The sequence below is a fragment of the Felis catus genome, chromosome F1 (assembly GCF_018350175.1).
Source record: "Felis catus isolate Fca126 chromosome F1, F.catus_Fca126_mat1.0, whole genome shotgun sequence".
NCBI lineage: Eukaryota > Metazoa > Chordata > Mammalia > Carnivora > Felidae > Felis > Felis catus.
This window is the reverse complement of record NC_058384.1, coordinates 39324283-39396371: the sequence shown is the minus strand read 5'-3', so window position 1 is coordinate 39396371 and position 72089 is coordinate 39324283. Positions and strand designations below refer to the sequence as shown.

The following is a 72089-nucleotide window of genomic DNA, read 5'->3' as shown; positions in this document are numbered from 1 at the left end:
TTTCTAATTGTTGTCTGCTTTATATATCAATTACTGAGCGAAGAATATTAAAATTTCTCCTCCGTGTTTGTTGACTTCTCAGTTTCTCCCTGTAGTTTGGACCACTTTTTGCTTTGCATAATCTGAGACTATGTTGTTAGGCGCACACAAGGTTAGAGTTATTATGTCTTTCTGGAAAATTATTTCCTTTTAACATTGGATAATTATCCTCCTTGTGCCCAATAACGCTTTTTGGCTGGATTGTGGAGCTTTCTTTTTGTTAGCATTTACCTGGCATATCTTTTCTCATCTTACCTTTTCAAACTTGGTGTCCTTATATTTTAAGTTTCTTGCTTATTGACAAGAGACAAGGAGGCTACCCTTGAGGCTCATTACCTCCCTACATGAGGTAGCTTGCTGTGAAGACAGCTCAGCGAAACAGCTCAGTGAGAGCTCAGGCTGATGCCGGCTCCTCAGTAATGCCAGCTGCTCTTCCTCATCTATTCATTTGTCCAATCAAGAAGATCCCAGGGGACCTGGCTGGCTCTTGTGACTCTTGATCTGGGGGTTGTGAGTTTGAGCCCCACATTGGGTGTAGAGATTACTTTTAAAAAAGTGTTTTTTGGGGGCGCCTGGGTGGCTCAGTCGGTTAAGCATCCGACTTCGGCTCAGGTCATGATCTCGCGGTCCTAGGTTCAAGCCCTGCGTTGGGCTCTGTGCTGACAGCTCAGAGCCTGCAACCTGTTTCAGATTCTGTGTCTCCCTCTTTCTCTGACCCTCCCCTGTTCATGCTCTCTCTCTCTCTCTCTCTCTCTCTCTCTGTCTCAAAAATAAATAAATGTTAAAAAAAAATTTTTTTTTTAAGTGTTTTTTCGGGGTGCCTGGGTGGCGCAGTCGGTTAAGCGTCGGACTTCAGCCAGGTCACGATCTCGCGGTCCCGGAGTTCGAGCTCCGCGTCAGGCTCTGGGCTGATGGCTCAGAGCCTGGAGCCTGTTTCTGATTCTGTGTCTCCCTCTCTCTCTGCCCTCCTCCGTTCATGCTCTGTCTCTCTCTGTCCCAAAAATAAATAAACATTGAAAAAAAAATTAAAAAAAATAAATAAATAAAGTGTTTTTTCATTAAAAAAAGCCCCCATTGTTATATCGTCAACTAGATGTTCTGTGTCTCTCCTTCCAGCTTCCCTGGAAACATGTAGAATGATTTTTTTTAATTTAAAAAAAAATTTTTTAAGGCTTATTTTGAGACAGAGACAGTGAGAGTCGGGGAGGAGCAGAGAGAGAAGGAGAGGGAGAGAGAGAATCCCACATAGGCTCCATGCTGCCAGTGCAGTGATGTGAGGCTCAAACCCACAAAGCCATGAGATCATGACCTGAGCTGAAACCAAGAGTCAGATGCTCAACCAACTGAGCCACCCAGGCACCCCAGCATGAACTTTTCAATGATTGGTGGTGGAAAACTGATCAGTCATGTGAAAAATAAAATAAAATTCCATGCCCGTCACACACAATCCACAGAGGAAAATTCGAAGTAGAATAAAGACAACTTAAAACTAAAATGGACAAAGGATATGAATGATAAAGAGGGAGTCCCTGTCTTTGGATTTTTTAAGCGACACATTTACAATGCCCCCACTTACACACATGTCTCTGTGTGATAATGAAAGACAGGAAGATCATGTACCCTCCACTGCTCTCTGCCTCTACGTTTCCTCAATGAACAATACTTTAATTTTACGTCATGTGTAGCTAATGGTCTAATCAGTCTGCTCGGGCTGCCATAACAAAACACTTGACTGACTGGCTTAAACAACAAAAATTTATTTTATTTTATTTTATTTTATTTTATTTTATTTTATTTTATGTATTTATTTATTTATTTTTATCCATCATCAGGGCTCCTGCTGACTCAGTTTCTGGTGAGCGCTCTGTTCCTGGCTGGCAGCCAGCAGCTTTCTTGCTGTCTCTTCACACAACCTTTCCCTGGTGTGTGCATGCCCACACACACAAACACAGGGAAAGAGAGACGGTAAGCTCTCTGCTATCTCTTCTTCTAAGGATACTAATCCTATTACACCAGGGCCCCACCTTTATGACCTCATTTAACCTTATTCTTTCCACCAAAGGTTGGACTTCCACGTGTGATTTGGGTTGGGGGAGGGGGGGAGACACAGCATTCAGTTTATAACACGTGTGTCCACCTTACTTTGCCCAACACTTATATGCTGTATCAAATTGATTTTTGAAGTCTCACTGGACAATCGATGTCTGCTATTTGAGCAGATTATCTCCATTTATGTTTAGATTTATTTCTACCATCTTACTTTGTGCCTCCTATTTACTCTGCTTTTTCTATGTATTCTTCCACTTCCTTTATGTTTTTTGAAATGTCTTTTTTTCATGTTTATTTTTGAGAGATAGAGACAGAGCGTGAGCGGGGAGCAGCAGAGAGAGACGGAGACACAGAATCTGAAGCAGGCTCCAGGCTCTGAGCTGTCAGCACAGAGCCCAACGTGGGGCTTGAACCCACGGACCGTGAGATCCTGACCTGAGCTGAAGTTGGATGTTTAACCAACTGAACCACCCAGGCACCCCTGAACATCTTTTCTATGTGTAGGGTGTGCTGTGTGTTTCCATGCATTTTTATTTAACCTTCTTAGTACTTCTTGTGATGCCTAAATCTGAGGATTCATGTCTTTCATTATTTGGTAGTGAAAGTTCCCAGCCGTTATATCTTAATGTTACAACTTGAGCTGCTTCGCGATGTACTTCTCCTGGGTCATCACACATATCTTGTGGGGGGACTTCTGGTAAATACATATATGAGTATAAAACATATAAAAAATGAACATCCATTCATTTTCCTCTGGTGTAAAAGCTTTATTCCTTGGCACTTGAGTGCCAGGTCTATAATTTCTGTAACAGGCAGGTTACCACTGCGATGCCTGCTTTAACTCCCTTGTAAGCAATGATATCCATGAAATCATGGCTTTGATATGCTAGTTTTAGTTTCCTAGCACACATTAAAATGATTATTAAAATGAAATAATTCATCCACGTGACAAATAATTAAAATAACCTAACATCCTCTACATGCACTTGGGAAATCTTGGCATTAGCTGAAACGTAACACCGTTTGGCAGAGTGGCCATTGAGGTTGACCTGTGGTTAATGGTAGTCACTGAACATATTTATGCAAGTGAGTAATATAATCAAGTGTTGCTTCTGGAAAGATCATATTAGACATAGAGATCATATTAGAGAATGGAGTATCAAGGTATTGATTCTGAAAGCAAGAAGATACATGTGGAGACCAAGGTAGTGGCATAGGGAAAAATGATGAGCTCTTATATTAGTTCTGACTGTTCTTAGCCTGATGGAGGTGGAGAGAGGGGAGCAAATTTCTAGGGTAGCATGGATAAAACCTAGCGAACAATTGGACAGATATGAGGTGAGGAAGAGGGCCTTTAAGGGAGATTGGTTGGAATGTGGGGCCATTAACCCATATCAGTGAAGCCCATGTGATAAACAGGTGTTCTGCTTTTTATTTTTGCCCCAAACAGATGTGTCTATAAGTCATTCTCTCAGAAGGGAAATATTTTTAGTGATTAATGTTATTGTTTCTCTAGGGGAGTTGTTAATTCCTTACAGTTCCATAGTCCATATTGGAGTTATTTTCAAAGTCTGTTGCGGGGGGGCGGGGGGGCTGGACAGCGAGAGAGTCAGACAACTCAGGTTTTACGTTGCTTGAAGCTTGAAGCTTCTATAATTTTATAGGCACAGGAAGTAGGCAGTTGGGAGGGGGAAAAAGAATACAAAAATATGTTCCTGTTTAATTTTACAAAAACATTTGACCAGGTGCGTATGTTGCCTCTCCAAGGGCCTTGGAAAGGGCTCAAGGGTGTCCCCACAGCTGAAGTTTCATTATCTTCATGGTAAATACACCTCTGCTGCTGGTGACTCAGGCGAAAGGGAGGTGGTCCCTTTCGTTATTCCAGACTCTGTTTTGGAAAATTGCTTCCTGAAATAAACAAATACTAAGCTCTGAAGAACCTGTAAATAGTTCTTTACACAAAGCCACTAGTGATAAATCCAAACCATATTGGGTTTGGAGTGGGTTGAATAACAGGCTTTGTGCCCCTGACCCATTTTGTTCAGCCCCTTTTAGGCAGTAAGAGCATGGGGCGTTGCTGTTCAGATCCTCGAAGTGTCCCCAGTTGAGAACTCCCACTTTCTCTGAGGTTACCCTGCTCCCTCCCCACCTCAGCCCCCTCTAGTCTCTTTCCCCTCCTGATGGTCTTTACTTCCTTCCCACTTTCTAGAATGTGCCACTTCTTCCTAAAAAAATCAAGTCTTCTCATGTGTTTGTTAAATTGTAGAGCCTTGATCTAAGCTCCAGGTCAAGTCCTCCTCTTCTCTGTCTGTATTCTGCGGCTGGGTACAGGGGATGGAGTGAGCCTTAGCTCAGATGAGTGTGGGAGGACAAAAGAGGAAGTTTCCCTGCCCTGGACTGCCATATGCTTTTTCTCTAAGTATCTCAAAATTTATCTTGAAGACACACACATTTTGTTCCAAAACCCTTCATATGGTCTATGAGGGATGACTACCACTGAAACACTTTATTTTTTTTTTTTAATTTTTTTTTCAACGTTTTTTATTTATTTTTGGGACAGAGAGAGACAGAGCATGAATGGGGGAGGGGCAGAGGGAGAGGGAGACACAGAATCGGAAACAGGCTCCAGGCTCCGAGCCATCAGCCCAGAGCCTGACGCGGGGCTCGAACTCACGGACCGCGAGATCATGACCTGGCTGAAGTCGGACGCTTAACCGACTGCGCCACCCAGGCGCCCCCACTGAAACACTTTAAATGGCACCTGGCCCTTCTTTCCGGACTGGGTTAACATTGCAATACCCTTTGCTATTAACAATGAAGAGTGCTTACCCTAATTGCTAGGTTTCTCCATTGACTATGGAAATTTGTGAGGGCTTAGGAAGCTGGAGGCGAGAAGGGAATTAATTCACTTTTCGATATCATGAGTTTGAGGTGTCTGTGGTACCTGTAGATGTAGCTGTTCAGTAATCAGTTACAAAATGTAATTCTGGAGCTCCCAGGAGAGATCAGGGTGGTTAATGAAGCTAAGGAGCCTCCACCATGTACATGCTCACTTAATCTAGAGACATGGATGCTATTGCCCTGGGGAGAGTGTCTAGAGTGAGGAGAAGCACAGCAGAGAATCATAGGAAACAAAAACCTTGGGGAACTGGGGAGAAAAAGGCGGAACCTTCAAGGACAACTGAGACCCAACGAGGGGTTCAGAGATGAACCAGAAATATGAATAGACTAATCGTAACAAACACACGCTCTTTAGTATGTGCCAGGGTTATTTTAGGTGTTTTACACGTATTTATTCATGACATCTCACAACAGCTCTTTGAGGGAGCCGCTTATTATTATCTCTATTGTGAAGATAATGAAATGGAGGCAGAGAACGTTTCAATAATCTTGATACAGGTGGCACAGCTGGTAAGGTGTAGACAAGATTCACAATTAGGTAGTCTGGCTCCAGAGCCTGTGCTTTTAAACCACAGCTCTGTATTATCTCCCCAGAAGCTAAGCAAGGAGAAAATTTCAAAACGAGCACAGTCAGTGGTATTCAGCACTGCAAAGGGCTCAAGTGAAATCAGGACTGGAAAGTATCTAAAGGGATTAAATATTGTGAGATAAGTGGTGATCGGGTTGTCCAGTTTTCCTAGCTCCATTTATTGGAGAGATTGGCCTTTCCCCATTGTAAATTCTTGGCCCTTTTGTCATAAATTAATTGACCATACATGCATAGGTTTATTTCTGGGCTCCGTACTCTGTTCCATTAATCAATGAGTCTGCTTTTATGCCAATACCATACTGTTTTGATTACCACAGTTTGAAATCAGGGAGCAGGGTGACTCTGGCTTTGTTCTTCTTTCTCAAGATTGCTTTGTCTTGTTAGAGTCTTTTGGGGTTCCACACAAATTTTTAAGGCTATGTGTTCTATTTCTGTGAAAAATATGTTGCTCTAGACACTCTAAACTGGTTTTAAAGAACCAAGGGGAAAAATGAAGGGTTGGCTGATTGATCCGTGAAATAAGCCAATGCAGATTCAGATGATGACAGATAATCCGGACAATTCAGTTTCTGGGCTTGTCTCCTGGAATGATCTAGATTATCTCATCATCTTTCATTTTTCTCCATACAGTAGTAGTTTCTCAACATAAACTATGGCTACTTGCTTCTTTTGGAAGCAAATGTTGATTTTGTGCTTAAACTGCCTTCTGCTGTCATAGGGCACACAAAGTTCTTTGTGGAGAAAAAAAGTCAGAAAATGGAAGTTAGGATATGATTTTCAACCTAAAGTTTGAAGGAGACCTTGAGTTAAGGATTTCTTTACATTGTTTAAGTCTTTGAAATGAATCATTATTGATTCATGGTCCAGCTATTTTATTACTGAAAAACTGAAATTTTTTTAAGATTTTGTTTTATTTTTTTTCATTAAAAATTTTTTTTATTCATTTTTTTGAGAGAGACAGAGACAGAGACAGAGCGTTAGCAAGGGAGGGGCAAAGAAAGGGGGAGGCATAGAATCCAAAGCAGGCTCCAGGCTCTGAGCTGTCAGCACAGAGCCCAACAGCGGGCTCAAACTCATGAACTGTGAGATCATGATCTGAGCCTAAGTCTGACGCTTAACCAATGGAGCCACCCAGGCACCCCTTAAGATTTTATTTTTAAGTAATCTCTATGCCCAACGTGGGGCTTCAACTCTCAACCCCAAGATCAAGAGTCACATGCTCTACTGACTGAGCCAGCCAGGTACACCCTCAAAGACTAAAATTTTGATTTCTAAATTGACAACAGTATAAAAAGTCTTCCTTTGAGAAACCAGTATGCTTTTAGAGCAATTATTTCTATATCTGTCCAGAGATGACCTTGCAAAGGGCTAATGATATATAATTACCTATACAGGGCAAAGCAGGTCGCATCATCTCATTTGGTTCTACTAGTATGCTTACTGATTTTTTTTTTTAAGATTTTATTTTTAAGTGATCTCTGTTCTCAAACTGGGGCTTGAACTTACAACCCTGAGGTCAAGAGTCGCGTGCTCTACCAGGCATCTCCTCAGTATGTTTATTGATTATGTAGAGGAAAATAGATTGTTGTTCCCATTTCAAAAATGGAAAAAGTGGTACAAGCCCCTTTTGGAAACCTAGCCCATAGATCATTGGTGAAATAGGAAACGAGTCCACAGTTTTGATTCATGGTTCATTGAATTATACAGATCTCTGCCCTGCTTCCCATGAAATGACCTGATGCCTTGTTTTCTATTTTCTGGTTCTCTTTCTGTGCTGCATTTAGTTGGGAATTTTTTTTTTTTAATTGGATATAAGGTCTAGTCATTCTAGCATTTTGGAAGTGGTTGTTAAGTGACTAATCGGGTTTTCTGGTTCGTATTGGGAAGTCCAGAAGATATTTAAGGGCAATAAACACTTGAGAGAGGTCCCCAGGAAGTGGGGAAGGACCTTAGAAAGGAGGCGGGCAACCACTGAATCATCAGCAACATAAACACCACTAACAAACACTCACTAAGAATCTATCGCCTGCGAAGTCTGGAGATCCAATGGGACAAAAATAAATAAACCAAACAAATAATCATAACAGAAGCACAGCCCTTGAGGAGACTGTAATGAGAGGTGGGCCTAAACATGAAAATAAATGACAATATAAAGCAGTGAGGCTAGGTGTATGGTGAACATATTTTCCAAAGAAAACGGGTGTGTGATCTAAGAGTACTTATGGGCAGAAGAACTTATTATATTGCCAATCAGCAATATGGAACTCAGAGAAAGGAATGGCTCTTAAGAATCTGGGCTGGTTAGACTTTGTGGAGGAAGTGGGGCTTGAAGGGAAAGCTTTCAAAGAACACTGGAGTATAACCAAACAGAAAGGAGGTTAGGAAGGCATATCAAGAAAAGCAGAGATGACAAGGATGTGGGAAGTTATACGTAATTGTTGTTTGGAATAGAGGGAATAAGTAATTAAGATATAAACTTGAAAATATGTCAGGGACAGGTGATGGAGGGTCTTGAATGCTGGCTAAGGACATAGGACTTCATGGGCATAACCCGGCTATCCAATGGGCTGAACTTGGATGGGTGCAATTAGGAAACGATTTTTACATACCAGCACTTCCTTAAAGCATACTCAGAGTAGGATTTCTCTTCTCCACCCCTTAAGTAACTTTTTGAGCAGGGTCCATAGTTTTCAGGGCAAATTTAGGGCTTTTGCCAAATCTCAGTAAACATTCCAATCCCTCATTCAATTTAGAATTCCTCTCTTGCCCTCAGCTCAGGCCAGACCCATAGTTTGGGAACCACCAGCGGGTGAAGGTCTGGTCTGTTCTAGTTCTACCTCCTCCCCACCACCGCTCTTGACTTCTTTAGGGTTGGAGACAGTGGTGCAGAAGGGATTAGAGGAAAAGAAGCAAAGACTGTTTCTCACATCTGGTGATGTTTGTAATTCTTTTTGGCTACTTAATGCATGGCAGGCATCCAATGCTGGCTGTTGCACAGAGCACATTAGTAAGGTCTTTGGAACTCCCACTGGATGTCCTGACGCAGCACTGTTGTCCGGCCTGTATCATTTCCATCCTCTGGTGTGTCTCCCACAGCCTCTTCTAACCCAGGCAGACAGTTCTCTTAGATGGAGTTCTTTTAAGGATATCTTTGCATGGTATCCACTTGGTCCATAGGAAACATTGCACATCCTTACTCTAGAATAGATGCCCATTCCCCAGAATAGCAGAACGCTCTCACTGCTGCCTTTTCTCCTTGTTCCAACTCCAAGGGCACCTCTGGCTAGGCTTTTCGCCCTGTGAGTTTTATGTTCCTTAAAGTAAATCCATTTTAAGCCAATGATGCCTGTCAACTATCTCCAAAATGAATATTTAGTGTATTCCTCTTTGCTATGTGTTCTCCAAGCAGATCATTGCATACGTTTGAGGTATCATGTGGGAAAACTTGGGGTTTACATTTTGTTTTAAATGCTTTATTTGATTTTTTGAATATACAGCAGTAGCCCATAGTTCTAATAACAAGTGAAATAGCATGGAACAAACGTATATATAAAAGATAAAGCTGGGGAACTGGCTAGCTCAGTCAGTAGACCATGCAACCCTTGATCTCAGGGTTGTAAGTTTGAGCCTCATGTTGGGTGTAGAGATTACTTAAAAAAACAAAATCTTAAAAAAAAAAAAAGGTAAAGCTAATTATCCCCTCTGTTTCCACCTCTGCCCAAATACCATTTATTCACTGCCACTCCCCTGGGGTAACCAACTTTAATATTTTGTTAACACATATACAAATATATATCCAGATACACTGGGATTTCTTTACCTGTAAAGAAATATAGAAATATATTTACAAATGTAAACAAAATCCATACAGTTCCAGATTTTCAAAGATTTAATACTGTGTCCTGATTTTTTTAAAGTGCCCTCAGTCTGTGCGTTCTAACTTATTTTTTCATTTGACAGCTTGTCATAGATTTCTCTGCAAGTTAGTAGATATATATCTATGACAATATTTTCTAATTTATGCATAACCTCTCTTTCCTACACACACATTATTTTACATAGAAGAGTTTACTCCATATATACAAAAGTATGTTAATTTTGTTTAGTCTTTCCATTTTATCTATTTATTTGCATTTTCTCCTTGTCTCTTCCCCTACTCCCCTTTCCTCTGTCTCACCACTTTCTCCTGCAGGGAACTTGTATGAACAATATGATGCATATTTTTCTATGTTCTCTCCAGACTCATATAACTGTACATAGTTACATAGATCTAAAAATCATTTTTTGCTTTGCAATAATATTATATTATATGTTCTGCTTTCCTACTTTAGTTTTGTCATGCAATAAAACCTTACCAAAATCTCTTTATCTTGGGGCAACTGGGTAGCTTAGTCGTTTAAGCGTTTTACTTTGGCTCAGGTCATGATCTCTCGGTTCGTGAGTTCGAGCCCCACATGCTGTGCTGACAGCACAGAACATGCTTTGGATCCTCTGTTCCCTCTCCGTCTCTCTTTGCCCCACCCGACTTGAGTGCGTGTGCTCTCTCTAAAATAAATAAACATTAAAAAAAAAAATCTCTTTATGTGGCCTGGCAGAATGTGAATGTGTTCTTCTTCGTGGCTGCGTAATATTTCACAGTCTGAATACGTGTAATATACCCATCCATTCCTCTCTCACTTTGTTTCAATATTTTTAACTATGAATGATGCTACAGTAAACACCATTGTGCATATAGACTGGGGACTTTTATTGCTAAGAAATGGATTTCCAAAAGGAGTGCCAGGTTGAAGATGTGTGTCGTTTTAATTTTAATCAGTATTGCCAGATTCCTTTCCAAAAGACTTTACATTCACACCATAAATGTATGAGAGTAATTCTTTCTCCCAGGCCCAGCCAAAAATAGGTATTATCACTCCTTTTAACTTTTGACAGTCTAATTAATAAAGAGAGCATTTCATGGCTATTTTCATTTGCATTTCCCTGACCCTTAGTGAGTCTGAGAATCTTTGCATATGTTTTTTTGGCATTGTGCATTTTCTTTTCTATGAACATTGTCTGCCCACTTGGGGCAGGTGTGTGTGTGTGTGTGTGTGTGTGTGTGTGTGTGTGTGTGTGTGTTGGAAGGTTTCCTTATCAATTTGTTATAGTTCTTTGTACGTTATAGACATTGGCCCTGTTCTTGTCATAAGCAATGTATGTTTGCCCACTCCATCATTTATTTGTTAAATTTGTATTTGCTCTAGTTCAAAAAGTTTTTACTTTTTATATTTCCAAATATGTCTTTGAAAACAGGAATCTGGGGGCATCTGAGTGGCTTAGTCGGAGCCACTGCATCCAACTTCAGCTCAGGTTATGATCTCACGGTTTGGGGGTTTGAGCCTCACGTCAGGCTCTGTGCTGACAGCTCAGAGCCTGGAGCCTGCTTCTGATTCTGTGTCTCCCTCTCTCTCTGCCCCTCCCCCACTCATGCTCTGTCTCTGTCTCTGTCTCTCTCTCTCCCTCTCTCAAAAATAAACAAACATTAAAAAAATTTTTTTAAACCCAGAAAACTGGAATCTGAATTTCCTATCCTAGTTCAGAAGATCTTTTATTCTAAGTTCATATGTCGTTGCCTGGCTATTTTTGTATAATTTTTATTGTTTTATAATTCATGTGGTCTGACACAGGATATGTCTGTATTTTTTTCCAGATGGATAACCAGTCATGCTAACACCATATGGTAATAAACTATTCTTTTCCTCCAAATAGAAATACCACCTTTGTCTTGTATTAAGTTCACACATGTCTGGGGGACTTTTTCTGGATTCTGAAGGTCTACTGACCTGATTGGTCCCACACCAATGCCACAGAAATTTGATGGCATTCTGACATTTCATGAGGCAAGTTCTCTGTCACTATTCTTTGTGTGTATAGAGCTTTATTCTTCCATATGTGCTCTAAGATATTTTGACCCAACATTCTCTCACACTCATTTAAAAAAATCCAGTTAGAATTCTAATTGGAATTGCACTGAATTTGTATCTTAATTTTCAGAGAATTGCCATTTTAAAAATGTCTTCCCATTCCAAGAATATGATAAATCTATCCTTTTGTTCAGATCTTGTTTTAAGTCCTTCAGTAAGATTTTTACTTTTCTTCATTTAGACCCTTTGTGTTTTGAGAAAAAAAAAAAACTACACATTTATTTCTCTCATTTTTTTGTGCCCTTTGAGATACTGAATAAAATCTGAAGTTATTTTATATTGAAATTTTAATTAAGATAATTATGGACTTGCATGCAGTTGTAAGTAATAATACAGAGACATCCTGCATGCCTTGTACCCAGTTTCCCCCATGGTAACATAGTACAAAACTATATAGCACAGTATTAAAACCAGGGTATTGACATTTTACAATCCACCAATTGTATTCAGATTTCCCCAGTGTTACCTTTATTTATTTACGTGTGTGTGTATATTTTGTTCTATACAATGTTATTATACACGCGAGTTCCTACAGCCACTATCATAGTCAAGATACTCAATAAAAGGAAAAAAAGTTACTGAATAAGTCTATTACCACAAAGATCCTTCATATTCCTCTTTTATAACCATGGCTACCTCCTTTTCCCTAGCCTCTGGAGCCACTAAACTGTTCTCTATTTCTGTAATTTTGTCATTTCAAAAATGGAATACACATGGGCTTATATAATATGTAATCTTTTGGAACTGGTTTTTTTCCCCCTCAGCATAATTCCCTGGAGTTTCACTCAAGTGGTTTTGCACAGACCAATAGTTCATTCCTATTTATTGCTGAGTAGTATTCCATAGTATAGACGTACCACAGTGTGTTTAACCATTCACCTACTGAAGGACATCTGGGCTCCTTCCAGTTGTTTCGGCTCTCAGGAGTAGAACTGCTCTGAACATTCACATACAAATTTTTGTGTGAGCATAAGTCTTCACTCCCCTGGGATAGAGGCCCAGGAGTGCAGTTGCTGGGTTGTATGGTAATTGCATGTTTAGTTTCATAAGAAACTACCAAATTGTCTCCCAGAGTGGCTGCAACATTTTACATTCCCACCAGCAATGCATGAGGGTTCCTGTTTCTTCACATCCTTGTCAGCATTTGGTGTTACCAGTAATTTTTACTTTTGCAGTATTGAGATGCATGTAGCGAAACCTTATTGCAGATTTCATTTTTATTTTCCCGATGCTTAATGAGGTTGAACATCTTTTCATGTGCTTTATTTGATATTTATAGAGCCTCATTAGTAAAATGTTTATTCATATCTTTGCCCATTTTGTAATTGGGTTGTTTGATTTCTTACTGAGTTCAAAGGGATCTTAATATATTCTACATGTGAATCCTTCACTAGATACGTGGTTTTGAAACATTTCCCTCTAGTCTGTAATTGACTTTTTCATCCTTTTCACACAGGCTTTGGGAGAGCAAATTTTTTTAAAATTTTGATGAGGTCAATTTCATTCATTTTTCCTTCTATGGTTCATGTTTTTGGTGTTAAGTGGGAGAACCCTGCCTACCCCTAAGTCCCAAAGATTTTTCCCTGTTTTTTTTTCAAAAAGTTTTATAATTTTACCTTTTACATTCAAGCATGAAATCCATTTTGAAGTAACGTTTGCCTCATGTTTCGAGATTTAAGTCCAGATTTTTTTTTCCTTTGCAGATCTGTGTGTTCCAACACCATTTATTAAAAAGGCTATTCTTCGTCCAGTGAATTTCTTTTGCATCTTTGTCAAAACTCACTTGCACATATTTGTGTGTCTATTTCCGGTTCTTTATATTGTACCACTAAACTGTGTGTCTTTCTCTCCATCCATACCACACTCTCATAGTTACTACAGCTATTTTGCAAGCCTTACTATTGGGTAGAGTGATTCCTCCCATTTTATTCAAAACAATTTGTCGAGGTTGTTTTAGCAATTCCAGGACCTGCTCCTTCCTATAGAAATATTAGAATAAGCCTGCCTACATCAACAAAAAAACTTGTTGGGATTTTTTATAGGCATTGCATTAAAGTTATAGACCAATTTGGGGAGAAGTGACATCTCTACAGTGTTTAGTCTCTCTGTGCACGAACACCATATGCCATTTCATTTATTTAGGTCTTCTTTGATTTATAAAATTTTATCACTTTTCATAATTTTCAGAACACAGATCATGTTCACACTTTTATTTTTTTTTATTTATTTTATTTTATTTTATTTTTATTTTTATTTATTTATTTTTGTTCACACTTTTAAAAAACAAATGCCTCATGGGGCGCCAGAGTGGCTCAGTTGGTTAAGCGTCCAGCTTTGGCTCAGGTCATGATCTCATGGTTCGTGGGTTCAAAGCCCGCGTCAGGTTCTGTGCTGACAGCTTGCATCCTGGAGCCTACTTCGGATTCTTGTCTCCCTCTCTCTCTCTCTCTGCCCGTCCCCCACTTGTGCTCCCTCTCTCTTTCTCTCAAAAATAAAATAAAATACATACCTCTTTCATTTTCTTTGGAGTGACTGCAAGTGATACTGTGTTCTAAATTTCATTTTCATGTTCATTGCTAGCATGTGGAAATGAGATTGGTTTTAGTGTCATCGTGCATCCTATGATTTTGTTGAAGCGTTCTAGGAAGTTGTGGGGTTTTTTTTCTTTGTCGTTTTATGGTTTTATTAACACAAACACGACATGCACTGAAGCTGTCTGTCTATTCATCTTCTTCACTGCACAGCCTGGCTTTGGGATTACTGACTCTGATGGGCTGGGTGGCTGGTCTTTGCACCACGGTTCTGCGGTTCTTGGAGGAGAGAGACGTGGTGAGCAATCTCCACAGTAAGATTTGTTGCACATTACTAACACTTCAAGCTCCTTGACGTTGAGGGCTAGGGATTTCTAGAAGCCCCTGGACAGTGTGTGCTTTGTTTTCCTGCTGTTCCCATGGGTTATCCATGCTGGGCCTCAAGATCTGGCCCTTGGCAGTGCGCCCTCTCGTCAGTGCCTCTGGGTTTCCTCCAGTTGCACCTAATTTTGACATGTTGGTCTGACTGATGCCGAATGAACTGCTTGGTCCTCTTTCTAATCACTATGTTTAGCTTTATATTATTTTTTACAGTTATAATATCTTCACATTAACTCCATCTTTGTACTTTGGTATATTCAATCGCTATTCTAGTTTCTTAGTTCATTTTTAAATTAACTCATTAATTAGAATTTCTTAATTCTAATTTTGTTCTTTCAGTTTTGCTTCTCTTCTTTAATAGTGAAGACATTCAGTTTGCCTCTGAGTTCAGGTTCTGCTGAATTTCTTAGCTTTTGTTCTGAAGTGTTCTTTTCAAAGCGTTTTAGGTAAGTTTGTGATACCGGGCGCCTGGGTGGCTCAGTCAGTTAAGCATCCGACTCGTGATTGCAGCTCAGGTCAGGCTGTCACGGTTCATGGATTCGAGCCCCACATCGGGCTCTGCACTGGCAGAGTGGAGCCTGCTTAGGATTCTCTGTCTCCCTCTCTTTCTGCCCTCTCTGTCTCTCATAAATAAATAAATATTCAAAAAAAAAAAAAAGAATAGGTAGTTTGTGATGGGAGTGATATTAAAAATATTGAACAACCAGTATTTGTGAGCACCTGCCAATCAGGATGGATGCGAGCCATTAGCATCAATATAGCTGTTATCAGTGCACATTAATGAATATCCACTCCCATTTATAATTTCAGGTTTTATTCCTTCTTCGGACCAAAGATAATCTAGGGGTGTGGGGGTGTGTTTGTTCATTTCCAAGTAGTTATATAATTCTACTTCATTAATTATTATGAGAATGAAATGAATTATTACATGTGAAGTACTTAGAACAGTACCCGACATAATGAATTTTTAAACAATGCCTGCACATACATTGCTAGATATTTTTACTCCGAGTCACTTTTTAAAAAAATTATTTCATCATTAAAGATGTACGTCTCGGGGCGCCTGGGTGGCTCAGTCGGTTAAGCGTCCGACTCCGGCTCAGGTCATGATCTCACGGTTGGTGAGTTCAAGCCCCGCGTCGGGCTCTGTGCTGACAGCTCAGAGCCTGGAGCCTGTTTCAGATTCTGTGTCTCCCTCTCTCTCTGACCCTCCCCCATTCATGCTCTGTCTCTCTCTGTCTCAAAAGTAAATAAATGTTAAAAAAAAATTTAGGAAAAAAAAAGATATATGTCTCTCTCTCTCTCTTTTTTTTTTTTTTTGAGGAATGTAAGGATCTATGTATGTATATTAAATATAGTATATTGAGGGCGCCTGGGTGGCTCAGTCGGTTGAGCGTCCAACTTCAGCTCAGGTCACGATCTCACGGTTTGTGAGTTCGAGCCCCGCGTCAGGCTCTGGGCTGATGGCTCAGAGCCTGGAGCCTGCTTCCGATTCTGTGTCTCCCTCTCTCTCTGACCCTCCCCCATTCATGCTCTGTGTCTCTCTGTCTCAAAAATCAACATTAAAAAAAAATTTTAATATAGTATATTGATTCATTTCTTCTAAGTTCCTTATTTTTGTTTATTTTGTTCCATTCTGAAAAGGATATGTTAAAATATCTCAACATAATTGAATTTTTGTGAGGTTTTCCTTGTGTTTCCATTAGCTTTTATTTTATCTATGTGGTGGTTCACGCATTTTTCGATTCTCCGAAGTCCCCATCTTTGAATGTGGGCTGGCTTTAGTTACTTGTTTTTAATGAATAGAATAATGCTGTGTGACTTCTGGGGCTCCACCTGCCTCTCTCGAAGATAAGTAGCTCTGGGGGAAGCCAGCGTCAATATCATGAGGATACTCAAGCAGTCCTAGAAGAACTGATGTGCAAAGGAACTGAGGTATCCGACCAATAGCCAACCAATTTGCTGGCCATGTGAGACCCCCAGTTCGCATGCAGATTCTGCAGCTCCAGTTAAGTCTTCAAAGGACTGCATCCCTGGCCCACATCATGAGTTCACGTTTAAGGGACTTTAAGCCAGAGCCCCCTAGCTAAGCCACTCATGATCCATGAAAACTGTGAGAGATAATAAATGCTTAGTGTTGTTTCAAGCCGTACCTTTTGGGGTAATCTGTTATGCAGTCATAGATAACTAATACTGTGCTTCTAAGCTCTCCTCAGGTTAATTTGTTAGTGTGCTTTCTCAGGTCTTTTCCTCAACCGGTGGTATGTCTATGATACATTTTCTGAATGCTTGTGTAGTTACAAATACCTTTCCAAACTAACAAGTAAATGATAACTTGCCTGGGTCCAGAATTCTTGGATTCCTTTTTTTTTAAGTTTATTTATTTCGAGGGGCACCTGTGTGACTCACTCGGGTAAGCGCCAACTTCTGCTCAGGTCATGATCTCTCAGTTAGTGAGTTCAAACCCTGGGTCGGGCTCTGTGTCGACATCTCTGCCCCTCCCCTGCTTGTACGTGCACACACACTCTCTCTCTCTCAAAAATAAATAAACACTGAAAAAAGTAAGTTCATTTATTTTGATATGGGGGAGGGGCAGAGAGAGGGAGAGAGTGAATCCCAAGAAGGCTCCACACCCCATAACTGGGAGATCGTGACCTGAGCCAAAACCAGGAGTCAGACGGTTAACAGACTAAGCCAGTTAGGCGCCTCTAGAACTCTTGAATTTCTGGACATTTTTCTCAGTACTTTGTAGTTCACTCCACTGTTTTTTAGCCTCCAGAGTTGAAGATAAGTCACACGCCTGTATGATTATTCTTCTTTATAATTTACCTTTTTCTCCCCTGGAAACGTACAAGATTTTCCCTTTCTCTTGAAGTTCAAGAATTTTGCCAGTATATGCCAGGATATGTTTCTCATTGATCACGCCTGGAACTTAGTAAGCCTCTTGAATTTGCAGACACTGGTCTTTCTTTAACACAAAAATGTGTTCTTCTATTATTACCTCTCCCCCAACTACTTATTTGCCTCCTTCTGGAAACAATCCTTTAGGCTTTATATTCCAAACCTCTTATCTTTTTAGTTTATTTATTTATTATGACTTCTATCTCTTTGTACTTTTGCTCTGTCATTTGAGATATTTCTTCCACTGACTTTTCCACTGAATATCAACAGCGACCTTCATTTTATTAAATTTTTACTCTGACAATCATGGTTTGATTGATCTTTCGAGCATCTCTTTTATGCTGCACTTAGATCTCCTTAGGGTTCTTAATCGTTTTTTCTTGCTGTGCAGTTGCTCCCTTTTCCAGCAGTTCTCTATAACGTAAGGGAACTTAATTTGGTTGTGTGATTTGTGCTTTCTCTTTGGGATTTAGCTTCTTGGGAATAGCTAAAGTATCAGTGGCCCTGAGAACGTGGAAGGGAAGCGGTCAATGATTGAATGATGGCGTAGTGGCAGACATGTCCTCAGGAACGAAAGAAGCCCTCCTGCTCTCTGATCTCTTCAACTTCTCCTGGCCTCAGTTTGGTTCCTCCCCAGCTGCCTGGGGTCATGGAGAACATGCACAATTAAGCAGGCAGAAATCAACCTGCCGGTAGGCCAGCTATATCATGACATCACCATCAAGGAGTCCAACCACCCCTCCTCGGTAGTTGGACTACTATCTTCAAGTCTTTGCATCAGGACTACCCCACTCTGCCCCCCAGCTTCTTTCCTGCCTACAGTCCAGAAAGCATCACCTCAGGCCTCTGATTCCCACTGCCCAGGTCCCTCCTGCCTCCCAAGTGGGCTGGCAGATGAAGTTGGAATGTAGGCAGAGTTGGAAGTAGAGGGAATGTCAGAGACATTAGGCTTTATCTTTCCCTTGCATAAATTTGAAATTAATTAGCTTTTCATACTCATCCAGATCATCTTTCATGTTAAATGGATAGTGTGATAATAAAGTCTTTGTGAAAAGAAAGAAAGAAAGAAAGAAAGAAAGAAAGAAAGAAAGTCTTTGTGAGTTATCTAAACATAAAAACATACTTGGAACTATAATTTCAAGGAACATTAAAAAAATGTTTTTAAGTTTATTTATTTATTTTGATAGAGGGCAAGTGAGCAGGGGAGGGCCAGAGAGAGAGAGGAACAGAGAGAATCCCAAGCAGGCTCTGTACTTTCAGTGTGAAGCCTGATGCAGGGCTTCAACTCATGAACCGTGAGTGAACTCACGAACCATGAGATCATGACCTGAGCAGAAACCAAGAGCTTGATGCTTAACCAACTGAGCCACTCAGGCGCCCCTCAAGGAACATTTTATATATCCCTCAGAGAACTCAAGCCAACCAAATGATTTTTGTTTAGACTTTCCAGTGTGAATATTTGTATGTAGACATCAAGCAGGAGAAATGTCAAACCTGGCAGAAAATCTTGACAAATGGCAGAATCTATGGTTTTAGAATGGAATGGCTATTTGATCTGTGTGCAAACCTCAGCACATTTCTTCCTCTTCTTCTTTTTCGTATCCTCTGGAAAGCTATAATTTGAATTTAAGAGCAGTAGTTAGGAGCAAAATGCTAATCGAAATCAGAAAACCATGTATTACGTGAGTGAGGCTCTATGTAAAACAGAACTCAGCATCCATCTTTGAAAATCTGAAGAACTTTCTCCAACCCCAGCATTAGTCCCGCATACATCCCAAATTTCTTCTTGTGGATCTCAGGACTTCCCCAGATTGCTTCTCTTCTTAGCCATGACCAGTCTAGTTTTTCTTCCAGAAATCTTTTTTTCCCAAGGTTTGCCAAGGTTAGAGGGGGGTACTCCAGCTAGTTTTGAAGCAAACACACTAGTCTTTTCATGTTAAGGGTTTTCACTGCTACACATTGAGAAACAGGGGATTACAAATAAACAGACACTGGAAAAGTTACAGAAGTTTAGGAATTTACCGAAAGATATCTTAAATACGTGTCCCTAGGTCACAGTAAAACGTATCTGTGGCTAGGAGGCCTTGCTTAGCCGCTCTCTTTGGTTGCTTACATTGAGAGTTGTAAGAGCAGGCCTCGCGGACCTCCTTCTTCCATTTTCTATCACTCTGTGTTATTGCTTTGGCCACAGCTCAGGAAGATCATCCTCTTCTTGCCCACACTCTCAGCTCCTTTCCTTTTCCAGCAGGCTGAGATATGCCAATTATCTTATTTAAGTAGAACTTTTCATGGGCCCTTGTAGTCCATACAAGTGTCTACAGACCTTTGAGGAGGGTCTTTTTACATCTCCAGCGAAGTTCTGTGTTTATAATCGTCACACAGGACGTGTCCCTTCAGGTTATTCCTCAACATATATCACAGACTGAAGGAATTATGAAGGAATTTGTTCTTACTTTTCAGTAATAGTCACACGTAATTAACAGCTCCAAGTCTAAGTGGATGATGTAAGTTTGAGCAGAGGTTGAAAAAAAATTTTAATGATTATTATAAAGGTCTGGAAAAGAAGACTATGTTAGAAAAGGTAGAGTTTATCAATCTTGATACTGTTAGCATTTTGTGATCATTCTTTTGGGGTGTAGTGTATTTCTGAGTGTGCGTGCGTGTGTGTGTGTGTGTGCATGTGTGTGTACATGTGTATGCATGTGTGCGTAGAACCCTCCTGTGCATTGCAGGATATTTAGCAGCATGCCTGGCCTCTACCCATTAGATGCCAGTAGCATTTTCCCTCCAGTTGTGACAACCAAAGAAATCTGCAGACATTGCCAAATGTCCCCTGGGGGTAAAATCACTCTCAGTTGAGAATGACTGGGTTGAAGGAGTTAAAATAGTCAGCATAAAGAAGGGCTTTTAGGGGTGCCTGGGTGGCTCGGACAGTTGAGCGTCCGACTCTTGATTTCAGCTTGGGTCATGAACCCAGGGTCTCGAGATTCTCTCTCTCTCTCTCCCCCTCTCCCCTTCTCCCCAGCTCATGCAATCTCTCTAAAAATAAAAAAAATAATTAAAAGGAGGGCTTTTAATTATAGTGTCCAAATATATGAAGGGCTCTCACGCTGATGACAGCCATCAGCAGCTTCTTATTTCCAGAACAGAAGAATTTCAGCTCAAAGGATTTGGATAAAATATAGTTGATTAATTTCTTGTGAAGCTTGTTATGTACTGACATGGGTTACTGAAAAAGAATGAAAGTCCTTTCTCTGCCAATCTTTAAAATGAGAAAAAAAAAATCCCTTCCTTCTAGGGTAATTCTGATGCAATCAGACCTTAGAGGAGATGTCCTAGAAGACCTTTCAGCCTGTATTCTTTGGTCTGGCACACTGCAGGAGCCGTCTAGGCTGCGACCGCATTACTGAACTATAGCACCACCCCATTCATCACATGGGACTTCTCCAAACAGACAGAAAGAAGTGTGAGTGCTTCTTATTATTTTGACATTATTGGAAACAATACAGGAATACATAAAATCGTCCTCCAGTATTTTCCTTTGAAGGCATTTCTCAAGGGATGTGGAAGAAATGCGATTAGTCCTAGGTTACATTTGGTACTCTCTTATTCTGAATTATTTATTCACTTTAAGTGGTAAGATGAAGTATTATTGGTGCTTCTTAAGAACCACAGAATGAGACTGTGGAGTCTGTATAAAAAGAGAGTTGGTTGCCTAGAAAAGAAGCTACTAGAAAGAGAAAGAAATTGCTTGATACCTCTGAAAACTTATTTATACTCCCACCTCATTCCGGAAGGATTTAAGGATGATTCTTGATAATCATCAAATTTTTTAAACTCTTGAATCTGCAGGATATGAGTTGGTTGGTAACGTATGAGAAAGAATTCTTGAAGCCTGTAATCAAACTAGTGCTTCAAATTCTGCAAGTACGGTGTGGAACGATGATGCTTTGTGACATCTTTGCTATGTGATAATAGCTCACTCACTGAAATACATGAACTGGTCAGATATCTTACTTGATTTTTAAAAATTATTTTAGGGGCACCTGGGTGGCTCAGTTGGTTGGACATCCGATTTCAGCTCAGATCATGATCTCACAGTCCATGAGTTCAAGCCCCACGTCGGGCTCTGTGCTGACAGCTCAGACCCTGAAGCCTGCTTTGGATTCTGTGTCTCCCTCTCTCTCTGCCCTTCCCCTGCTCACACTCTGTCTCTCTCTCAAAAATAAATAAACAGTAAAACATTTTTTTAAATAAATAAAAATCATTTTAATTCTTTATTGTATAATTTGACATTTTGGAGATTTAGAAATTGTCTCACCTGCATCAGTTAGGATTGTTTTTATTGCAAGTTACAGAAAACCCACTACAAACTAGTGTAAGGATAGAAATAAAAGAAAAAAAATGGAAAAGAGCATTTGCTAGATCTTGTAGCTTAGAAGTCCCAGTGTACAACAGACTCCAAACATGGCTGGATCCTAGACTTAAAAAAAAAAAAAAAAAATGGTTTTGACCATCATACTCCATATAGCAAGATGGCTGCAGAATTAAAGGAGAGTCTGCTTTTCTAGTGGCTGAAATGAAATCATGTGCCCATTCTTGAACCAGTCATTGTTGTCTAAAGAATGTGATATTCTAACTAGCTAGGCTAGTTAAGTCACAAGACACCCTGGATTCAAGAATGGAAGCATGTCCACAGAACTACATGGACTGAAAGGAAGAATGGATTCCTAAATAAAAACCAGAATTGTCACTGGAAGTAGAGTGAGTGCTGTTAGGCAGCCAAGAACAAATGTCCATCACATATATATTACCTGTACTTGGGTATTTCACTAAAACTCTTAGTTTAGGACACATGATCATTGTGATATATGGTGTGGTATATGGCTTTTATTTAGAGTTACGGAAGCAAAGAACGTCAATAGTTCCCTACTATGCATTCTCCTCTTCTTCCAAATTCTTTTTTTTTTAATTTTTTATGTTTTATTAATTTTTGAGGGAGAGAGACAGAGACAGAGTGCAAGTAGGGGAGGAGCAGAGACAGAGGGAGACACAGATTCCAGGCTCTGTGCTGAGAGCTCAGAGCCTGACAGGGGGCTCGAACTCACGGACCATGAGATCATGACTGGAGCCAAAGCCAGATGCTTAGCCAACTAAGCCACCCAGGCGCCCCCTCTTCTTCCAAATTCTTAAGGGAATTTTTATCCAGGCCCATGGCTACCCAGAATAACACTACATTTCCCAGTTCCCTTACTGGTATGCGTAGCCATGTCACAAAGTTCTAACCAATAAGATGCAAGTAGAAGGGATGTATGCAATTTCCATGTCAAATCCTAAAAGGGAAAGTGGATTAGTTTACTCTTTTATATCAATATATATTTATTACATATATAGTTACGCTAATAATATATGTTATTTATGATATATTTTTAAATAATATACTTTATTAAATATTATAATATATATATTAATACAGGTTGCCAACATTTCAAAGAGCAAGAAATGTTTAATCAGGGGAAGGCTTAAGATAATGGCTTTACAACCATTTTTAAAAGATTTTAGCACGCATGCTCTCTTTTTAACCACTGAAATAACTTTTTAACTTCAACGAGGCATCACAGTAATTAACACTTTTCAAAACTACTAGCCTTTTCTGCTCTAAGTTGCCGATATTGTCCGAAAGGAGGGCATTCTCCTCATTCTGCTTCCACATTTGCTAGACTCCAGGTAAGAGTTGCTGCCTTGGCGGGGGATGAGAAAGCTGTCTTCAAGAATTAAAGTGCCGTTTCGGGAGATGGGCAGACTTGTTCTTGTGCAACAATAAAACTTCATAACAAACCTCACCAAAATGGAACATGGCTGAGATTTCCTATTTTGGGAGGTGTTTAAATAGAATGGATGATTATTTATGAGAGGTGCTGTCGAAGGGGCTTATGCCTTTCCACCTCTAATTTGGATTTTAAGATGCATATCCACTTGAAAAGTGACCCTGGGGCTAGCTGGGAGGCCAGGAGGCTCTCTTGTTGCTTTGGAGTTAAAACTGCACAAAATGGCTTCCTTGTTTGGTTTGAAATATTTGGTCTTGTAATCTCTCAGTTATTCATATTAAAACACTCTGGGGGGAAAAAAAACCCCAAGGACAAAACAAACAAAAAACCAAATGTCACCATCTCAATCCAAGCTGTGCTGCAGTCCACCTCTACTAGCCTATTATCTGGAATTGACTGTATGAAAAATCAAATGTCTAAAGCCCAAGGATGACAGTAAATTTGTGAAACTGGTGCTATTTCATTTTGGAGTTTTCCCTTTCTTTGTATGACCCCCCTTTTCTGGGCACTTTAAGCAAAAGATCATCATCTTTAAGACTTAGGTCCTTTACTGATGTCTGCCCTTGGGAAAATGAGCTCACAAACTCAGTTAAGCCTAAGAACTTTTGGGAGTGCTGACTTTTGGGAGTGTTCTACCCTGGACAAGAAGGGTTAACCAAGAGGTACACCTTTTTTGATGACAGGATTTACACCAGCAAAAGTCAACGTGAGTAGGTGGGCTTGTGATCTTGTTTTTGTCTTTAGTAGGGACAGCCATTTTGGCAGCTCTTGAAATTTTTGTTTCTTACAGTTTGTTTAAATCAAGAACCAAATAAGGGTTGCATGATCCTTTTACTTTACCCATCTCTTTTAGACTGGGTTCCTCCTCTGTGTCTCTTGTTCTCCCTTTCTTTTCCTTGTCATTTTTCCTTTTTCCCCCCTAAGATCTGAATTTTGCTAATTGCATCCTACCAATGTTGTTTAAAGAACTCCTGTCTCTTACATTTTCTGTAAAGTAACACATTTCGAGACTCCATCAGATTTAGGTTCAATTTGTTGGCAGGAACATTTCGTGAGCGGTTTGTGTACTTTCTTCAGGAAGCACAAAGTATTTGATTGTCTCTCTCTGTGGTGCTAAGATTGATCAGCAGATTCAGGCAAAGCCAGTGAATCATGCACTATCATGTTCTCTGTGAGGTTTTCACCTAATGCTTTTAGGAGCTGTTGATGATCTTTTCTTACGTCCATTATTTCATTAGAGGTCCCCACACCGTGATATTCTAATTAGATTATGCCTGCTTCATTTATGAAAAGGAAACTTTATTTCATCAACGAATGGTTGCCCTCATGTATGGTTTGTATAAGAAAGACAGGCAATTGTTTGATTTTCTTCTTATTATTTATAAGGTTTTAGAATTATAAGTTGGTTCCTAAAAGAAAAATACTGCTCTTTCTACTCTCAACAAGGCTACATGTGGGGAGAGAAGGGGGGGAACTCTGTCGCTAACTACCCAGAGTTAGCACACAGTGGTTAGGGGCTCAGTCCCACAAGATTGCCCCTAACTTCAGCTACTAAATGCAAATTTCAGGTACTGTTACCAGCTAGACTCTAAGACTTAACATCTATGCTCACCTGCATGTACCCACCAGCCTTTGTCACACATTTTTCCTTAAGCTCTTCTGTCCCACTTATCTCTTAACTCAGGCAAAAGACCCTATGGGCACAACGTCCCATGATGGAAACTGAAACTTCCCCTCAAGCAATAATGACTGCCCGAAGGAAGAGCTCTGGGGGCCCAGACCTCCCAGACTAGTTTGAGCTAAGCCCCCAACCTGTGTCTGCACAGATGGGCCAAGCAGTGACCTCTGGAATGACCCACAATTCCCTTTAGCTCCTCATAATACTAAAATCTCTGCCCAAGGGAGAGCGCAAGCCTCATTTACGTAACATACAATGTATGTAATAGACATGCTTCCTTAAGGCTCGTGTGCAACCTTAAGCCCACCTCTACATATGATGACAAGGCTCCCTTATCTAAATACTCATCCTAGGGGTGCCTGGGTGGGTCAGTTGGTTGGACACCTGACACTTGATTTAGTGCAGGTCATGATCTCAGGATTGTGGGATTGAGCTCCGTGTCCAGCTCCATGCTAGGCATGAAGCCTGCTTGGGATTGTCTCTCTCTCCCTCTACCGCTGTGTTCTCTCTCTCAGTCTCTCTCTCTCAAGCATGCATAAATAAATAGATAGATAGATAGATAGATAGATAGATAGATATTCATCGTAACCCTAAATACAAAGAACCCCTTTACCCCTGTTTGGGGAAACACAGCAGCTTTGGAAGTTATTCCTAGTGATCTCCTTATTTGCTGCAAATAGTTTCCTTTGTGGGATAACTCACCTAGTGTAGTTTCTATCTGTGACTCACCAGGGAGGAAACTCATGCTATTTGGCTACAGTTCCTGTGCTTCCGACCAAATGGCTACAAATCAAGGGTTTTCACAACCCTCCCCTCAGGTCTGATAGTTCGCTATAGTGGCTCACTGACCTCGGGGAAGCACTGACTATTACTCTTTTATTATAAAGGATACAACTGAGTATCAGCTAAATGGAACGGGTGTGGAGAAGGAGTGTAGACCTTCCATGTCGTCTCTGGGCACACCACTTTCCCAGCATTTTGGTGTGTTCACCAACCCAGAAGCTCTCTGAATCCTGTTGTTTAGATTTTTAATCATGGTTTCATTCTGCGGGTGTAATTGATTAAATGACCATTGCTAATTAAGCCCATCTCCAGCCTCTCTCTCATCCCCCTAGGCCAGAGGTGGTGCTAAAAGTCTGACCCTCTAATCAGGTGGTTGGTTCCCCAGACAACCAGTCCTCCGAAATCCCATAGGTAAGGGTTTTTCAAAGCCACATCATTAACATCAATTTAGGTGTCATTGAAAAGGGCTTGTTTTAAAGAACAAAAGATGCTTCTCTTTCTCCTATCACTCAGGAAATTTCCAGGGATTTCGAGCTCTGTGCCAGGAACCCAGTGCACAGACCCAGTACATATGTCTTATTATGTCACAGTTCTCTGGCATCTTCCAAAGATGACTCATTGGGGTTTCTATTTTTCTTGTTTTTTCTTTTTTTTTTTTTCTATCATCATGAAATGTTTTTTCTATTTTATATGAAATGTTGGGGTTCAGGAGTGAATGGTCAAGAAAGAATTCTTGAGATGTCTTTGGTGCAAAAAGGGTGACTTTATTAAAGCACCGGGACAGGATCTGTGGGCAGAAAGAGCTGCACTGGGGTTGCGAGGGCTGACTGATCATATCCCTTCAAGTTGGGAGGGGGTTCGGGATAGTGAAAATCTCTAAGGAATTTGGAAGCAAGGTTTTCAGGACCTTGAGGAGCTAGCTGCTGTTAGGATAAGGTCATTTACTACTGTCTAGTAAAACCTTAGTCATGAGGACCTTAAGATGTATATCAGTGGGCCATTTGCTTGGAGGATGATTGCTAACACATATCTTGGTAGGGCGCGGGGGGAGTAGAGATATAGGATGTTTCCAAGGAGATTTTTACAGGATCCTGGAAATCGGGCTAATGTCAAGCTAAGGTTGCCTTTTGCCTCTAGCAAACTATTAACTTTAAGGCAGCTAAGCTCCTTGAGGAAGGTCACACTGGACTATAAGTTGTAAGGAAGTTAATTTTTTTTCTTCTGCCTTTGTTCTCCACATCACTATCTACCTATAAGTAGAACATAAGTAAGGCTAGGTAAAATTATTGCTAATACACTCTTTTTTCAATTTTTACATCATGAAAGGAGATCAATTCCATATCCAACTGTATTACACATTTAAGCCCCTATGGTGTTTTAGTCCACACCAGCTCCTAAAACAAAATACCACAGCCTGAGTAGACTATCGACAACAGAAATTTAGTCTCACAGTTTTCGAGACTAGAAGTCCAAGATGATCATCATGCAAACTGATTCAGTATCTGGTGAGGATCTACTTCCTGGTTCATAGGTCATGCCCTATCGCTGTGTCCTCACATGCTGAAAGGGGCAGGGAGCTTTCTCTAGGGTCTCTTTTATAAGAATGTTAATCCCACTCATGAGGACTCCACCCTCACGCCCCAAGGATCTTGCATAGGCCTCACCTCCTAATATTATCACACTGAGCGTTAGGTTTTCAACACATGAATTTTAGGAGAATACAGACATTCAGGTCATAGCATATAGGTTTGTTTGTTTTGTTAAGTAATTGAAAAGTAAACTAAATACTGTTTTTGTTTTGTTTTGTTCTGTTCTGGTTTTTTTAGTAACAAGGTGAAAAATTAAAATTAAGAAATTATAGACAGGGGTGCCTGGGTGGCTCAGTCGGTTAAGCATTCGACTTCGGCTCAGGTCATGATCTCAAGGTTCTTGGGTTCAAGCCTCGTGTCAGGCTCTGAGCAGGCTCTGAGTCTGTTTCGGATTTTGTGTCTTCCTCTCTTTGCCCCTCCCCCCTCTCAAAAATAAATAGACATTAAGAAAAATTAAAAAAGAAATTAGAGACATACAAATTGATACTTGCCTACTTATAGAAAGCCAAGAGAGGTCATGATGAAGCAGCCGTATTCACAGTAGAATTTTATTTGACTCAGGAAATGTAGCCTCTTCACATTTCTCAAATGGGAATCCTAAACCAGAAATATTTGTAATGCTTTTTTGAGGTGTTATTGTTTGGAGTAATCCAAATGGACTACTTACCTAAATCTTTTACCTTCCAGAGAAACAGGCTCTCCAGCCTGGCAGTGCAAGGTTTTGAATGACTCAACCTTATAAAAAGTACTTTAGGTGTAGGGACAAAACTAATTAAGATGGAAAATTTCAGGGGCCAAAAACTCTCTTTACCCCCTCAAAAATCTGCAAATGGCACTTGCTAACAGCTTTCATTCCTCTGAGAGCCACAGTTACCTTGAGCTGGAAAATAAATTTCAATCATTTAAACTGATAACTTGCTAGATTATTAAATGCTTGTAAGTCATTCAAATTTTTTTTAATGTTTGTTTATTTTTGAGAGAGACAGAGAGAGAGACAGAGTGTGAGTGGGGGAGGGGCAGAGAGAGAGGGAGACACAGAATCGGAAGCAGCTTCCGGGCTCTGAGCTGTCAGCACAGAGCCAAACATGGGGCTCAACCCCATGAACTGTGAGATCATGACCTGAGAAATCAGATGCTTAACCAACTGAGCCACCCAGATGCTCCTAAATCCTTGTAAGTCATTCAAATACATATTTTTGATATGCCAAGTACTGCAAAGGTGAAATCCAAAGTAGAAATCCAGGGTCTCTGCCCTCAAGGAATTACAGGAAAGTGGTGAGGCAGATAGGAAACAGGCAAGCAATCTCTGTAAAGGGCTCTGATAGAGCCTGAGTGTGATTTTTCCCCCTCCAAAATAATTACTACATAATAACCCTGAGTGAAAGGTGTATCTTGTATTCGACTATATTAGCATTTCCCTGACACTCACCCCACTAATCTTTTGCTTAAGCATAGTCTCCAAGAGATGCAAACACAATGACATCCTTGGCTCTTGACACAACTTAAGCCCTTCTAGAGCTAATGCTCTGACAGCAGTTTCTAGCACAGTTCTGGGCCTGCCTGCCATAGAAAGGCCTTTCATGTATCCTCCTTGGAATTCAGGGGAAGTCACAAGTGATCAATTAATTATGAAAAGATTATTTATGTAAGTGGTCACTGAAACCAGCATTAGCATCCAGAAAATATCTTTTTATTTTTCTTTCTTTAGCTCCAGACCGTGTGTTTAAAATTTATTTATTTTTGAGAGAGAGAGAGAGACAGAGACAGAGAACGTGAATGGGGGAGGGGCAGAGAGAGAGGAAGACACAGAATCCAGGCTCCAGGTTCTGAGCTATCAGCACAGAGCCCAATGCTGGGCTCCAACTCACGAACCAGGAGATCACGACCTGAGCCAAAGTCAGATGCTTAACTTACTGAGCCACCCAGGCACCCCCAGACCCTGTGTTTAAATGAAATCAACACTTGGTATAAAAATGAAGTCTGTTCCCCCCCATTCCCAATTTCCAGGTGCCTCTGTAGAACTCCTGCTAATTTTTAGAACATTGAATTCAACACAACCAAAATATAAACAAAGACTTAAAACTTGAAAATTTTTGCGAGGGCTTCTTTTCATGCTTTTCAAGAGCATGTATCTTCTTGCTTCGTGTAATAATAATAGTACTAATAATAATATCTTATATTTTATAATGCTTTTCACTTTTGGAAGGGCTTTTCTATGAATTATCTCAGATTCTGTGGTCTGTGTCCCCTCCAGTTTTAATGTAGTCACTTCTAATTTCATGGTCTATGTCGGAGAAGAATTTGAAATTGTAACATATGCATGGATGTTTCTGCTTAAAGGAGTATGGCCCTTCAACTGAGTAGATCTCTTCTTAGCAAGTGTGAATTGACAGTTATTTTCCTTAAGCCCAGTTATCATCAGGTACTGCTTAATCCACCCACTTGCAGCAAAGTGATTAATCAACCTATTAACATATGCTATATGTAATAAAGAGAAAATCCCCAATTGTTTAAAATACTTTTATATAATCCCTCAGACTATTTATAATCTGTTTAAACACATCTGTTAATTCCCACAGTATATCATTATACTATCAAATTGAAATTTGTTTTAAACGTGCAATATTCATTGTTATTTGTATTTATCACTGTTAAGGGATTATAACCAAATGATAACTGGTCATGGGGTAGGGGAAGGAACAAGAATGCAATCTGCTAAAGTGGCTTAAAGTATTAAACTCGATTTGCAAAATCACATTGAATGTATTACCATCCAAATTAAGATTTTAAAGTACAGAAGTTTCTTGCAATGCAGCAAACAATGAAAAGTCAAAAATGGAAAGGCATCCAGCCTGAAATGAATCACCACACAAAGTGAGAAAAATAGGAACACCCACAGATTCCATTATTCGAAGGGGGAAAAAAAAACTTCCTCTATTTTACAGTAGAGAACAGTAAAGAGATGAGGGAAATGGATGGGGAGAATGTCCTTCTTCCAAGGACAATTATTTAACTTAAGAATGAATGGCCTTGGGGCGCGTGGGTGGCTCAGTCGGTTAAGCGTCCGACTTCGGCTTATGATCTCGCGGTTCCTGAGTTCTAGCCCTGTGTTGGGCTCTGTGCAGACAGCTCAGAGCCTGGAGCCTGCTTTGGATTCTATGTCTCCCTCTCTCTCTGCCCCTCCCATGCTCATGCTCTGTCTCTCTCTATCTCTCTGTAATAAATAAACGTTAAAAAAAAAAAAAAAAGAATGAACGGCCTTAAACCCATGAACCTCTATGCTTTATTCTAAGAAGTCATCTTGTTGAGATAAACCCTGTAGCCAATAACTTTGTTTCTCTTTTCCTACAACCAGAAACACTTGTTCATTGTAGAAGATACAGATGAACAAAAAGATCAAATCAACATAAGCCCATCATCCAGAAATAGATACTGTTAACACTTTTAAAAGCTTTATTGGGGTTCACATACTGTACAATTCACCCATTTCAAGTGCACAATTAAATGTCTTTTAGTATATTTACTGGGTTGTACAACCATCATCACAATATAATTCTAGAACATTTCATGACCCTATAGAGAAACCCATTAGCAGTCATTTTTCATTTTCTCTACCACACATTACCCCTCCTCAGCCCTAGGCAGCCATTAATCTGCTCTCTGTCTTTCTAGATTTGTCCATTCTGAACATTTCAAATAAATGGAATTGTGTTTTGTGATTGATCTCTTAGACTTAGCTTAATGTTTTCTAGATCCAAGTTGTAGCATGTATCAACACTTAATTTCTTATTGCTGAATAATATTCCATTATATGGATATACCATATTATGTTTATCCATTTATAAGGAATATTGGGCTGTTTTCACTTTCTGACTGTCATGAAACATGCTGCTATGAATATCATGTTCAAATTTTTGTTTTAACACCTGTTTCAAGTCTCTTGGAATCTGGGAGTGGAATTTCTGGATCATATGTTAACTCTGTGTTTGACATTTTGAGGAACTGTCAGTCTATTTTCCAAAATGACCGTGTCCCACCTTACACTCCTGTCAGCAACATACAAAGGCTCCGATTTCTCACATCCTTGTCAACACTTATTGCCTCTTTTTTTTTTTTCCTTAATTAGTGTGAAGTGGTATCTCATTGAGGTTTTGATTTACATTTCCCTAATAGCTAATGATGCGGAGCATCTTTTCATGTGTTTATTGGCTATTTGTATATCTTCTAGGAAAAATGTCTATTCAAATCCTTTGCCCTTTTAAAAATTAGGTTATTTTTCTTTTTATTGTTCAGTTGTATGTCTTCTTTACATATTCTGGATATAATTGCCTTATTGGATATAAGCATTACAAATAATTTCTCTCATCCTGGGGTTGTCTTTTCACTTTCTTAATGACACCGTTTCTAGCACAAAGTGTTAAATTTATCTATTTTTTTCTTTTGTCTCTTGTGCTTTTGGTGTCATACCTAAGGAGGTTTTGCCTAACTCAAGGTCACAAAGATTACTTGTATGTTTTCTTCTAAGAGTTTAATATTTTTAGTTCTTACATTTGTGGGTATCCATTCTGAGTTAATTTTTGTATATGGTATGAGGTAGGGATCCAATTTCATTCTTTTGCATGCAGATATCTAGTTGTCTCTGTTCCGTTTGTAGAAAAGGCTACCCTTTCCCCTATTGAACTGTCTTGGCACCCTTCTTGAAAATCAAGTGACCATAAATGTAAAGATTTATTTCTGGACTCTCAATTGTATTCCACCGATCTATGTATCTACCTTTATGCAACTACTATCAATATTTGCCATGGATCCTTCCTCATCTTTTTTCTTCTCTGTGTATTTATTCATATATTGTTTTTTCAAGACAATCACATCGTACCACGTATACAGTTTTTAGCCTGTTTTTTTTTCTTAAGAGATCATTAATATCCTCCCATGTCATTAAATATTCAACATGAGTTTCAGTGGTTGCACTAATTTCCATTGTATATGTGTACAATGATAAGTTGAATGAATTCCTTGTGGTTGAATATTTAGGCTGAGGCCAGAATAATATTATTTTCAAATAATGTAATCAATACACCCCAAATGCACTTTTATTTGTATCAGTAATTACTTTATAACAAAAAACCTAGAAAGGGAATTGGTAAGTATGAATATTCTTAAGCATTTGATACATACTGTTATTGTACTAATTGATTGGCAATGTACAAGAGTATCAGTGTTCCACACACTTACTAAAGGTGGATATTATTTTGAAATCTTGACCAATTTTGCATTCACGTATTACTGTGGATTCACAAGAAGAGAAAATCTCAAAACGAATAGTTTTTGCTAGATTGACTAAAAGTCAAATAACGAGCTTTTCTCCATGTCGTAAAAATCTTAAAAGTTAAATGTTATTTTCTTTCCTGTGTGAAGCACCGATTGATTTCCTTCATGGAGTAAACTGCCATTGGAAGAAAACATTTCAAATGAAGTGATCAAGTGATATAGACTGGTAGAGATGGTGACCAGTTCTAGCAGGGTCTCACTTGATTAGTTTATATTGACGTGGTCATCAAAATTGAGGCTACTCATACACATCCAGAGAGTAAATTTGGTCAGTATATTTAGGGTTGTTTGGTCTCTGGTGAAACGATTCACAATAACCGACTCACAAAAACTGGATGTCGAAAATAGAATGCCCACCTATGAACTTCTTGTGAGTCATCTCACTGACACAGACCAGATTGCTCGTGACGTTTGCTCAGCGCGTGTTTTCCCTTGCGTGAGGCCTGGCACATAGAAAGTACTCGATAAACGTCAGCCACTGTTATTATTGATATTTATTATTACTTCATCATTATCGTTATAGTGCCATGACTATTGTTTCGCTCTTGTCTTTATTGGTAACCCATTCTGATCTTTGGTGTGGCTCGATGTTTTGGGGTCATGCTCACTGGAGAATTGAATGAAATGCATGCACAGTTTTAACAGGCAGAGGGGTTGGATGGGAGGAAAAAAGAATGTATGTAGATACGGACAATTTTATGGGCCAAAATCTATGCTCTTTTCTCACTATGGTCCCTTTCTCTTTTTGCCTTTCCAAGGAAACGATGCTCAGATTTGGGTGAGAGTAAAATGTATTTGAAGTTCACAATCAGGTTACCATGCCAGATGATTGGGTTGGGACAAACTCTCTTAGCTTTTTCCTTTCATATTGTGTTTGGTCCCTTCTCTTTTTTATAAATACCTTCCCCTCAGGAAGCCAAAGAGTGGAAAGACCAGGCCTTATGTAAGGCATAATTAGTCCTCATCCCACCTGCCTCACTGCTCTCCTTTTCTTTTCTCTCTCTCTCTCTCTCTCTCTCTCTCTCCCTTTGTTAGAAATTTCCATTTTCATATGGATGGTCCATTTGACACTTTGGTGTCTCAGTTCTTTAGCCTTTTTTTTAAAATTTATTTTTGACATATAGACAGAGAGACAGAGTGTGAGCAGGGGAGGAGCAGAGAGAGTGGGAGACACAGAATCTGAAGTGGGCTCCAGGCTCTGAGCTGTCAGCACAGAGCCCGATGTGGGGCTCAAACTCACAGACTGTGAGATCATGACCTGAGCTGAAATTGGATGCTCAACCAACTGAGCCACCCAGGCGCCCCTACCTTTTCATTTTCTTAATGGTGTCTTCTTTCAGGGAATTTTAAATTTTGATGGAGGCCAATTAATTGTTTCTTTTTTCTTCAGACTGTGAGATCATGACCTGAGCTGCAGTCAGCCGCTTAACTGACTAAGCTACCCAGGTGTCCCTCAGTTCCTCAGCCTTCTTGGCCTCTAAAAATCCAATCCTCTACCAGACCTCACTCATCCATGGTCACATTCCTTGCTTTGTCATGACAATCACTGCACTACCTCTGAAATTCTGACTTCAAGAATCCCACTCTCTGACCACCATTACCCATCCTTCGGGCTCCCCTTCTCTAGAACTCCTGCTCCAGCAATTATTCGACCTCATCAAGAACTCCCATCCATAAATTCTATCATTTTCTCAACTGTAATCATCTACCCATATCATCACATCCTCCTCTTCACCCTGCCGAAAGTCTATAGTTAACATTTATAATTACTTCCTGAAGATAGCCTTAAAATCCTTGCCACTCTTTCCCTGAGTTCTACCTGTTGTATTCATTAGGAAAGTCCCCAACTCTGGTCATACCAAACAATCTGCCTACTTTGGGTCTATACTAGAGCAGCTGAATATAATTCAGCTGGTCTTATTTACCATGTCCGCTAGACTTCTTTAAATTCATGGCCCCAAATCTCAACTGGGTGCTTAGTATTGCTTGACAATCCTATTATATGTCTTGTAATGTTCTCTTTCCCACTCTTCAAAACAACTATTTCACACCTTCTATCTTTTGAAACCTCCTGAATTATGGTCATAAAAAAGTAAAGAATAAAGGAGAAGCCTAGGCGATTCAGTCGGTTAAGCCTCTGACTTCGTTTGGCTCAGGTCGTGATCTTGTGGTTCATGAGTTCGAGCCCCACATCGGGCTCTGTGCTGACCGCTCAGAGCCTGGAGTCTGCTTTGGATTCTGTGTCTCCCTCTCTCTCTCTGCCCCTCCCCCACTCATTCTCTCTCTCTCTCTCTCTCAAAAATAAATAAACATTAAAATAATTAAAAAAATAAAGCAGACCATCCAAACTACAACTACAACCACTCAGACTACAACTTACCTTCATATACACCCATGTGATTTTCCTCCTAATTCTCTGGATCAAGTGTCCTAGTTCATTTCTAAGGTCAGTCCTTCTACTTGTGTTCTGGATTCTATGTAGTTTTTCATCTTCAAGGACTATGCTTCGGCAATCATTTCCTCTCTCATATATATCATATATTTTCCCCTTCCTAATGGCTTATTTCCACAAACAATATATCACAATACCTTCTATAAAAGAAAAAAATTATCTTGACCTCATTTGTCCTTCATTTCTAATTTAGTTTCTCTGATCCTCTTCTTAACAAAATTTCATGAGTTAACTAACCATAATCACTGACTTAACTTGTTTCCTCACATTTTCTCCATAGTCCATCCCCCCGGCAAGAGTCCTCTTGTCCAGGTTATTAACAGCTTTCTTCTTGCCAGACATAATGGTCACTTCTCTATTCTTATCTTGAATCTCTGAGCATTAGGGACACACTCTCTTTTTCTTGAAATGTTTTCTTCATATGACTTCTAGATCAAAACAATCTCTGAGTTTTCTTTTTATTTTAATGAAGTTTATTCTCAAACCCTTTGCAGGTTATTTTCTGCTCAGCTTTGAAATAAGCTCTCTCTCCTAGGGCCCTTCTCTCTATATACACATGCTCCTTAGGGACCATTTCCTGTGGCTTGAAATTCCATTTATAATCTTGCAAGAGGAACAACTAGAAAGAACTAGAAGAACTAGAGGAATATTGTACAATTGGCACACCAATTTTGACCTTTGAACTTTTGTACAATGACTGTTACGTTTTCAAACAAATAAAACTTTAAATAAATACGTGGCAGAGAAATTAATTTCTCTCCTGTTTAACTCACAATTAATTAGGGTCTTCTTTACATCTTGGCTGACGCAGAGGGATGGGTTGAATTTGTAGGGTAGAATAGGGGTAACTACTAGTGTTAGGGTTCTGGGAAGGCAGGAGGGTTGGGATCCAAACTCCCAGGGGAAGAATCAACCTTTGGTAGAAGGAGGGGCACATCCTCTATTGGCACAGAGTAAAGGAGTTAAGAATCAGTGTAGATATGGGAAGGTTATGTGTTTGATAAGAATCTGAAGCAGTTCTTATGTGTGGCTTCATGTTGTCTATGAAATAGGAGGAAAGTTTCTCTACTCAGAGTGAGGGAATGAGATAGTGGAAATTGGGGGAAGGGACCCTTGAGGCTTGGAGGTAGTGATGGTTTAAAATAATGGTTACTGGGGTTCCTGGGTGGCTCATTTGGTGGAATGACTCTTGATCTCAGGGTTGTAGGTTCGAGCCCCACGTTGGGTGTAGAGATTACTTAAAAATAAAAATCTTAAAAAAATAATAAATAAAATAATTGTCGCTATGAGTAGAAGTGCAAGTTGACCAGAGAAAAGCAATAGAATTGTTGAGGGCCTGATTGAAGCTGGTGATCATAAATTTATAGGGTGCCATGCAGCAGATATATATGAGTTGTGACTTTCTTGCATGAAATCTAGGTTCTGCCAGTAAATAGTTGTTTGATCTCAGGCAAGTTAGATCAACTTTGTAGCTCAAAGTTTCCTTCTTCATAAAATGGAAATTTATTCACTCATTTGTTCATTCATTCATTCATTCATTCATTCATTCAACAAATATGTATTGTCCACTACATGCTAAGCATAGTTCTTGGGTTGGGGATAGAGTAAAAGGCAAGAAAAATTATCTTCCATCATGGAGCTCGTGATAATTGTACCTCCCTTTGGGAATTCTGTAAGGGTTACATGAGATTCTAATTTCATCAATTTTAAGATGTACACTATTCCCTCCCCCCACCCCCCGCCCCCGACAACATTTTAAATCTCTGAAACTGAGATGTATCTTAGGACTAATTTGACAGGATGTTTTTCTTTTCTTTGTGTTACATAAAGTAATGGTGCCTCTTATAATCGACAGAGTTCCAGATTCAGTGAAATATGATCAGACTTGTAAATGCTTAATAAAGTGTTTAGTAAACTATGCATTGCAGAGCTACTTTTAATAGCAGAAAATTGGAAGCAACTCAAATAGTTACCAACAGGAAACCAGAGGTATAGTGCAAACATCCAGTGGAGAAAGGGAAAAGAGTAAAGAGTATTTCTATACACTATTATAAAGTGATCTCCAGGATACGTTGCTAAGTGAAAGCAAAGTATAGAAAAGTGTCTGTTGCAGTTACTGTTTCTCTAAACGGCAGATGTACATATTTGTGCACATATATAAAATATTTGCTTATATTTTCAAAACTGGAAGCACAGGCAAAAATTTTTTTAAATTTTAACAATGACCTGGGGGGCTCCCTGGTGGCTCAGTCGGTTAAGTGTCCGACTTCAGCTCAGGTCATGATCTTGCAGCTCGTGAGGTCGAGCCCCACATCAGGCTTGCTGCTGTCAGCCCAGAGCCCGTTTCAGATCCTCTGTCTTCCTCTCTCTCTGCCCCTTCCCCGCTCACGTGCACGCTCTCTCTCTCTCTCTCTCTCTCTCAAAAGTAAATAGACCTAAAAAAAAAAAAAAAAAAAACCTGTGAGGAAGGCAGGAATAGGGCAGAAGAACCAAAGATAAAATCTAACCTTTTCAGAACATACACTATTTTTGAAGGGTGCCTGGGTGGCTCAGTTGGTTAAATGTCTGGCTCTTAATTTCAGCTCAGGTCATGATCTCACAGTTTGTAGGTTCGAGCCCTGTGTGGGGATCTGCACTGCCAGTGTGGAGCCCACTCGGGGTTCTCTCTCTCTGCCCCTTCTCCCCTCAAAATAAAGAAATAAACTTAAATAAATAAATAAACATTAACAACAGCAACAACAACAAGGAAACCGCTTAAGTATTAAAAAAAAGAATATACACTACTTTTTAGATTTAATTTCAAATCATGTAAATGTCTTACATAATTACAAAACAGCACTAAATCAAAATGGAAAAGAAAAACAATTTCTAAAACTCAAAAGCAAAATGAAACAAATGAGCCCACCGGTACATTGATTTCATGTCTTAACCACACAGAAAAGAATTATTTTACATGGATTCAAAACACAATAATTTGACTATACATACCTAGTGGAATAGATGTGAATTTTTTTTTTAAACTTGAAAGGCATTTAAAACTGTTTTCAGTAATCATATGATTAGTAACAATTTTGCTTGTCACTCTGAAGTTATTCAAATATTATTTTTTGCAAATAAATAATTACATTAATATTCTTAGAAACCAAGATTTTTGGTATAAAAATGATACCAGTATAAAGTCAAAGGAGTTAAATAAACTTGTAATCTTGTAATTCAAATTTGAATTGAATGAACTCATGAAGAAGAAGAAGAAGAAGAAGAAGAAGAAGAAGAAGAAGGAGATGATCATCTTGGTTCTGTCCACTAAAAAGGTCTAAAAGACAATAATCAAGTTAGTAGCAATTAGCATTCCTAATGCTTAGACTGTGGCTTTTAAATACCATTTTCTATTAAAGGAAACCCAGGGAACCAGGCTCCTGGCAGAAATATCTTCCCAATCTGGGGCAAAAATATGTAAGATGATTCTGGACTAGGCTCTGTCATACCAGAAAACAAGGAAACAAAGACTGTTGGGACTAATTATGTCTGAAGGACCCAGAAGCCAACTTAAAGAGAGTCCCACATCAAAGATGGCACAATTTCAGCTTCAGAAAGAAAACAGTAGTGACATGAGCTGAAATGCATCAAATATGTTAAAATCTTTGAGTTCATAAAGATTAAAGAAAAAAACCCCAACACCTTCATAAGGTCGTATTTGGAGGACGCTAGGGAACCAATTTCTCAGATTCTTGGTCATAAAGCAACACCATTAATCAGCACATTTCATGCCTTGACAGGAGTCTGTGTAATTCTGGTACATTTCTGATCTCAGTGAAACAGCTCAGGCTTATCGTAGGCATGTTGGAATTAACCCTCACAGTACAGTATCTAAATTGCATACGATGGAAAAGGAAGACAGAGATGGCAGAAATGTTGGGAGAAAATAGAAACATTAATAGACTATCAGTCCCTGCGTGGATGAAAAAATGATCACGGTGGGAGAAGCTAGACAAGTAAAGTTAGAAGGAAAGGAGGCTATTGCCAGATTTAAAAAAAAGAAAAAAAATACATATCTGAATCGGTGCTCTCAATTTGTCCCACTGCTGAGAAATTTAGAGTTCCTTGGAAAAACTTAAGATGCTCTTCTCTTTCTCTTTCAAGGATTTAATGACCCAGCAACATCCCTAACCTTGAAAAGGAGAATCCAGTACAGCATTTTCACCTCCGTAAAATGAATCCATACTGGCAGCAGGTTTCTAAGTGTTCTGATGGTCATAGCTCTCATATGGTGTCTTCAGAGTGTGACGGCCTTACAGTGTTGAACTAGTCAAACCTGTATGTATTTCCCTTTGCTAAGGTTTACAAAAGAAGACTTTACAGCTCAGCACCCACCTATTTTTCCTTAACTCCCCAATGACATCTTTGTGAGTTCAAGTTTCAGGAGGAATGTCAAATTATAAAATAGACATACTCTTAACAAGGCATCTCCTAATTTGGCATCCCACAAGCATCACTGTCAAGAATTCTGTACTTCTGTGAACGCATCTGTACTAGGAACTTTGGCAGAAAGAACAATATTAATCACTGAGGTCATAAACTCCATGCTGTATTTGAGATTAGTAGGAAGATATTTCTAAAATTATCAATAATAAAATAGCTATCATGCTATTGTATTTAGTTCATCTATAAATGCTTTTATCTTCATGTTATGCTTTGTGGTTAAAGGTACGTAGTATGTAGGGGCACCTGGGTGGCTCAGTCGGTTGAGCGTCCGACTTCAGCTCAGGTCATGATCTCATAGTCCATGAGTTCGAGCCCCACGTTGGGCTCTGTGCTGACAGCTCAGAGCCTGGAACCTGTTTCAGATTCTGTGTCTCCCTCTCTCCGCCCCTTCCCTGCTCATGCTCTGTCTCTCTCTGTCTCTCAAAAATGAATAAACATTAAAAAATAAATAAATAAAAATAAAGCTACATAGTATATATTGAACTTGGGTGTCAACTATGACTTCTGTTTCATGCTCCATATCCAATCCATCAGGAAGAGCTATTAATCTAATTTCTACAAATCTCTTGATTCTATCCACTTCTCTGTCTCCACTGCCACTACCTTAGTTCAGCCTACCATCTTTTCTGGCTTGAATCACTGCCTTAGCCTTCCTACCTCAGTTTTACCCCCCTACAATCTTTCTTCCACATTTGCAGCATGAGAAAACAACCTTAGTTGTGCCACTGGCACTGAGATGTTGGGGTCTTTTGTTACTGCAGCATAACCTGACCTAAGTAGACTGACACACCTGACTCCTTTCAATTCCTTGGATGTGCCTTTCCCTCCTCTTTTCTTTCCTGTTTTAATTGTTCCAATTCCTATTCAGCCTTCAAATCTCACTTAAAACAATTTTTTTTAACATTTATTCATCTTTGAGAGACAGAGAGAGACAGAGCACATATGGGGGAGGGGCAGAGAGAGAGGGAGACACAGAATCTGAAGCAGGCTCCTGGCTCTGAGCTGTCAGCACAGAGCCCGACATGGGGTTTGAACTCACGAACCGCGAGATCATGACCTGAGCTGAAGTCAGACACTTGACTGACTGAGCCACCCAGGCGCCCCCAGATCTCACTTTAGTTGACATTTCCTCTGGGAAGTTTTCCCTGATCCCCCAAGTCTGGATTATGTGCCCATACTATACATTCCTAGGACATCCTGTGCTTCCTTTCTCATACCTAGCCCTCACTACTCTGTAATTGTCTCCCCTCCTCTACTGTAAGCTTGGGTGAGAACAGAGACTACATCTTTCTTGTTCATCACTGTATTCCCAGGTCTGCCACATGGTAGATGCCACAAATCTATTGAATGACTAAATAATTCAATTTTTAGAACTTGAAGTTGTTGTCATATGACTTATCAGGAAACTGCTGTAGAGTTTGAGCTGTGGTCTGATTCATTGTGATGGTACAAGTGAAAAAAATATCAATGACAGGCCAGTCATTATCAACCTGTGCTTGACTGTCCTTACCTAGATGTAAATTTATACAGGTTTTCCAAGCCTCCCTATTAAAAGAGTAAGGAGTAGTTATAAACTAATAGGTGTGAGACAGAAGATTCCTGGGATGAAAGAATGGTAGGCATTATTATTTCCATACATGTCTCAACAGCACCTGAGAATAACATACAGGTCAGCTCACATCTTTGCAGCATTTCCTGTTCTAAGACACAGCTTAAGGCAAACTCTCAGAATGGTTACGGAGGATGTATGCATTCCACAACTCTTGTCTAATTGAGTCACCCTGGATATGTTCCTGTCCCTCCCTGCCATAAAGCATAATGCATAATAGGAATGTATTAGTAATGCCATCTGTGATTTCCATGTGAACTACTATAGGGAAGGTTTTCTGCGGTCCCACAATTAAAAGACCCTCATAAAATCATGTCAGTGAAGACTTTTTGTGAAGAAAACAGAAATAGCAGTTTAGATTAATTAGATAGTGCTCTGGGAGACCTAAGAGGAAATTTGAATCTGAGCCCTTTATTTTTTCTTAAGTTTATTTATTTATCTTCAGAGAGAGAGAGAGAGAGAGAGAGAGAGAGAGAGAGAATGAGCAGAAAGAGAGGGAGAGAGAGGCCTCATAAGCAGGCTCTGCATTACCAGCACAGGAACCCGATGTGGAGTTCAAACCCATGAACCGTGGGATCATGCCCTGAGCCGAAATCAAGAATCAGACGCTTAACTGACTGAGTCATCCAGGTGCTGAGCTCTTTATTAAAGAACATACATCTGAGACCTGCATGGTTCTGAGGTTTGACTTATAAACCCTGGAAGATAAAGGACTTGATGTTAAATATTAGGCTTTGTTCCTCAGGCCTAACTCAGGAGCGGAAATGAGTTGTAACTCACTAAGCTGTGCATTAAGAATGAAGCATCCCACATGGAAAGACTGACTAGTTTTCTGAAAGTAGTAGTAAAAATACATGAAGGTGGGGCACCTGGCTGGCTCTGTCGGTGGGGTGTGTGACTCTTGATCTCGGGGGTCATGAGTTCGTGCCCCATGTTAGGCATAGAGATTACCTGAAAGTCTTAAAAAAAAAAAAAGAGTACATAAAAAATACAAAAAAAAAAAAAAATGCAAAAAAAAGAAGGCATATGGCAAAGGGCCAAAGCTTCTAAGAGAAAACTGAGGAAAGCTGGGCAGGGTTATGGAACGCATATTAGCTGCAGTTGCTTCTGAGGCTTCCAAGGATTTGGGAAGTGCTGGGAACATTAACAATAGTGGTTAGAGCGACATGATTTGAGACCTAATTAAAAACTTAGGAGTGCTGGGGAGCCTGGCTGGCTCAGTCTGTAGAGCATGTGACTCTTGATCTCTGGGTTGTAAGTTCAAGCCCTACATTGAGCAGAGAGATGACTTAAAAAACAAACAAATAAACAAAACCTGTAGTCTAGTGGATTTAGGAGACAAACTTGGGCTTAAATTTCTGCTGTTCCACTACTACCTGTGCAACCTGGAGCAAGTTGCTTCATTACTCTATTTCCTCATAGTACAATGGGAACAAACTACCTACTTGATAAGTTTGTGCGAGAATGAAACATGATGTTTGTAAAATGCTTTACATACTGCCTGGTCTTAGAGTCTAATAAGTGGGGACTATAATCAAGCAAAGATCTCCAAGGAAGAAATGGGCTGCCCTATAACGTAGGAAGCTGGCTGCCTTTAAAATTATTCAATAAGTCCATTGGCTGTGTGGCAGTGTGCTGTGAAATCATTCCTCCTGTATGGGCATGAAGAGTGTCAGGGGTTGTGACTGCACTCCAGTGAATGCATTCAGATCTAAGATCCTATGACCATACTAGTGCTTAACTAACTTTATAAATATTGATTCTAAAATAAAACGGCCCCAAAATACACACAACTAAAATTGCAGGAACTACAGGGGGAAATAGACAAATCCACCGGTATAATGGAAGACTGACTGAACTCTTTTATTTATTATTTTATTTATTTATAAGAGGACTACTGATGGACAAATGTGAACATGAACATTTGAACTTGAACTCCTAAGCTTGATTTATTTAATATATGCAACTATATATTTATTAGAAATAAACACTCTTAGGGCACCTGGGTGGCACAGTTGGTTAAGCGTCCAACTCTTGATTTCAGCTCAGGTCATGATCTCATGGTTCATATGTTCGTGGGTTTGAGCCTCGCAATGGGCTCCATGCTGACAGCCTGGAGTCAGCTTGGGATTCTCTCTCTCCCTCTCTCTCTGTCCCTCTATGCTCACACATATGTGTGCTCACTCTCTCTCACAAAACAAATAAACTTTAAAAAAAAGCATTCTTGTCTGGCTTAGAATATTTGCAAATCTGATCAGGGACTAGTTCATAAAGCAAATCTCGAGATATTTTGAAGAACTAATGTCCTACTTCTTTTCTGGCCACAATGCAATAAATATATGTTTTAAAAATATACATATAAAAATATTTACCTTGAATTCCTGAGAAAGCCTGTCTAGTCCTATTACTATTAAAGACAATCAATCTCAATGTAACAATTTTTCCATACACACAAAAAAACCCTCCATGCCTAGATTATTTAGAGGAAATTTAGAGAGATTATTTCCAAGTTTAAAAAAAAAAATTGTTGCGGCGCCTGGGTGGCTCAGTCGGTTGAGCGTCCGACTTCAGCCCAAGTCATGATCTCGCGTTCCCTGAGTTCGAGCCCCGCGTCAGGCTCTGTGCTGACAGCTCGGAGCCCGGAGCCTGTTTCGGATTCTGTGTCTCCCTCTCTCTCTGACCCTCCCCTGTTCATGCTCTGTCTCTCTCTGTCTCAAAAATAAACATTAAAAAAAATTTTTTTTTCTTAAATTGTTTTTAAGTAATCTCCATATCAAATGTGGGGCTTGAATTCATGACCCGGAGACCAAGAGTCCGATGCTTTACCAATTGAGCCAGCTAGGTGCCCCCTTGATTATTTTAATCTTATATATGTTATTCCAGAGAATGGGGGCAAGGAAATATTTCCCAACTGAGTGTTTGATGCCTGTATAACCATGAAGAGTGTGAAAAAGGAAAATTATAGATCCATCTCACTTATATGCACAGATTAAAAAATGTTAACATAAAATATCAGGTATATGAAAGGTAACGTATTATGGCCAAATGAGGTTTATCTCAGGCATACAAAGATGTTAAAATTTGAAAAACATATAATTTTTCATCCCGATAGCTCAAGGAAGGAAAAAAAGCTTTTAGAGTATATTTGAGAAACGTTCAAAACACATCATTCTTAATGAGGAATCATGTGAATTAAAGGCTTTTATTTATTATTTATTTAATTTGTTTAAAATCAGGAACTAGACATGAATGTTTATTAATGTCACATTTATTCAATGCCGCACTGGAATTCTGGCCAGTATAGTCAGGTAAGAGAAAGAAAAGGAAAAGAAAAGCAAAACTAACATTACTTAAAATTACTTATTTTTAGAAAACTGAAACTAAAAATCATTAGAATATGAAAAGCATTTAGCAAAGTGATTTATAAAATTTGTAAAAATTAAATTATATAAATTTATAAAAAGTATATAAATTTTATTTTATAAACCAGCAAACAATTGAAAAACATGTTTTTAAAAGGGGACCATTCACAATCATAATATAAAGTATAATGAGTCCAGGAATAAATCTGATGAAAGATAGACAAGCATCTTTGGAGAAAATTAGAAATTTCTATGGAGATCATTAAGAAAAGCCTAAAAAAACTAGAGATATATAGGAAGGTAATATTGTAAAAATGTCAATTTTCTTCATGAGTTGATGTACAGAAAATGTATTTCCAATCATAATCACATCAGGACTTTGTGGAAACTGATATGTTGGTTCTAAAATGTATATGTAATAACAAAGGGCCAAAGAATAGTAATAACAAAGGGCCAACACGCTCCTGAAAAAAACTTGCTCAACTGGATAGCAAAACTTACAAAGGTAAAGTAATTAAGACAGAATGGTATTAGCACAGGGATAGAGAACTTGGAAGAGAATATAAGTCTGGAAACAGACTTGCACATTATGAAACCTTGTTATATGACCAGAGATGTCATTGTAGATCACTGGAGAAATTCTAGTCAATAAACGGTATTGGAATCATTGGCTGGCCATTTGGAAAACAAAGAAATGGATTCCTATTTTGTACCAAACAAAACCCGATTCTGTGTGGACTAATGATTTGAATGTGAAAGACAAAACTTTTAAAGTTTCCTCCCAAATTCTAGGAATTACTTGACTTTAGGGTAGGCAAGAACTGTTTCTTTTTCTTTCTTTAAAAAAATTTTTTTAATGTTTATTTTTATTTTGGAGAGAGGGAGAGAGAGTGGGGGAGGGGCAGAGAGAGGGAGGGGACAGAGGATCCAAGCAGGCTCTGTGCTGACAGCTGAGAGCCTGAAGTGGGGCTCGAACTCATGAACTCAGAGATCATGACCTGAGCCAAAATCTGATGTTTCGCCAACTGAGCCACCCAACGTGTCCCATAAACCTACCTGCCCACTCATGCATAGTCTCTCCCTTTATCAACATGTCCCAACATGTTTCATGGTATGTTGGTTACTGTTGATGAATCTATGCTGATTTATCATTTTCATCTAAAGTCCACCGTCACCTTAGGGTTCACCCCTGGTGTTATACATTCTATGGGTTTGGACAAATGTACAACGACAGTATCCACCATCATGGTATCATACATAGTGCTTTCACTGTCAGAAAAACGTATTCATCCCTCCCATCCCCCAGCCCGGGGCAGGGCAAGGACTTTTTAGATGCCCAAGTTGCAAACTACAGAAGAAAAGATGGACACTTTCAGCTACATTAAACTTAAGAACTTTTACTCATCCAAAGATTCCATAAAGAAAGTGAAAAAATCTTGGACTGGAGGCTGGATTGGGGGGGAAATTGCTCTAAAGAACATTATCGGAACATCTGGGCTGAGTTTCAATATAAACTGTGAATTGGATGTTAGTGTTCTATCAGTGTTAAACTACCTGAATTTGAAAACGGTTCAATGTTAACTATCTAAATTTGGAAATGGGTACGTAAAAGAATATTTTTGTTTCCAAGGATACATGCTACAACTTAGTCCCAAATAGATGAGCAAAAGTGCTGTGTATATTGTCTATTTTATACACAAATATAGCAAACTGTGAATTGATGTGAATCGTATGTACACAGGAGTTCACTGTATTTGTCATGAAGCTTTTCTGTAAGTTTGATATTTTTTCCAAAATAGAGTAAAAGGTTTTTCAATGTGTGAAAACCCATGCTATAAACAGGGAGAAAACATTTCCAACACATGCAACTGACAAAAAGATTGGTATCAAGAATATATTTTTATTTATTATTTTTTAAATGTTTTATTTCTTTTTGAGAGTGTGCGCAGCGGAGGAGCAGAGAGAGAGGGGGACAGAGGAGCTGGAAGTGGGTTTTGTGCTGACAGCAGCGAGCCTGCCCAATACAGGGTTTGAACTCACAAACCGTGAGATCGTGAACTGAGCTAAAGTTGGACGCTCAACTGACTGAGCCACCCAGGTGCCCCTCAAGAATATAGTTTTTAAAAAGTAAAACCCTTCAGGGCACCTGGATGGCTCAGTCGGTTGTGCATCTGACTTTGGTCAGGTCATGATCTCATGGTTCGTGGGTTTGAGCCCTACGTTGGGCTCTGTGCTGGCAGCTCAGACCCTGGAGCCTGCTTTGGATTCTGTGTCTCTTGGACTTGCTTCGGCAGCACATATACTAAAATTGGATTCTGTGTCTCCCTCTCTCTGCCCCTCCCCTGTTCGTGATCTCTCTCTTTCTCGAAAAGGAAAGGAAAGGAAAGGAAAGGAAAGGAAAGGAAAGGAAAGAAAAGCAAAGGAAAAACTCTTAGAAGAAGAGAAATAGAAATGGACAATCAACATATGAAAAAATGCTCAACATTATGGTACAGATTTATTCTCAATAGACTAGCAAAAATTAAGAAGTCTGATAATAATAAGGTTTGGAGAGAATGTGGAGTAATAAGAAAGGGCCGATCGGTGCTGCTGGCAGCATAGATTGGTACCACCACTTTGAAAACATTTCAGCATTACCTTTTAAAGTTGAATACCCCATACCCTCTGACCTAGAAGTGGTGCTCCTGGGTTCATATGAAACTCAGGCACATCCACAGGAGTTGTGCACAGAATGCTCCCACCAGCCTTGTTAGTAATTACGAGGGGAAGATTTGAGTTTTGTGAGGGCAGGAGATTACATAATTGCAGAAGAATCACAAGAAACTACAAATGTGACAAAACTGGGTAAAGTACCATACTATTTTTTTAACTGTTTTACACACCTCTATACCTTTTCCTTTTCCTTTTTTTTTTAAACTGCATGCTCTCTGATCCCTCTTCGTGACCATGATTTCTGTAATGTTGTTTATGTAGAGAGAATAAAAAAGACTAAGTCTTTCTTTTACCATGGTTAATTGAGTTTTTTTTAATTATTAATCTTTAAGATGTAAAAAAAAAGTCTGGACAGAATCACTGTCTGTGACCTACAAACTCAGGGATTCTGATAAATTTTACTTTGAATGATTCCCATCAATAAAGGAAAAATGTAAAGTGCATTTATAATGATATAATCATGAATACATTCCTGATGGGAGAGAATTTCCATTTGACTTAAGCATTGGCCAGAACACCATTCTCTGCTTACATTTTTACAGATCTAATAAATTTTTACAGACCTGCTTCTAGCTCCCTCCATTTCAAACTATATATTTTTCCCTCAACATGCATATACTTCTGATGCTGGATGCTATAGGGCACATTCATATCCTGATATGACATTTGTCCCTGCCCCTTCCTACTCTGGGATGGGAAGCAAAAGCCTAACATTAACAGACTGCAAACCCATAAATACATTCCACTGAACTCAAGTAAATGTATCTGCAACTCAACCCACCTTGGCTGGATCCCCAAATGCCTGCTGCTATCTATCACCACCCAACTTGAGAAGTGTTGACGGAGGGGAAGCCGGAGTATAAAGAAAAAGTGGTCCTAATCCATCCTGGTTTAAATACTTCTTTAGAAGATTTTACAAAAACATATGACCGTGTGAACACATGGACAAGGCTCCTCTTTTAGGGCTTTGGAAGGGACCCATGGGAGTGGGGGCCCTGAAGCTCAAATTTCATTAGCTTCACGGTAAATTTGCCTCTAATAAATACAAAATACTGAAGACAATTCAAAAGTATATAGGAAAATACACGTAAACAACTTTACAGATACAAAATATTATAGCAGTAAAAATGAATGCTTTACTGCTTGCTTACGCTTAACAACTTGGAGGAATCAAAGAAACAAATGCTGAATGGTAAAAAGTGAATCCCACACGGCTAGATATATATTGTTTTTATAAAGCTCAAAAAGAAGGAAAAGGAAACAATATATCAATTAGGAATGCATCCAACTCTGATAAAACTACTAAAATGGAAAGGAGAAAGAAGAAATCCAGCATAGTGGTCGCTGAGGGAAGCAGCAAGGTGTTCAATCTGAGATGAAGGGATACATGCTTATACTAACAGCGGAGTCACAGACTTTCGTATTATCAGCACGCTTTAAAACTTAACGTTAATTGCTCAAAATGCTATTTTGTATGCACCGAACATTAGATTGAAAGTATTTCTGAATAGGTAAGAAAAATGTTGAAGTCGGCAAATTTGGCTTTCCTCCTTCCTTCCCCCCTGCTTTCTCCGCATCCCGATCTTTTAACTACCAGCTGCTGGGGGCATGTGGCTCCAGAGTCTAGCAAAGCAGAGAAATGGCAATCCATGGGGACCAAAACCGTGACTTGTGTTATTTTCTGTTTGGTGATGGGTGGGGTGTGGTAGTATGGAAATATTATCCAGCGTATCAAATACATCATGTTAAACTTACTCCATTTAGTTTTAGAGTTATTTTGCCAACTAAAAGCAGAACGGGTTTTCAGGCCTCTGGGGCCTCTGCCCCTCCCTTTTACACTCAGACTTCCCACTTTCTAAGTGTACCAGGCCCCCGCGCCACCCGCTTCAGTCTTTCCGGGCGGTCTAACTGTTTTTCACCAGTCCTGGCCCACTCGATTACGTAAATTCTTCCAAGAGGATCCCCAAACCCGCCCCGCCCTGCAGAACTTGGCCAGCTCCAGCCACGTTCCGAAGTTTACCAGCAGCCGGGAACCGGGAAGGGCAAGGAAAGGCGCGGAACTTCCCAGTCCCCGCCCCTCCCTCGTTCCTCCCGCCCCCGTCAGCTACTAGCCAAGCTCCGCCTCCCGCGGTAGCCCCGCCTTCCCCGTCGCCCTAAGGCGCGCCGCGGCCTCCTTCCAAAACCCGGAGAAGTGGATTCTGCGCTCCGCACGGCCTTTCCTAACCGTGGTGTGGCCGAGCGGGTCCAGGCTTGTCGGCAGGAAACTGGGCCCAGCGCCTGGAGGGGGAAGGCGGCCCCGAGCGGGAGCGGACGCGCCGCAGGCCTGCGCGAGTGAGCGTGCCGCGGGCCCCGGCCGCTCGGGCCTCCTTCCCGTCGTGCTCCCTTGCCTCTGGGACGCGGGGCGCTAGGCCGCGGCGGTAGGATCCCCCCCACCCCGTACACAGTCCCCCTCCCACCCTAGCAGTCGCGGGGTCCCGGGCCTCCGGCCGGAATCCGGCGCCCCGCCCTCCCCGTCTCCTAGCAGCGCCGTGACGTGCGTGCGCCTTTGGGTGCGGGGCTGTGGGGCGGGGGTGAGGGGCAACGCCCGAGGGGAGGGTCTGGGAGCGTGCCCCGGGAGGGATCCGGCGACTGGGAGGCCGCGCCGCTCCCCGCGCCCTGCCTGAGCCGGTTCCGTTTCGCCATTTGAGGACCTTGAGTTCCAAGCTCTTCCCTGCCGACACAGAGCCGTCCCTCTCCCCACCTCCTTGACATTCGCGGAGACTTGGGATAGTAATTCTAGACCTTCAGTTGCATTTTTGTTGGAATTTTTCTGGAAAAATTGAATCTGGTAACTTATCCTAAGAATTTTTTTTGAGAAAGGTGTTTTAGTATATTTAATAGGCTCAAAATTAGGTTAAAAGCCTTGTTTCACAGCCCACAGTCATTTTGCAAAAACATTTTTGGTGGAGATAGGCGTAGCAGTGGTTGAGAGCTTGCACTCTGGAGCCAGAATGCCTGGGTTCTAACACTTGAGAATGGTGTGAGCTTGGACAAGCCACTTAATCTCTAGCTGGCCAAGTTTCCTCATGTGAAAAATTATAATAGAATACATAATACAGCATAATAAATATCTATATATGTCCGGGGGGAGGGGCGGTGGTGCTAACCTACTTTCCAAGCTTGTGAAGATCAGGTTAACAGGTCTTGAAGCGCTAAGCACTGTGGAACATAGCAATACATACGGGTTACTTATTACATCAAAATAGCATTTTTTCTCTATGCCTTGTGGTTTTGATTTTCGAGATTCCAGCTGTGAAGTGTTTCTCCTGTTTTGTGAAAACGTAATAAAAGGATTTACTCCAGAATTTCTGTAATATTAGGTATTTCAAAGTGCAAGTAGCCAGTAAACAGAAGCAGGCAGTATGCACAAGGCTGTGCTAAGCAGTGTGCAAAGTTTCACCACTCCCATGTGTAAGGAAAAGGGCTGTCTGTTTGTTTCCACCAGAGGAAACTGATGAATGGCAGAAAAGCTTGCTCTAAGTAGTGTCATGATGCTTTCTTCTATTCCTTTCAGGCAAAGCCCAGGTACACTAGGCTGACTGCAAGATAACCATACTTTATATGTGAATTTTATTCTTCATTGAGGGTTAAATAAATCTCATTATATAATTTCCTCAACAGAATATCAGAGGATGTTTGTTCCAAGATCTCTAAAAATCAAGAGGAATGCTAATGATGACAGCAAAAGTTGTGCAGCTAAGAAAATTAAATCAGATGCAGAAGACCTTCAGCTGGATGAAGGCAGAGATGATTCAACTGATGCTTTAGTTACAAAAGAAGCCACGACGTCAGACAGGCCCAGCACAGAACCATGCCCTTTCCCCAGCACAGCTGGCCAGTTGGCTGAGGTTTGTTTGGTTGGACCTGAGCAGGACGCAAAGGATAGCGATCTTTCTGAAGAGCCTGTAAAGTCATTTTCCAAAACACAGCGCTGGGCAGAACCTGGAGAACCTGTCTGTGTTGTTTGTGGTCGTTATGGAGAGTATATCTGCGATAAGACAGACGAAGATGTGTGTAGTTTGGAGTGTAAAGCCAAACATCTTCTGCAAGTAAAGGAAAAGGAAGAGAGATTAAAACTCAGCAGTCCTCAGAAAGCTGATTCTGAGCCCGAGGCTCCACTTAATGCTTTTTATGTCTATAAAGAGCACCCCTTTATTTTGAACCTTCAGGAAGACCAGATTGAAAATCTTAAACGGCAGCTAGGAATTGTAGTTCAAGGGCAAGATGTCACCAGACCTATTATTGACTTTGAGCATTGTGGTTTCCCTGAGGCCTTAAATCTCAACTTGAAGAAATCGGGCTATGAAGTTCCAACCCCCATCCAAATGCAGATGATTCCTGTAGGACTCCTGGGAAGAGACATTCTGGCCAGTGCGGATACTGGCTCAGGAAAAACAGCCGCTTTTCTTCTTCCTGTTATCACTCGAGCTTTATGTGAGGTAAGAGTTCACATGTGTTACTCTCAGAAGCAAGTCAGGTATATACCAAGTTTCAGCCTTAATTACATTAAAGCTGCAAACTGAACTATAATCTTAGTCGTTAGTGCTCTTAGTGATTTTGCTTCTGATGGTAGTTTGTGTGAAGAACATAATTTTAGGGAATTTTCCTTTTATTAGATTGGACCAAAGATCTTTTCCTTGAAGGTCTTAAAAATTGCCTTCCTTACAAAATATCTTCAACAGATTTTCTATTCAAGAAGTAAACTTTTGCTCTGGGGAAAGAAGTGCTGCTGACTGGGTGACCTGCAGTTTTTGTGTCCATTTAGCCTCTTTGGATTTTGTGTTTTGAAAAAACTGATTTATACCAAAGTTAGAACGCTATCGTAGAGTTCAAAAGCTACCCTTGAATGTGATTCGTGGTTCATCTTAAAATAATGCTGCTTTACTTTACTTGTGAGTTTCCAGTGTATAAAGCACCCCCCCCCCCCACACACACACATACTTTAACCACAATGTTTACCAAGTACTATTGAATCTGTGGGGTCTGGAGTAGGGCAGGAAGGGAAACCAGTGGAAAATGTAGGCAAAGAGAGGAGAGGTAAAGGAGGAAAATTTGGAAAACTAAGACTTGTAGAAGATAATGTGAGGAAAAAATAAAAGAAAGCACCTCATGTTTAAAATATAGGTAAAACTCACTGGATGTCCAAAACAGAGCTATAGTGCAGGAAATCGGACATTTGTAACAGTAAGTGAATCCATAGGAGAGCCAAGGGTGGGATGCCAAGCTTTAACCAGATCTTCATGGCTTTCTCTTCAGAGGAGCATGGCTGGAGATTGCAGAGTCCATTTGACTGGGAGCAAACTTTCGGTTTTCCCACCTTGGTTATTGTGGGTGCTCCTCCCTGGCCCCAGTTTTGATTTTTCATTGTATGTCTGTGTTTTATAAGAAATGGGTTCAATTTACACTTGATCTTAGCCAAAAGGCCGAGAAGTGATAGAAATGGGTTCAATTTACAATGGTTTTTGGAGAGAACATCTGCGGTGAACAGAAGGCAGGAGGGTTCATATCCAGTTGGGCTGACGGGAACGTTCCTAGAATCACTTTGAAGATTTAGTCCACATCTGCAGGAATTAATTGCCAGTGCTTTTAGACTTGTTTTTCCCATCTTTGCAGAGCAAAACTCCATCTGCACTCATTCTTACACCAACAAGAGAATTAGCCATTCAGATAGAGAGCCAAGCTAAAGAATTGATGAGTGGTCTGCCACGCATGAAAACTGTGCTTCTGGTAGGGGGCTTACCCTTACCTCCACAGCTTTATCGTTTGCGACAACATGTTAAGGTGAGCACCAATTTGGTAAAATGCCTTTGAAAAGCATTGTGAGCAATATGGGAGCTAGTTGTTGTTCTGTTTATTTATTTATTTATTTTTTTTCCCTTAAGGAATGTGATTTTAGGTTAAACCTTTTTTTTTTAACTTTATTTATTTTGAGGGAGTGGCTGGCAAGAGAGAGAGGGAGAGAGAGACTCCCAAGCAGGCTCTGTGCTGCCAGTGAAGAGTCTGGTGCAGGGCTGGACCTCATGAACTGTGAGATCATGACTTGAGCTGAAACCAAGAGTCGGACACTTAACTGTCTGAGCCACCCAGGTGCCCTTAGGTTAGCTTTTAAATTCTTGCCAAGCAAGCCTTAATTTTTTTTAAGTTTTTTTTTAAATAAATCTTTTACTGTTTTTAATGTTTATTTATTTATTTTTGAAAGAGAGAGAGGGAGCAGGGGAGGGGCGGGGGGGGGGGGAGAGAATCCCAAGCAGGCTCCACACTATGAGTTTAGAGTCAGATGCGGGGCTTGAACCCATGAACCAGGAGATCTTGACCTGAGCTAAAATCAAGACGTTTAACCGACTGAGCTGCCCAGGTGCCCCTTAAGTTTGTTTCTATCAGAAAGGGACACAATTTATTGTCTGTCATATGCCGAATCCTGTTGGATGTTTTCACCTGCATTATCCTATTCAGTTTTCATATTTGCTCTTGAAGGTGGGTTGGCATATCCCATCTTCTATGGTTGAGAAGTTGAATCTCAGAAAGATGGGATTTATCTAAGGATCCATAGCTACTATAAAGTGTGATTTCCTTTTTCGTTTTTTAAGTAGGCTCTGTGCCCAACATGGGGCTTTCACAACCCTGAGATCAAGAGTAGGATGCTTTACTGATTGAGCCAGCCAGGTGCCCCTAGAGTGTGATTCCTACAGAGAAGGAGGTTATCCCATGTAACCACAATACAGTTATAGAATCAGGAAATTAACATGGATACACTGGAATGCATCAGGAATTAATGTTGCTGCCATCTACTCTTCAGACCCCATTCATGTTTTATTAATTGTCCCATCACCTTTTTTTTTTCCTAAAAAAAGCACAACAATCCAGTTCAGAATCATATTTTGCATTTAGTTGTCATGTCTCTTTCATCTCCTTCAGTTTGGAAGAGTTCTTCAGTCTTTGCTTTTTTTTAAAGGATTATAAACTGCTTAGTTTGAAGAAGGCCCCTCAATTGATTAGATTCAAGTTACGCATGTTTGAAAGGAATATCATAGAAGAGATGCTTTGTTTTTTTCATTACATCCTTGTAGATGATACATAATGTCAGTTTGTCCTTTTACTGGTGATATTACCTGTAAAGTAACTGTAAAGTTTTATTTTTCCCTTTGTATTTTGAGGAGTATTTTCATACTGTAAATTTCTTGTGCTTTACCACATTTCAAGCTTATTCTTTATATATGTATACATATAATATATACATATATATACTTACATAATATATAAGTATATACATATAATATATATATATTATATATATATACACTTATATCAGTATAGACTCATGATTTCCTATTTCATTTAAAGGATTATAATCTGGGGGCACCTGGGTGGCTTAGTCGGTTGAGCATCCAACTCTTGATTTCGGCTCAGGTCATGATCTCACAGTTTTTGAGTTTGAGCCCCACATCGGGCTCACTGCTGTCAGCACAGAGCCCACCTCACTTCGGATCCTCTGTCTTCCTCTCTCTCTGCCCCTCCCCCACTGTGCATGTGTGCTTGCTCTCTCTCTCTCTTTCTCAAAAATAGATGAACATTAAAAAAAAAAAGCTTCTGTCTCTCCCTCTACCCCTCTCCTCTGCTCTCTTTCTCTCTCTCTAAAATAAAAAAAATGAATTAAAAAATAAAGGATTATAATCTGTTATTACCATTATTTGTTTTGATTCTCCAGTAGTCCCCAATTTGAGCAGTGGAATCACCGTCAAGTTGGCTTCTGTGTCCTTTTATTATATCCCCATCATTCTTTGAGCACTTTATTTCTTTCTGTCTGAAGAAGATGTTCATGCTTCCATTGTTCTTTCCTTGCCTCAGCCCTGGAATCATGCTTTTCTCCCAAGTTGCCATGATTCCTTTTGCTACAGGATAGTATTTAGAAACCAAGACCTGGGCTCTAGGTTGGGCTCATTGCTGTTGGCTTTTGCTATTGAGTTATCATTGCTTCTAGGACCTCTTAGTGAATAGAGGGAGGGAATTACTCCATAATTGGGTATTCTGCATCTGTATTTATCGGAGACCATGAGTTCATGTCGATACTTCCAACTCTAATTAAACACAACAAGATTTGTTTTGGGGTTTTCTGTCTCCGTGTTTGTAACCCTGGCAGTGAGAAACTTGCTACCCATTATCTTTTATATATTTGTTTACTTGACCAATCCTCCTCTATGTAACCCCTTGCCCGTCCTCATCTCTGTCCACTGCCACAGAGTGATGCCTTCTTACTAGGCTCCACCCTGCGCCCTCTTCACCCCCTGAGACCACCAACACCCTGTGCAGGGCCACCTTTCTATGGAGGCCCCTTCTCACCCTCCTATCTCTCCCACTCCCTATGCTGGGCCATGTCTTTCACAGATGCCCTCTGAGAAAATGTGTCTGTCAAGGGGCACCTGGGTGGCTCAGTTGGTTAAGCATCTGACTTTGGTTCAGGTCATGATCTCACTCTTCAGGGGTTTCAGCCCTGCATCAGGCTCTCTGCTGTCAGTGCAGAGCCTGCTTCTGATCCTTGGTCTCCCTCTCTCTCTGCCCCTCCCCTGCTCGTTCTCTCTCCTTCTCTCTGTTTCTCCTAAAAATAAATAAACATTTCAAGAAAAAAATCTGTCCAACAAAGTGATCTTTCAAAAGCCAGGGCAAAATAGCCACCTTTTCAGATGAACAAAGCTGAGAGAGTTTATTACCAATAGAGTATCTAAAGGATCATTAAACTAAGATATTCCACATACAAAGAATCTGATTCTGGAAAGGAAGGTTTAGGATCAAAGAAAGAATGGCGAGCAAAGACAATACTAAGCATATGGATAAGTGTAAACAAATATTGACCAAATAAAAAGTAGTCATGAACAATTTGTGGGTTTAAAAAAAAAAAAAAGAAGGAAAATACTGGCCAAATGTAGCATACAAGTGCAGAAAGGTTGTGATTGGTGTAAATCAATTGCCCTTGATTGTTCAAGAAAAAGGTACATATGTCAATTAATTTTAGATTTTATTAAATTACAAATATTTGTTAAAATTCAAGGGAAGCGCTAGAAGAATGGGAAAAAAAAAGTTTCTAACTTCCAAACCGGCAGAATGCGGGAAAGTGGAAGAGGAATAGAAGGGATGAACTCAGTTCAAAATAATTGAAATGGATTTAAATGCTTACAGTATTTCTGAAGAAACCAAGCAGAGCTCTATAGCTCTATGGATACAGATCCTTACAACCCTGAAATTTTATCATTCTCTGTGAGCTTGCCGTTGTGTTGCTGTGTCCTTGAAAAGTGGAATACAATTGAATTTATTAGGTCATTTGTAACTCGACTTTTCGCCAGGCACCGTCTCATTTAATCTTTATAATAATTATCATTTCCATTTTATGAATGTGAGAACAGAGGCTCACGCCATTTATTAAGTGCTGTAGCTAAGACTCCTACTGAAGTTTGACTAAACAGCGCCTACTTTTAACTACTTCAACTATTATAAAACTGTTAAGAGCCTTAAGCAACTTTAGAAATCATTGTGCCCAACCTTTTAATTTAAAACGAAATAGCAGGCCCAAAGGGGTTTAGGGATTTGCACTTGTTTACGGAGCCAAATAGCGGTCCACCTGCCTGCAGAGCCCTTCCTGGTCTGGTCTCTGCCTGCTTTCAAGCTTCATCCAAGTCTTTCTTCCCCTTTTTTACCTCGCAGAAGCCTCTGTGGCCTTCCAGCCACAGAAGGTTCTTGGATGTTTTCCTTCCACCTGGTCCTCTCCTTGCTAGCTCTCACTACTTCTGTGTTAGGGTTTAGCTTATATGTTAGCGAGGACTGGACAGATGCCTCCGTTTATTGCATACCATACTGACCTCATGAGTATTTATCTGATCCTTCCTTTGTGTTACAAGTTTCATGAGAGCAGAGACTACGTCTGACTTAATCATAATTGATTCTGAGTACCTAACCTCAGTGACTGGCACATATTAGCCACCCAGTAAGTATACATAGAAAGAATGAATAAAGGAAGGAAGGAATATTATCTAATTATTATCTTTTTCTCATTTATTCAGGTTATCATTGCAACTCCTGGGCGACTTCTGGATATAATAAAACAGAGCTCTGTAGAACTCCGTGGTATAAAAATTGTAGTAGTAGATGAAGTAAGTAGTGTTACTTAGAACATTAGTTACATAATTTTATATAGTTTATGAAAAATACATTATAGTTATATAATCTCACTGTGTGTTCAGGCATTTTCTCCCCAAAGGAAAAAAAAATTAGGGACTTTTTTAAATTGCAGTGGTCATTCTTAAGCTAGTTCCTGTGTAGCATTGCAACTACCCTAAGGTATAGTGCACTGAAATTAAACCACATTAATAAATAAAATTAACTGTCTTTTCCTAATTGACAGAAAACACAAATCCAACAGCTACTGTATTCTCAGTGATAAGTTTTTTAAACACTTGACACTGGCTATCATTTGTCTACAAAAATAAATGGATCAGTGGCAAATAACTATTAACAGGGATTTTGGAAGTAGCTGAGAATGCTTAATTGGATGACCTTTTGTATTTTTTTTCTACGTGGTCATAGGCATTTGTGGTTGTGATTTTCAGTGGTACATAGAGCAGATAAGCATTTTTATATTTTTGGTTTGCTTACAAGATAAAATAAATATGTTAGTATCTGCTGATATTCCACCATGTGAACAAGCATGAGGACACAAAACCATGTGTCAGCCCAGGCTGGACATGTGCCGGTTCTGCCTGCAGGGCATTGCACTTCTGCCTTCACACACGTCCCAACAGCAGTAACAGAGCAGAGGCCCAGCAGGGGTCACAGATGTGGGGTCCAGGTGCTGACCAGTGATGGCAACCTGGCCTGCCTTCTGTGGGGCCCAGTAAGTAGCAGTAGGGTCCCAGGGGGTGTGGAAAGAACACCTGGATGAGATCGCAAGACTGGGATTTGAGCCTTTACTCTACCTACTATGGGATGCTGGGCAAGTCATTTAATCTTCCAGACATTGTGAAAATGTCTCATAGACTGAAAAGTCCTGTAAAAATGTAAAATAATGTTATTCAGTCCTTTATTATTTTTTTTCTGTTTTTTCCCTTATATATTTACCTTTTTTTTTCCAGTGAGAATATTTAAGTTCTACTCCCTTAGCAAATTTCAGTTATACAGTATAGCGTTAACCAACTATGGTAACCACATTGTGCATGTCAGACCTCACCTGTTTTATAACCAAAGGTTCTTACCCTTTTATCCTAAACCTCTTCCTGTTTCACCCACTCTCTAGCCCCTGGCAATCATTTTTCTACTACTTTCTATGAATTTGACTTTTATTTTCTTATGTTGAACTTTTTTATTTACTTATTTATTTATTTTTTTAATGTTTATTTATTTTTGAGACAGAGAGAGACAAAGCATGAACGGGGGAGGGTCAGAGAGAGGGAGACAATCTGAAACAGGCTCCAGGCTCTGAGCTGTCAGCACAGAGCCCGATGGGGGGCTCGAACTCACGGACCGCAAGATCATGACCTGGGCCGAAGTCGGCCGCTTAACCGGCTGAGCCACCCAGGCGCCCCATGCTGAACTTTTTTAAATTGCACATATAAGTACTATCATACAGTATTTGTCTTTTTCTGTCTAGCTTACTTTAATGCCCTCCAGGTCCATCCATGTTACTAAAAATGTAAGAAGTTTAAGTCTGAATAATAGTCCATTGTGTATACATACACCAGATTTTCTTTATCCATTCATCTGCCGATGGGCACTTAGGTTGTTTCCATACCTTGGCTATTGTAAACTGTTACTCAGTCCTTTAAAAGGTGCTGCTAGGTCAGCATTTTCCTGGTGTGCCTTTTGGTTCAACTGATTTATTGCATTGGATTATCATCAGACTTACTGCCACCCTGCAAGTATGAAAGGGCTTCCCATTGTTGATAAGCCCATGTTCTTAAGTTCTTGCCATCTTATGAGCCTGAGAAACGGATCATCGCATTGATTTTAAAGTTAATTTCCATTCCTGTTTGCTTCTCTTCACGACATTTCCATCTTTGCCAATTAATAGGGTTTCACAGGACACCTCAGTGCTATGCTCAGAATACAAAAGGAGTATTCATTCAGCAAACCTATACTGAGTGCTTGTTATGTGCAGCCTCTGTCCCAGCTCCTCAGCATTTAAGGAAATGAGCTGGTAAACAACATAATTGGTCATGTACTGAAACTGAAGTCAGCATAGAAGTGCTATTCAGAGTCCTTGGCTCTGAAACCTTCCATCAGTCCCCCAGATAGACTTTAGGTCTTCTTTCCTCTCTGACCTGTATGTAGATTGACCAGCTCTAGATGAGTTTGGATGGGATCACAAAGAAATTTTAAATACTATTCAGGCCTACAAAGTACTGAAATCTTATTGGAGAAAAAGACATATACACTTGAAATTAAGCAAGAGCATTATCATATATACTGAAATACAAAGTACTAAAGTGTGTAATGTAGGCCAGGGAATGGCAAACTCGTGCTGTAAAGGACCAGATAGTAAATATTTAAGGCTTCAGGGGCCACTTGGTCTCTGTTGAAACTGTTCAGTACAACCATAGACAGTAGGTAAATAAATGGGTATGACTGTTCGCATAAAACTGTTTACAGAAACACACAGAGGTCTGAGTTTGTCCCAAGAGCCTTAGTTTGCTGACGCCTGATATAAGCTCTTAGTAAAAAACCAGGACTATGTATGATATGCTAATTTTTCAGTGCAATTAAGGTCAAGAGAAAGAAATAAGAGACTGTGTGAATTGGCACTGTAAAAAATGGCCTCTCCGAGGTAATGGGATTTGACCTGGTCGTCCACAGATGGAAAAGGATTTAGAAAACTAGAGAATGTATCCAGTATTCCAGGTGAAGAAGCTAACATAGGCAGAGGCAGAAAGGCCAAGTACATGCACTGAGAGACCAACCAGCTTGAAGCATTCTTCCTGAGAAATAATAGGAAGTAAAGTTGGGTAGTTAGGGTGGGGTCAAATTATAGAGGGCCTTGAAAGGGAGGAGGAAGATCTTGGATTTGATGTGGGAAACAATGAGGCTTTCAAAATTATTGAGTTGGGGTGTCACAAGTGGAAAGTGGTGGTTGAGCAAGGTTATTCTGCTGCTTCGTGCAAGAGAAATTAAAGAAGAAAGAATCTGTGGGACAGAGTGGCTAGCAACCCAGACAAGAGGTGAGTAGGGTCAGGGACAGGGCGGAGGCAGTGGGAGTCATGAGGACATCTGAGAACCACTGTAAATCATTCATGAATCTTCTGATGACTGAATATGAGAGAGGATGGAGAAGAAGGTGGTTGACGTGACTCTATAAATGCTGGTTGTGCCTCTAATTTTCAGTAAAGGGCAAGTGGGTAAGAGTTGGAGCTTGGCAATAATATTTGAGTTTGGTTTTAGAAGTGTCGAATTTCTTGTGAATGATGGATGAAATGCTGTGTGGATATGAGAAATGTGCATTAGCGTCCATGAGACACACTGGTTTCTCTAAGGGAGGAAGGTTGGAGAGGGACAAGGACTGGGGCCAAGTGTCTGCTTGTGGAGTTTGAAGATGAGTCTGTAAACATGGTGTAGTTTGAGAGACCAGGAAGGGAGAACAAGTAATATCCCTGAAAAGAGAGGCCTCTGTTCTAAGAGGACGATGAAGATAAAGGAAAAGGCATGAAAACTAAGATAATTCTTTTGGAATTAGAAAATCTGCTCTGTCTTCCTACCTATTCTTTGGCCTAGAATTCTCTCCCACCCCATCCACCTGCTCTTCCTTTATGTGTCCATGGCTCTGAAACCTTCTGTCAGTCCCCTAGATAGACTTCAGGCCTTCTTTCCTCTCTGCTCTGTTGACCTATATGTAGACTTTATAATTTCTTTTATGTTCCTTGCTTTATCCCAGTAATCAAGCACAGTGTTTGCCCAAGTTTCCCTAATGGTAAGAATTACCCAGTGTACTCAGCGAATGTAATAAAAGACCAGACCTCTTATTTGGATATGCTGACTCAGTAGGTCTGAGTTGGAGTCCAGGAATATTTAAAAACTCATTCTGGGTGATTCTTTAGGGAGATTTGGGACACACTGACTAGTGAACTGCCTGACAGTGCTTTTTCGGTGCTTAGACTTGATGAATGCTTGTTTGTTTATCAGATGCATTTTTGGGGCTTTTTACATGCTAGACACTGTCCTTGGTTTTGAGGATACGATGGAAAGTGAGATAAGCTCTGACAGATGTATGTGCACAGGTAGTGTGACAGAGACAACAGGGGTTTTCTCAATTTGGTATGGGAGGAGGGCTCTCTGAGTGACTTTGATGCTGAAATCTGAACAAAAAGGAGCCAGCCACACAAAAATCCATCTGGAGGAAAGACTGCTTCCATCAGTCTTCAGCTAGTGTTCAGGAGCTGATGTGGGAGTGATCATGGGGTAGTTGGGGATAGAAAGAAGGCTGGCGTGGCAGGGTCGTGGGACGTGAGATGGGGGAATGGTAGGCGATGAAGTCAGAGAAGTGGATGAGGATGAAAACTGGAAGATTGTGCTTAACAATTGGATTCTATTCTACATGTGATGGGAAATTACTGGAGGGTTTAAGCAGAGGAGTAACAGATCTGATTCGTGTTCAAGAAGATTCTGGATGCTTGAGGTAGATGGCTTCTGGTGTGGGGGTGACAGGATGAGGAGGAGTCTCACAAATGTGAGCTGGAAAGAAGTAGCTGGACTTGGGGGTGTGTTAGTGTAAACAGATTAGATGCAGGGAAGCTTGGATGAGAAGAGAAACTGAGCGAATTTATTCTGATGGCCTCTCTATTTTCTGAACCAGGAGAAGCAAGGCCATCTCCTGAGATGAGGGGGGCTTAGTGGGATTATTGAAGGAAAGCAGGGGATATTTGCAAGACATAGCATGGGTGTGCGCGTGCTCTGTGTCTCATAGTAAATTGAAACATTGAGACTTACCATGCTGTGAACGTGGTCCCAAGTGTTTTATATATTTTATACTCATAATATATCCTCATTAATGCTCATAGCAGCCTTATGGGGTAGCTGCTATTATCATTCCCATTTGTAAAAGGAAAAACTGAGGCTTACAGCCATTCGTTACCTTGGTTAATTTAAGGTCATAGGTAGAGTCAGGTTCAAACCCAGACCATCATGATTATTTTAGATTTTTAAATGTCACAGAGTGAATATTAAAATGTGTGTTCATACTTTAATAGTATGTTAGTGGACGCTTAAAAATACAATGCCTTAGCCTAAATACTCTAAAATAGTTAAATAACTTATTTTTCAAAATTATAGATAGCTAGATTGTATTTAAAAATCAAGATAGCCTTAATCTTTATTACTTTGAAGCAGCTTTAATTTTTTTCCTTCTGTTTGCTTAGTAATACATAAATTGTTTTTAAAGACCAGCAACACAGGAGTATATACTGAAGTGGAAGCCCCCAACAGTAAACGTTTTTACTTATTTAATATTTTATTATAAATATGCATCCATGGTTAAAAAAAAAACAACTTTGCAAGAAGCTATAAAATGAAGAATTAAATTGCACCCCCTTCTACAGCCTGCAAGCCTTCTCCCCAGAGTCAACAATTGAGTTTCTTGAGTGTATACACAACTGGTATCATGTTATACATAGTGTTCTGTACTTTGCTTTTTTCCTGCTAGCAGTGATTCATTATCACTTAATAAAAGGCTTTCCAGTCATAATTAATGATAGCAGAGGGTTGTATTATGTGGATCTACCATAATTTATTTACTAAATCCCCTATTGGTGGATATTTAGGATATATACATTTTTTTTTGCCACTGTTAATGCCATAAAAACCTTTGTATATCATTGAAAACCTGTAATTACCCAATATATAATTTTATATAAATATGTATTTTCCGAATTTATCCTTTATCTTTTGACATTGTGGTATATTCTTCTGTGTAAAAGTTTTTAATTTTTCATGTTCATAATCATTTCAGTTTTTCCCTTGGGTGGCCCAGGGTTTTAATGTCCAGTAGGACTAACTTTAAAATGATTTTATTTTAGGCTGATACCATGTTAAAGATGGGCTTTCAACAGCAAGTGCTTGACATTTTGGAAAACGTTCCTAATGATTGTCAGACCATTTTGGTTTCAGCTACAATTCCAGCTAGCATAGAACAACTAGGAAGCCAGCTTCTGCATAATCCTGTGAGAATTATCACTGGGGAAAAGAACCTGCCTTGTTCCAGTGTGCGCCAGATTATTTTGTGGGTAGAAGAACCAGCCAAAAAGAAAAAATTGTTTGAAATCTTAAATGTGAGTAGTTGCGCAACCCTGTTTTGTAGATTGTGTTTGCATTTTTCACAGTCCTTAAGATTGTGATTTTTAGATGCAGCCTTTGGGGAATTTAGTATAGATACTTAATAACTAAATTGCTTTACCTCAATTCTGTGGGATCAGATAAATATTTATTTATATAAGCTTACTGTATGGATGCAGAATTGCCCTTTTTCCCCCCTATTATAGAAAGATGTTTAAATATCAAGACTATTCTTAAGTAATATTTTTTGTTTGAAAAATTTTTAGTAGTTTTATATATCGGGTTAAAGACAAGTTCTTTCTTGATCATTCTGTCCTTGGGAAATAGAATCTTTTAGCGGTAACTTGTTTAAGCAGAAATTTGTTAAGTGGGTGATATGTGTAGCACAGTTACTTAAAAATGAGGTATTAAGTTAAATATGTTTGTATTTACTTATGAACAGTATTTAAAATTTTAAATTGCACTCAAAATTTTAAAATTATTTTTGCAATATTAATGAAGTATTGGAGAAATATGAACAGCAGTAGACTGTTGTGCTTCTGTTTGTGCATATTTAAAAAACATTCATTTTAACACTCATTTTTCCTCTATAAAGCCTGTTGATAACTAGCTTATACTAATGCTTTCAGAAAAACTTCCCATTGTAAATTATGTTGTATGAATAATTTTAAACATATGTTTTTCATTTTTCAGGATAGGAAACTCTTCAAGCCTCCAGTGTTAGTATTTGTGGACTGCAAGCTGGGAGCAGATCTGCTGAGTGAGGCAGTGCAGAAAATCACTGGTCTAAAAAGTGTGTCTATACATTCGGAGAAGTCACAAACAGAAAGGAAAAACATTTTGAAGGTTTGGCACTCAGCATTCTGTTTTCAAGGGACCCCCTATTACCAGCTGGTTTTTAAAGCGACCTTTTTTTAATGACTGCAAGAACTTCAGGCAAGCAGTGACTGTCAGCTAATTGTTCCTCTTGCTCAGGCTTCTGTGTTTTGGGAGCAATAAGCCTGTTCCCTACAGGGTTATCTGCTAAATAGATTACTAATTCAGAATCTACCATTTCTGAAATCAGGTCAGTTTAGATGGGGGCAGAGCAGTAGTTCACCCTTGGAAAGGGTTTGCTTGAGTACATTAAGAGAAAACATTTGATGAGGTTGGGCGGGGGGTGGTTGGGAAGAATTTAAACCACACAGATTTCTCAGGTATTCTAAGACCTTTACTTACTGAAAAGATACTGCAACAACAATGTTGAAGAAAGTATTAAAAGAAGAAAAGGTATCTGAATTAGATAAAATCACATAAGATAAATTCTGAATAATGAAGTTTGTTGCTTTTCGGGGAAGGGATTACTTGAAGGAGACTATGAAGTTGTGGTGAGCACCGGAGTCCTGGGACGAGGCCTGGACTTGATCAGTGTCAGGCTGGTTGTCAATTTCGATATGCCTTCAAGTATGGATGAGTACGTGCATCAGGTAAAGAGATTTTATGTTTCCTCCCTGAGTTCTCTTGGGCAAGGCATTGTCAATAGAGTGGTAACTAAAAAATAAAAAGTTTTGGGGTGCCTGAGTGGCTTGGTTGAGCATCTGACTCTTGATTTTGGCTCAGGTCATGATCCCAGGGTTTTGGGATCAAGCCCTGGGTCAGGACTTAAGATTCTCTCTCTCTCTCTCTCTCTCTCTCTCTCTCTCTCTCTCTCTCTCTCTCTCTCTCTCCCCCCCCCCTTCTGCCCCATTCCCTTGCTTGCTTGCTCTCTCCCTCTAAAATAAAATAAATGAAAAAAAGTGAGACAGTATTCTAAAAAAGAAAAAATAAGTTTTATCATAGACCTAAAAAGATTTTATAAACTTTATATAGTTTTGCTTTTAAAACATACATGTATATAAGCTAAATTTTGTTTTTAAAAACTCTATGTGTGCCTAAAATGGATTAAAAAAATAATTGGAGGGGCGCCTGGGTGGCTCAGTCAGTTAAGCGTCCGACTTCGGCTCAGGTCATGATCTCATGATTCTTGAGTTTGAGCCCTGCCTTGGGCCTTGTGCTGGCAGGTCTGAGCCTGGAGTCTGCTTCAGCTTCTGTGTCTCCCTCTCTCTCTGGCCCTATGCCGCTCACACTCTGTCTCTCTCTCAAAAATAAATATTAAAAAAATTTTTTTTCTAAACAATTGGAAATAACCTAAAATATCAGTTTAATAAAATTTTAAGTAGTGGTTTTTGTTTTTGTTTTTAATTTCCTTTCTATTTCTTAGCGAGCATATTAAATAGTGTTTATAATCAGGGGGAAGAAAAGGCTTTGTTTTAAATTGGTCTATCTGGCCGAAATAAAATTGATCCGTTAAAGTATTTGTTTTTTTAGGAATCTTGTCTTCATCTCTTCTTCATATCCTTATTTGTTCTAGTCTTTCGCCTATTAAAGTTTTGTTTATTTTGCTGCCAAAGATAACAGCAGGCTCTTCTTTCTAGCAGAAATAGAGCTTTCTCTTAGCGTCGTGTTATCTCACTGACTGCTACCTGTCTTCCTTCTCCGGCATCACTTACAGACTTTTCAAGTAAAGCCTTTCTGTAATGTTCTTAGAATTACCTCTGAATGCCACATTTACTTGGATCACCCACTGAAATGCTTTTAGTGCCTTTAATGCATTGTTGCTTTTATTTTTACTTAGACTTAGTAATATAGCAGTGCCTCTCTCTCTCTTTCTCTCCCTTTGGTCCCACCTCATTTACCTGTGCATCAGGGAATTGAGTATTACACAGGAGTTGATTGTTCAAATAAATGAAATTTATTTTCTTTTGAATTTTTCTAAAAATACTAAAATACTTAAGAAGCTTCTCTGCTTCTTAAATAGAGCATGCTGATTACAATTATGTAACTTTTTCTTGCTATCCTAAAGTCAACCCTATTGCTCTCAGTTATTCATGAGTTATTGTTCACATTCACAGTGTACCCTGAGCAATGGCCTCAGGGGGTGTTGAGTATGTAGAGTTTCTAACCTCTACTCAGAATGGCCCTATATCCTTCTGCTCTTCTATTTCTTATATCTGGGTATGTTTTGTTTGTTTGCTTCAGTAATTGAACGGTACATATACACAATAAGAAATAATACAAATAACAAAAGATATAAAGTGAAAAATAAGTCTCTGTAAGGTAACCCTCCTATTTTTGAGTGGTTACAACAGTTAATGGTGCAGAAATTATAAAATGCATATTTATGCACAAGTACACATGTATATGCGTACCATGTTACGCTTATTACGTAAATGGGACCACATTACTCCAACTGTTCTATGCCTTGCTTTCTTTATTAAATATATCTTAGGCATCTTTCCTTATTAGCACACATAATAGGTACCATTTAAAAAATATTGATATGTATGGAGTGCTTACTATATGACCAGGCACTGTTCTAAACTCTTCAAATGTTTTTACTTGCTTTCAATTGGGCTTGATCTATTTTCATTGCTACATGGTAGTGTATTGTATGGATTACCATAATTCAATAAATCCTTTACAATTTGACGGATAATCAAATATTTCCAATATTCTGTTGTTAAATAATGCTGCAGTGAACATCCATCTATACAGTTGTTTCTCTCATGCAGTATATTTATAAAATAGACTTGGAGGAGACTTGCTAGGTCAAAGGAATGTGTATTTTATTTTATTTTATTCTATTTTTATTATTGTTGTTTAAGGATATGTGTATTTTAAATTATAGTAGGTATTCCCAAGTGTTTGCTTTTAACTTAGGGGGCAGGGACTTCTGGGCAAATAATTTGGAATTTGTTGAGTCAGCTTTTAGAGTCTAGAGAGTATTGCAGTTATGTTCTTGAACAGCTTATGTTACAGTATAAAATATCTCAGAATAAATATGTCTCAATTGATAGAACTCCCATGCTATACAACTCACCACTTGAAAGTCAATTTACTGGTTTTTAGCATATTCATATTGTTGTGCAGCCATTACTACAGTCAATTTTAGAATATTTTTATCCTAAAAAGAAACCCCATACCTGTCCCTTCAGCAGTCATTCCCCATTCCTTATCTCTCTCTCTCTCTCTCTCTCTCTCTCTCTCACACACACACACACACACACACACACACACACACACACACAAAGACACACACACACACACCTTAAGCAACCACTACTCTATGCCTGTCTTTATAGATGTATCTCTTCTAGACATTTCCTATAAATGGAATCATAGGTATGTACTCTTCTCTGCCTTTTTTCACTTATCACAGTGTTTTCAAGTTTCACTCAAGTTGTAGCATGTATCTGTACATTTTTTATTGCTATATTATATTCCAAAGATATACTGCCTTTCTTTGTTCATTAGTTGCTAGACATTTAGCATGTTTCTACTTTGTTTGCTATGAATAATGCTGTGTGTATCCATGTACAAGTTTTTTTTTTTTAATTTTTTAATGTTTATTTATATTTGAGAGAGAGACAGTGCACGAGCACGGGAGGGGCAGAGAGGGAGAGATGGAGACAGAATCTGAAGCAGGCTCCAGGCTCTGAGCTGTCAGCACAGAGCCTGATGTGGGGCTTGAACTCATAAGCCATGAGATCATGACCTGAGCTGAAGTCGGACACTTAACCGACTAAACCACCGAGGCACCCCATGTACAAGTTTTTATGTGGATGTAGGTTTTCATTTCTTTTATTTTAATACCAGTCTAGTTAACATACAGTGTTATATTAGTTTCAGGTATACAATATAGTAATTCAACAATTCTGTACTTTAGTCAGTGCTCATCATGATAAGCGTACTCTTAATTCCCTTCATTTATTTTACCCTTTCCCTTCCCCGCTCTGGTAACCATCAGTTTGTTCTCTATGGTTAAAAGTTTGTTTTTTGGTTTATCTCATTTTTTCTTTGTTCATTTGTTTTGTTTCTTAAATTACACATATGAGTGAACTCACATGGTATTTGTCTTTCTCTGACTTATTTCATTTAGCATTATACTCTCTAGGTCCCTGTTGTTGCAAATGACAAGATTTCAGTCTTTTTTATAACTGAATAATATTCCATTATATACACACACACACACACACACACATACCCACCACATCTTCTTTATCCATTCATGTATGGATGAACATCTGGACTACTTCCATAATTTGGCTATTGTAAATAATGCTGCAGGGGCGCCTGGGTGGCTCAGTCAGTTAAGCATCTGACTTCAGCTCAGGTCATGATCTCAAGGTTTGTGGGTTTGAGCCCCGCATTGGGCTCTGTGCTGACAGCTCAGAACCTGGAGCCTGCATCAGATTCTGTGTCTGCCTCTCTCTCTCTGCCCCTCCCCCACTCATGCTCTGTCTCTGTCTTTCAAAAATAAATAGATGTTAAAAAAAATTTAAATAGTGCTGCAATAAGCATTGGAGTGCATATTATCTTTTTGAATTAGTATTTTCCTGCTCTTTGGGTAAATACCCAGTAGTGGAATTACTAGATCATATGGTAATTCTATTTTCAATGTTTTGAGGAAACTCCATGCTGCTTCCCACAGAGGCTACACCAATTTGCATTCCAACCAACAGTGTACTAGTATTACTCTTTCTGTACATCCTTGCCAACATATGTTCATTTTCATTTCTGTTGGGGACACACCTAGGAATGGAATTGCTGGGTCACATAGTAAATTTGTGTGTAATATGTTGAGGAACTGCTAGACTCTTTTCCAATGTGGCCTCATGATTTTACATTCTCACCAGCAATATATGAGGGTTCCAGTTTCTCCACATCCTTATCAACACCTATGTTATTTATGTTTTTAAGTATAACCATGCTAATGGGTATAAAGTGATATCTCCTTGTGCTTTTGATTTGCATTTCCCTAATGACTAATGAATATCATTTCATGTACTTACTGGCCCTTTGTGTATCTTCTTTGGAGAAATATCTTTAAATTCTTTGCCTATTTTTTAATTGGGTTGTCCTTTTATTATTGAGTTGTAAAAGGTATTTATATATTCTAGAAGATCCTTATCAGATACATGATTCGCAAATCTTCTCTTCCAGTACGTGAGTGCAGCTATATTTTATATTAGTTTTTAGTTTTATTGGAAAAATTCAGTAACATAAATAAAGCAACATTTCTTCTCTTGTGCCCAGTCTCATTCCATAGATGGCCATGTTTTGTTTTGTTTTTACAACGTTAAAAATGTCCTATATATTGGCAGCAACGATCTAATCATTTAAATACTCTGAATATAGACTTTGTTCTACATTTCAGTTAAGGAGCAGATATTGACCATGACTGTGTATTTACCCCCTTCTTCTGAAGAGTTTCTCAGTATATTTGGAGACAAGTAAATTTTGTTTCTTATCATGTATTTCCAATTAATGTGTTCATTTAATTTCATCAAAATGAGAACTTTATGCAAAAATTAGTTCACTTAAATCTCACATTTCAAGGCACTGAAGTACTCTAAAGAGTCTTCTTGCTCTAAAAGCAGTAGCTTTCAGAAAGTTTTTACCTTACCCCTATCCACAGTAAGAAACATCTTCATGTCATTGGCCACCCCCTCACAAGATACTGGAACTGAAACACAGGGTTCACAAACAATCCTTACTGGTATTATATGTGATCACTTTCGTATTTTCTCTTTGAGCTATTTCATTAAAAAGATGCTGGTGGCAGTCTACCTAAATTGATTTCACAAAATACATTGAGATGTACAATACAAAAAGTGCTATGGGAATGATGAACATTAATCTTAGTAAAGCCTCTTTAAATACTAATCTTAATTTTCTTGCAAGAGACATTAAGGTTTTATATGAACATTTTGAAAATGTCCTTTGCATTTCATTTCAGGTTGGAAGAGTGGGGAGATTAGGCCAAAATGGAACAGCGATTACTTTCATCAATAACAATTCAAAAAGACTCTTCTGGGATATTGCAAAAAGAGTAAAACCCACAGGATCCATTCTTCCCCCACAGTTACTAAACTCCCCTTACCTTCACGACCAGAAAAGAAAGGAACAACAGAAAGATAAACAGACACAGAATGATCTGGTTACAGGTGCTAATCTTATGGACATTATTAGAAAACATGATAAAAGTAATTCTCAAAAATGACTTGTTATACCACTGAACAATTTTTTATTGTGTATGTTGTCCATGAAATTTCTGTATCTTATTACTGTATGGTTCGAATCAATGGGACATGTACATGAAGCAAAAAAAATTTAACATAATTTAAATTTTTTTAATTGAATATCAGATTTATACCACAGTATTATATTTATTTCCCTTTAGCTCTCATATATTAAGAAAAAATCGGAAAATGAATTGCTAAATAAAATAAATTTTTTCTGTCTAGACAAAGCCTTTTTTTTTCCCCCAGTACTCTTGGAGCTGCTGTCAGAGCTGGACACCTGCACAGCGAGCAGTCAGACTCAGAATGGTGATAGTTTTGTTTAGTGTCCCCAGAGCACTGTGGGCACATTGGCACTTGGGTCATTGTTGAATAAATGAATGTTAGGAAGAAAGTAAATGATGAAACTGGAAGAAATGATTGGTGCTTCTTTAAAAGATCAGTGTGAAATATGTTTTATTCTCAGTTGTTTTCCCTTCAGCTTGGTAAACATTTTTTAATATAACTTACTGTCAAATTGGCTTACATACAACACCCAGTGCTCATCCCAACAAGTGCCCTCCTCAATGCCCATCACCCACTTTCCCCTTTCCCCTGCACCTCATCCACCCTCAGTTTGTTCTCTGTATTTAAGAGTCTCTTATGGTTTGCCTCCGTCCCTCTCTGTTTGTAACTATTTTTTCCCCTTCCCTTCCCCCATGGTCTTCAAGATCCACATATGAGTGAAAACATGATACCTGTCTTTCTCTGACTGACTTATTTCACTTAGCATAATACCCTCCAGTTCCATCCACGTTGCTGCAAATGGCCGGATTTCATTCTTTCTCATTGCCAGGTAGTATTCCATTATATATATAAACCACATCTTTATCCATTCATCAGTTGATGGACATTTAGGCTCTTTTCACAATTTGGCTTAACATATAACATTCCACAGTGTTATACTTATTATGGGCTGCTTATCAAAATAATGTCAAGTTATGTTAATGCTGAATTGCAATTACAGTTTTATGTTAATGTCAGTTTGCTAATTCAATTGATAATATTAAATAATGGAACGAAGGATAGGTGTTTTGCTTTGATACATCAGTACTTTCATTTCTTTAAAAACTGTTAGTTTCAGTTTACTTGCAGGATTTAGATAGTATGTTACATAAATATTGACACTTAAGCTTTATATCCTAAACATCCTCCCCAAAGGGGCGTGGCAGAGATTTATGGAACTAACTAGAGTCCCTCAGTAGGTAGTTTCTTAATGTCCCCACCCAAAGGAAAGTACGAGGTCAGAGGTTCCCCAAAGAATGTGACCCTCAAGACTCTGGCTTTCTCTATCCTGATTCTACATTTGCTAACTGTTGAGTGGTAAGTATGTCTGATTTCAAGGATGAGGCAACCATTAAGGTCCCACGGTGCTGTAGCCGGTGCATTGGGAGGCTGAAATTCAAGCATCACCACCATGCTCAACATATAA

General features: G+C 39.5%; 1 protein-coding gene across 4 annotated transcripts; it reads left to right on the top strand.

Moving 5' to 3' along the window:
• Positions 1-49326: 49326 nt before the first annotated feature.
• On the top strand, positions 49327-71123 carry DDX59 (DEAD-box helicase 59). Of its 4 annotated transcripts, none has more exons than XM_023247358.2 (8): positions 49327-49511; positions 50841-51658; positions 52833-53000; positions 57269-57358; positions 63263-63514; positions 64212-64364; positions 64856-64984; positions 70336-71123. In XM_023247358.2, exons 2-8 carry the CDS (start codon positions 50852-50854, stop codon positions 70597-70599), a joined length of 1863 nt encoding a protein of 620 aa, XP_023103126.2. In that variant the 5' UTR covers positions 49327-49511; positions 50841-50851; the 3' UTR covers positions 70600-71123. The 4 variants fall into 4 exon arrangements, with proteins under 4 accessions (XP_023103126.2, XP_044904603.1, XP_011289257.2 ...); XM_045048668.1 differs by having other exon boundaries at positions 49327-49597; positions 63338-63514; XM_011290955.4 differs by having other exon boundaries at positions 49327-49597.
• Positions 71124-72089: the final 966 nt, after the last annotated feature.

Bases quoted from the DNA above. Each gene is read 5' to 3' on its own strand.
- DDX59 (XM_023247358.2), top strand. From the start codon at position 50,852: ATGTTTGTTCCAAGATCTCTAAAAATCAAGAGGAATGCTAATGATGAC. The intron at 51,659-52,832 runs GTAAGAGTTCAC...CCATCTTTGCAG, and splicing joins TCACTCGAGCTTTATGTGAG to AGCAAAACTCCATCTGCACT. The intron at 63,515-64,211 runs GTGAGTAGTTGC...TTCATTTTTCAG, and splicing joins AATTGTTTGAAATCTTAAAT to GATAGGAAACTCTTCAAGCC.